We start from the raw sequence: 72,089 nt of genomic DNA, 5'->3' as shown, positions 1-72,089 counted from the left end.
ACAAACCAATTTACGAAACCAATATGCAAGACTTGAACCAACAACAACCACTTACTTAAAGTTTCCCATTTTGTAACAGACAAAGCTGGTTTTTTAGCCTTCAGTGTGAATCCCTGATAACGATTTACCAACGTTTTATGTCTTCTTTATTTTACATATGCTGAAGGTTATGAAGCTTTTCCTGTATTGAATTGATTGTTGCCTTCATTGGATTTAAGAAATAATTGATGCAAGCTATACTGTATTGTAGTTTTAACATTGGTAGGCATTAATTTCGTGATTATTTTGCCCGAGCGTAAGTGAGAGCTAAAACAACACGAATATAATGCCTACCCATGTTAAACTACAATAAAGTAAAGCTTGTATCAATTATTTCGATTCTGATTCGGACAATTATGGTAATTTCTATGTCCAATGTGTATAAGTTTACATCGTTTGTGTAGGACCTTCCATGCAACGACTTGCATTGTGAGTTGTCAGAGGGAGGAGTTTTTAACAGCCAGCATAAACGGTTGTCGTTAATCAAATACATTAAATGCGTGCCAATTTGATAAAATTCATTATTCTGCAGTAGTCAATATACTTATGTGCAAACCTGTTTTATTGGATTTAGACCATGCCATATAATAATTGTTTTTCAATCGCTTCTAAATCGGTAATTCACTCTTAAATCGACTATAAATACAAATAAATCATCAATAATCGGTTATTGGAAATATTTGTTATTTTGTCCCTTAGGTGTCTCCTTGAAACATGATAAGACTCATGTAAAACAATTTAGCTTCTTAATCTTATGCATAATTTGCATTAAGGAATAAGAGTACTATTTTAAAAGAATTGCCGCTGTAATTTTAGGATTTGACGGTCACAAATGCAGTTTAGTTGGTAATTCTTATAGATGCATATTTGTGTCCATGACATTCAAAATTTGCAAATCATTAAACACAGTACTGTTCTAACAATGATAATGCAATACTTCACTCTCAATATTACGAAAGATTTGTCTACGACCATGCAGCGATGTTGTAAATCACTATTGCTATCAACCGTGCAGCGTTGTTGTAAATCACTATTGCTATCAACCGTGCAGCGATGTTGTAAATCACTATTGCTATCAACCATGCAGCGTTGTTGTAAATCATTATTGCTATCAACCATGCAGCGTTATTGTAAATCATTATTGCTATCAACCGTGCAGCGTTGTTGTAAATCACTATTGCTATCAACCGTGCAGCGTTGTTGTACATCATTATTGCTATCAACCGTGCAACGTTGTTGTAAATCACTATTACTATCAACCGTGCAGCGTTGTTGTACATCATTATTGCTATCAACCGTGCAGCGTTGTTGTAAATCATTATTGCTATCAACCGTGCAGCGTTGTTGTAAATCATTATTGCTATCAACCGTGGAGCGTTGTTGTAAATCACTATTGCTATCAACCATGCAGCGATGTTGTAAATCATTATTGCTATCAACCGTGTATTGTTGTTGTAAATCACTATTGCTATCAACCGTGCAGCGTTGTTGTAAATCACTATTGCTATCAACCGTGTATCGTTGTTGTAAATCACTATTGCTATCAACCGTGCAGCGTTGTTGTAAATCACTATTGCTATCAACCGTGCAGCGTTGTTGTAAATCATTATTGCTATCAACCGTGGAGCGTTGTTGTAAATCATTATTGCTATCAACCGTGCAGCGTTGTTGTAAATCACTATTGCTATCAACCGTGCAGCGATGTTGTAAATCATTATTGCTATCAACCGTGTATCGTTGTTGTAAATCACTATTGCTATCAACCGTGCAGCGTTGTTGTAAATCATTATTGCTATCAACCGTGCAGTGTTGTTGTAAATCACTATTGCTATCAACCGTGCAGCGATGTTGTAAATCACTATTGCTATCAACCGTGCAGCGATGTTGTAAATCATTATAGCTATCAACCGTGTATCGTTGTTGTAAATCATTATTGCTATCAACCGTGCAGCGATGTTGTAAATCATTATTGCTATCAACCGTGCAGCGTTGTTGTAAATCATTATTGCTATCAACCGTGCAGCGTTGTTGTAAATCATTATTGCTATCAACCGTGTATCGTTGTTGTAAATCACTATTGCTATCAACCGTGCAGCGTTGTTGTAAATCATTATTGCTATCAACCGTGCAGCGTTGTTGTAAATCATTATTGCTATCAACCGTGCAGCGTTGTTGTTAATCATTATTGCTATCAACCGTGCAGCGTTGTTGTAAATCATTATTGCTATCAACCGTGCAGCGTTGTTGTAAATCATTATTGCTATCAACCGTGTATCGTTGTTGTAAATCATTATTGCTATCAACCGTGTATCGTTGTTGTAAATCATTATTGCTATCAACCGTGCAGCGTTGTTGTAAATCATTATTGCTATCAACCGTGGAGCGATGTTGTAAATCATTATTGCTATCAACCGTGCAGCGATGTTGTAAATCATTATTGCTATCAACCGTGCAGCGTTGTTGTAAATCATTATTGCTATCAACCGTGCAGTGTTGTTGTAAATCACTATTGCTATCAACCGTGCAGCGATGTTGTAAATCATTATTGCTATCAACCGTGCAGCGCTGTTGTAAATCACTTTTGCTATAAACCGTGGAGTCTTATTGTAAATCACCATTGCTTTCCCGTTCATCGTTGTTGTATATCATTATTGCTATCAACCGTGCATCGGTGTTATAAATCACTTATGCTGTCAATCGTGCTGCGTTGATTTAAATCATCAATGCTATCAACCATGCAGCGTTATTGTAAATCATTATTGCTATCAACCGTGCAGCGTTGTTGTAAATCATTATTGCTATCAACCGTGTATCGTTGTTGTAAATCACTATTGCTATCAACCGTGTATCGTTGTTGTAAATCATTATTGCTATCAACCGTGTATCGTTGTTGTAAATCACTATGCTATCAACCGTGCAGCGTTGTTGTAAATCATTATTGCTATCAACCGTGCAGCGTTGTTGTAAATCATTATTGCTATCAACCGTGCAGCGTTGTTGTAAATCATTATTGCTATCAACCGTGCGGTGTTGTTGTAAATCATTATTGCTATCAACCGTGCAGCGATGTTGTAAATCATTATTGCTATCAACCGTGTATCGTTGTTGTAAATCACTATTGCTATCAACCGTGCAGCGTTGTTGTAAATCATTATTGCTATCAACCGTGCAGTGTTGTTGTAAATCATTATTGCTATCAACCATGCAGCGATGTTGTAAATCATTATTGCTATCAACCGTGTATCGTTGTTGTAAATCATTATTGCTATCAACCATGCAGCGTTGTTGTAAATCACTATTGCTATCAACCGTGCAGCGTTGTTGTTAATCATTATTGCTATCAACCGTGCAGCGATGTTGTAAATCATTATTGCTATCAACCATGCAGCGTTATTGTAAATCATTATTGCTATCAACCGTGGAGCGTTATTGTAAATCACTATTGCTATCGACCATGCAGCGTTATTGTAAATCATTATTGCTATCAACCGTGCAGCGTTGTTGTAAATCATTATTGCTATCAACCGTGTATCGTTGTTGTAAATCATTATTGCTATCAACCATGCAGCGATGTTGTAAATCATTATTGCTATCAACCGTGTATCGTTGTTGTAAATCACTATTGCTATCAACCGTGTATCGTTGTTGTAAATCATTATTGCTATCAACCATGCAGCGTTGTTGTAAATCATTATTGCTATCAACCGTGGAGCGATGTTGTAAATCATTATTGCTATCAACCGTGCAGCGTTGTTGTAAATCACTATTGCTATCAACCGTGCTGCGATGTTGTAAATCACTATTGCTATCAACCGTGCAGCGATGTTGTAAATCATTATTGCTATCAACCGTGTATCGTTGTTGTAAATCACTATTGCTATCAACCGTGCAACGTTATTGTAAATCACTATTGCTATCAACCATGCAGCGTTGTTGTAAATCACTATTGCTATCAACCGTGCAGCGTTGTTGTAAATCATTATTGCTATCAACCGTGGAGCGTTGTTGTAAATCATTATTGCTATCAACCGTGTATCGTTGTTGTAAATCATTATTGCTATCAACCGTGCAGCGTTGTTGTAAATCATTATTGCTATCAACCCTGTATCGTTGTTGTAAATCATTATTGCTATCAACCATGCAGCGATGTTGTAAATCATTATTGCTATCAACCATGCAGCGTTGTTGTAAATCACTATTGCTATCAACCGTGCAGCGATGTTGTAAATCATTATTGCTATCAACCGTGTAGCGTTGTTGTAAATCATTATTGCTATCAACCGTGCAGCGTTGTTGTAAATCATTATTGCTATCAACCGTGTATCGTTGTTGTAAATCATTATTGCTATCAACCATGCAGCGATGTTGTAAATCATTATTGCTATCAACCGTGCAGCGTTGTTGTAAATCATTATTGCTATCAACCGTGGAGCGTTGTTGTAAATCATTATTGCTATCAACCGTGCAGCGTTGTTGTAAATCATTATTGCTATCAACCGTGGAGCGTTGTTGTAAATCATTATTGCTATCAACCGTGCAGCGTTGTTGTAAATCATTATTGCTATCAACTATGCAGCGATGTTGTAAATCATTATTGCTATCAACCGTGTATCGTTGTTGTAAATCATTATTGCTATCAACCGTGCAGCGATGTTGTAAATCATTATTGCTATCAACCGTGCAGCGTTGTTGTAAATCATTATTGCTATCAACCGTGCAGCGTTGTTGTAAATCATTATTGCTATCAACCGTGTATCGTTGTTGTAAATCATTATTGCTATCAACCATGCAGCGATGTTGTAAATCATTATTGCTATCAACCGTGTATCGTTGTTGTAAATCATTATTGCTATCAACCGTGCAGCGTTGTTGTAAATCATTATTGCTATCAACCGTGTATCGTTGTTGTAAATCATTATTGCTATCAACCATGCAGCGATGTATTAAATCATTATTGCTATCAACCGTGCAGCGTTGTTGTAAATCATTATTGCTATCAACCGTGGAGCGTTGTTGTAAATCATTATTGCTATCAACCGTGCAGCGTTGTTGTAAATCACTATTGCTATCAACCGTGCAGCGATGTTGTAAATCATTATTGCTATCAACCGTGTATCGTTGTTGTAAATCATTATTGCTATCAACCGTGCAGCGTTGTTGTAAATCATTATTGCTATCAACCATGCAGCGATGTTGTAAATCACTATTGCTATCAACCATGCAGCGTTGTTGTAAATCACTATTGCTATCAACCGTGCAGCGATGTTGTAAATCATTATTGCTATCAACCGTGTATCGTTGTTGTAAATCATTATTGCTATCAACCGTGCAGCGTCGTTGTTAATCATTATTGCTATCAACCGTGTATCGTTGTTGTAAATCATTATTGCTATCAACCGTGTATCGTTGTTGTAAATCATTATTGCTATCAACCGTGCAGCGATGTTGTAAATCATTATTGCTATCAACCGTGCAGCGATGTTGTAAATCATTATTGCTATCAACCGTGTATCGTTGTTGTAAATCATTATTGCTATCAACCGTGCAGCGTTGTTGTAAATCATTATTGCTATCAACCGTGTATCGTTGTTGTAAATCATTATTGCAATCAACCATGCAGCGATGTTGTAAATCATTATTGCTATCAATCGTGCAGCGTTGTTGTAAATCATCATTGCTATCAACCGTGGAGCGTTGTTGTAAATCATTATTGCTATCAACCGTGCAGCGTTGTTGTAAATCACTATTGCTATCAACCGTGCAGCGTTGTTGTAAATCATTATTGCTATCAACCGTGGAGCGCTGTTGTAAATCATTATTGCTATCAACCGTGCAGCGTTGTTGTAAATCATTATTGCTATCAACCATGCAGCGATGTTGTATATCACTTTTGCTATCAACCATGCAGCGTTGTTGTAAATCATTATTGCTATCAACCGTGTATCGTTGTTGTAAATCATTATTGCTATCAACCGTGCAGCGTTGTTGTAAATCATTATTGCTATCAACCATGCAGCGATGTTGTAAATCATTATTGCTATCAACCGTGTATCGTTGTTGTAAATCATTATTGCTATCAACCGTGCAGTGTTGTTGTAAATCACTATTGCTATCAACCGTGCAGCGTTGTTGTAAATCACTATTGCTATCAACCGTGCAGCGTTGTTGTAAATCATTATTGCTATCAACCGTGTATCGTTGTTGTAAATCATTATTGCTATCAACTGTGTATCGTTGTTGTAAATCGTTTTTGCTATCAATCGAAGATTTGATGACGGACGTCAACTAATCAAAAGTAGCGGTGCATAAAATATTTGCCGGGTGTATTTCTATCTATTTTGTTAAAAGGGGTACATGGTTTGAGGCGAAGTCCATTCTTGACAATTGAAACTGCAGCTTAGTATCAAAAACTTACATAAGTAACATAGCATCGATACTCAAGATAAAGTTCAGTGAATTCTTATTCTTTTACAACAATGAGAGAAACCCATATCATATATTCAGCAATAAAGAGTTCTGAATTAAAAAAATGTGAAAAAAAAATCTAATCAGAAAACGAACGGCCTAATTTGTAGCAATCCAATTCACGAAAAACAAATATGATAGACATGAACCAAAGACAATCACTCAATAGCAGTTTGACTGTTAGTTGAGAACTTGATCGTCAACTGGCAACTCTTCAAACATAGTACTGTTGTACCTTGATAAATAACGTCGTACTTCTTTCATTTGATGCAGATAAAATTTTCGCTATTGTGTTTTTTTTTTTATTATATTGTGCCATTGTGGTTGTTATAACTGCGGAGCCATTGTTTAGAACTAATTTTTGTTAAGGCTAAAAATGAAATTTTGTTTTTGATAAATATATCCCCACCCCAGAGACACATTTCTGATTATTCATTTCAACACATTGAAGTATGTTTTTGTGAATGCTACTAAGTACACAATATCAATGCATATATATGCATTAATTTGAAAAAAAAAACGAGGCCATACTTATACTCTATTTATATAGAATTTTGAAGAGGTCTTTATAAAATGAGAGATTTGTGTTTTTTAAGACAGAAATGAAAAAATCAAATAATCGCAAATTCTGCGATGATCTTAAAGTTTTGAAATGCTTTTACAAATAAAGGCAACAGTAGTATACCCTGTTCAATAGTCATTAATCCATTAAGCGAAAACAAATCAGGGTTATAAACTAAAACCGAGGGAAGCACATCAACTATAAGAGGAAAACAAAAGAACAATATAATTAGTTATCAAAGGTACCAGGATTATAATTTAGTACGCCAGACGCGCGTTTCGTCTACATAAGACTCATCAGTGACGCTCATATCGAAAATGTTATCAAGCCAAAAAGGTACAAAGTTGAAGAGCATTGAGGATAAACATTCCAAAAAGTTGTGCCAAATACGGCTAAGGTAATCTATGCCTGGGATAAGAAAATCCTTAGTTTTTCGAATAATCATATGTTTTGTAAACAGGAAATTAATAAAATTGACCACATAATTGATATTCATGTCAACACCGAAGTGCTGACTACTGGGCTGGTGATACCCTCGGGGACGAAACGTCCACCAGCAGTGGCATCGACCCAGTGGTGTAAATAGTTATCAAAGGTACCAGGATTATAATTAAGTACGCCAGACGCGCGTTTCGTCTACATAAGACTCATCAGTGAAGCTCATATCGAAAATGTTATCAAGCCAAAAAGGTACAAAGTTGAAGAGCATTGAGGATCAAAATTCCAAAAAGTTGTGCCAAATACGGCTAAGGTGATCTATGCCTGGGATAAGAAAATCCTTAGTTTTTCGAATAATTACATGTTTTGTAAACAGGAAATTAATAAAATTGACCACATAATTGATATTCATGTCAACACCGAAGTGCTGACTACTGGGCTGGTGATACCCTCGGGGACGAAACGTCCACCAGCAGTGGCATCGACCCAGTGGTGTAAATAGTTATCAAAGGTACCAGGATTATAATTAAGTACGCCAGACGCGCGTTTCGTCTACATAAGACTCATCAGTGAAGCTCATATCGAAAATGTTATCAAGCCAAAAAGGTACAAAGTTGAAGAGCATTGAGGATCAAAATTCCAAAAAGTTGTGCCAAATACGGCTAAGGTGATCTATGCCTGGGATAAGAAAATCCTTAGTTTTTCGAATAATTACATGTTTTGTAAACAGGAAATTAATAAAATTGACCACATAATTGATATTCATGTCAACACCGAAGTGCTGACTACTGGGCTGGTGATACCCTCGGTGACGAAACGTCCACCAGCAGTGGCATCGACCCAGTGGTGTAAATAGTTATCAAAGGTACCAGGATTATAATTTAGTACGCCAGACGCGCGTTTCGTCTACATAAGACTCATCAGTGACGCTCATATCGAAAATGTTATCAAGCCAAAAAGGTACAAAGTTGAAGAGCATTGAGGATCAAAATTCCAAAAAGTTGTGCCAAATACGGCTAAGGTAATCTATGCCTGGGATAAGATAATATATAAACAAATCAACTGCAACAAAAACAAACGACAACATTCATAGAATCGAACTTTTTAATAACAACTACCATATTTCTAACTATGGTTGAACCTCCCGCTTATATGGCAATGTTAAATAAATCACTGAAACGACAACACTACGAGACCAGAACATAGTACAAACAAACGCAAGAACACTCAGCACATAGAAATACATAAAAGATTAATATGATAGTACATTATAGTATGTAAACCGCAGAATAACAACGGACACCTCCCATGAATTTACGACAGCACACAAGTAAAGAGTGTGGATTTGCATTTTCTGTGGATTTTTCATATATGAAGGTAATTGTGCAATGAATTCATTTTTTAACAGCTGAGTACTAATTTTGCCTGTAAAGTTGGTTTATAAGAACATCAAGATTATTTTCATCATGTTTTATGGTTTGTTTTTTTTTTAACTCTCCATATTTTCATAGCTAGACCGACCATAGGTCAAGAAATTAATGTAATGTTTACAAAAAAAAATTTCTACGCAAACTTTTTGACTTAATTTGACCCCAAAAAAATGAAACGAAAGATATATGATCTTTATTTGATTTCTTGATAGAAACATGTAAAGAGGTTCAGAAAAGGTTTCACTCAAAGGGATTGAAATTCTACTTCTAGCTAATTGTTTGGAAAATATGTGACATCTTTTCCCACCCTTTTGCAATATATTATAACAAATTTTGTTGCCATGGGTACACCAAAATGAAAATTATATTTTCCATTTTAACTACTGGATATCAAATCTATCGAAGATACTGATTACATACATATGCACATAATGACACAAACAGTAAATTTAATTTGCATAAAAGCAAGGAAAAGGGGATGGCAAAATTTATGCGAGTTAATTTTACATGTTTCCTTAAGCCCCAGTCCCACTAGACCACGATCGCACCACGCTCAACGCGATCTAAAATAAATTTAGATCGTGGTGAGGTCGCGGTATGAGCGGCATGAAAATGTAAATTTTCGTTGCTTTCACGATGCTACTACGTCTTCTCTACGCTTCTACAAAGATCCCGCTACGATTATACCACGTTCTCACCGCGCTTATTCTGCGACCTCACTACGCTTATCAAGATCTTTCTACGCTCTTCACGTTCTCACTACGACAATACCACGAGTTATCCAATTGCAGCACGATCTTACTGCGATTATAACACGTTCTCACCACGATTATACTACGTTCATAGCGCGATCTTACTACGTTCTCAGCAATAACGTCAACATCGTGTTCCATATCAATACAGTTCAATTCCTTCTATTTCTGATTAAATCGTAGATTTCTCGGAAACAATACAGTCATGCCACCAAAATCTACCAGAACACGTGGGCATTGTGGTAGGAGTTGATGTAGAGACAGAGGGAGCAAAGTAACGAATCTTGATCAAGCAGAGATGTCGGACCGACCAATCCAACCTAAATTACAACCTGGTCGCACTACGATCATCAAAATTTGCATTTTTTTCACAGATCGTAGTGCGATCGTGGCCTAGTGGGACTGGGGTATTACTGTATATTACTACCTTATCACGATAAAATGATTTCTACAGACAAAATGAATTCGGTGCTGCCATATTTATTATTTATCTTTTAAACAGAATCGAAATGTATAAAGCAATACCAAGTCATTTCAAAACAAGATACATAGGACAGTTTTTCAAGAAATCGAAATGATGTAAAGTGAGCTTTTCACTCCAATTTTATTTGCCTTTTATACATTTATAGATATATTTGCATATAACTAACGATATGGATATAACTTTCAATAAATTCTCCTTTTTTTTTACAAAATTTACATAAAAACCGAAATTAAGTTTCTTCGCTTCAACATGTTCAATTGATCGCAACTAATACAATTTTGTCTTGAAGTATATAAACTGTCGTTCTGTATTTAAGAGCCTTATTGTTGAGAGGGGCATCGAATTTAAGCTGCCCCCGACTCCAGCAGATCCAGCTGTAAAACCGTTGCAAAAGTGGGACGTCCGGTTAGCTGTGAGAGATTTATTTAATCACAGCCACGTCTGTGTAATATGTGAACGTTAAATTCAATACTTCGTATGTATATGCAGAATTACATGCTCTTTGCAGGCGTAAACACCCTTGCAACAACTGATTTTTGCTTTACTATTCCCCTAATGATTGCATTGTTTATTTTCAACTAGCAACAGATTATACTGCAAAAAAACGGAAAATAGAAGGTAAGGACTGTGTCTGCCATGTAGACCAACATTGGGTGTGCCCAGCTCCTTTATTCGCCTTTGAGATCCAGTAATGGATCAACCAATTATACATCTTGTTTTGTATGTTCATTTGATCATATATATGTATACAACGAAAATAACAATATTGCACCGTATGTATTATGGTACTGAAGATTAAACACTTACTATTTAAGAAAAAAAATTACGATACCACAGGTCAGCTTAAAGACCTATATTTAACTCGGATGAACTAACTACCAGACTATAAGAAAACATATTCCTGAAACTCTACAAAAATTATTTAACTAGCCCATCTTATATTTTTGATGTCATTTTTCGCCTATTTTGAGGGGGTTCCAAATTTAGACTTTAGGAAATATTTTAATATATATATATGTATACTTTTTTTAGGGTGTTGGGCTCCAAAATGTTTTCCATGGTACTTTCATTTGTTCAGTTGAATATATTGCAGTGATGAAAAAAAGAATTCGGGTGTTGGTCGAGCACAATCTTATTTTAATGGTACTTTTTCTTCTGTTGAGTCAATTTGTAGCAATTTTTTTTAGTTATCATCTTCATCACGAAAATTCAACACATGTGTCGTTGTCTGCCATGCATTGATAGGCAAGCACTTAGGCGAAACGTTATCTAAGTTCCATGACAGCCTTGATTGTGATTACATAAATATATCATATCTCAAAAAGGAATATAAAGTCAAAATGATGGATCCTTCAAACGGGTCTTGGCAATGATTCGTCAATCGTAGGCATCCTTCGTCAAATTGTAAGAAATCCCTTGTATTACCTTTATTTTATAATAATAACCAAGTATGTAATAGAGCTCTGAATATGCATGCAATATTTGCTACTGGGTACTTAGCAATCAACATTCAATCCAAATCAGTATTTAAATTGATAAATTTATTTTACGCGGAAGATACATTTACTTTTTAAACATGATAATTCAAACAACATTCTAAACAAAACAGACACATAATATAATAAACTGTACTAGATTTTATCAATAAATAAGTGCTAAGACAATAATTATTTGAAATAATGGTCCATTATTTATTATATAGTTATCTTTTATTTTATATTTTTCTGATCATCATAACCGGTTTCGATATTACACTGGCCCAGTATGGTCTTGTATCACTACTGATGTCACAGGCGAAACAAGCTTTATACCACCATGATCCTTTGTGACGGACTGCACAATTGGTGTTAAACTTGTCGTTGTCCTTGTCTATTGTGGTAAATTGCATACCATTCTGAAACTTCAAGCGATCACCTAAAACGACAAATGGAATGTTAATGACGGAAGTAAAAGAACATGATACAAAAGTAGCCCTTCATATTGCGTTGATATTATTATAACAGTATCAGATTATATTCACACAACTTACAAACCCTGAAGCATAGAAATCCCCCGGCAGTGTTCTCTGAGTAATATTGATGTTTTGGGTTGATACAAGTGTGATATTGAAAAAGACATATGTAATTCTTTATTTATTTTATACTCTAAGTATAAGAAGAATAAAAATACGAATATTTCAATAATCCAATTATGGACCCTTGCGGGTTTTGAATTTCACACAATGATTACGATGATTTGTGTTATAACAATGAAATAAGAAGAAAACAAAATACATCAAAATAGAACACTGAACAGTTATTGCATGTACATTGACGAGAAAGTAATATGGGAGACAATCAATTTAAGTATATACCTTATTTTATGATAAGAAATTATATGTACTGATATCTCATATTTACTGAATCTGCACAAAATTATCAGCTTGGTTTCTCTGATGATTTTTTTTTACACAATTTGAAATATAGACAGACTTTTTAATTTGAGAAATGGTTAAAATTTGTGGTTTACAATTTGAAATTGTATTTGTATGTACCTTAATCCTATAAAACGATATCAATTAAGTAGATTCAAGTATACAAACATCTTGACTTTCACTTTTTTGTTTTGGATTTGAGGGTTCCTTATAAAGTTTTATCGAGAAAAGTGATTTGGACACATCTATAAGGAATTCTTTTCGTTCACTAACCTCTGATAGACTGACAACAGATTATATTTTTTTTGAAGAATCGGTTCTGAAATAAACTATTTTAAAAGTGTCAGCAGAACTTTTCTAGAATTGTTTTTGAACATTTCCTCTGATTGATTTAATGAGAGGTTAGAACTGACCCAGACTGTAGTTTACCTGCATTTCAAGAGTAATCACCAACAGTAAGTTTGTATTTCGACCCAGCATCTCCCACAACAAATGTTTTATATACAGCGTATTGTTTATCGTTGCCTGAATCTATCACTTCCACTCTTAATTCGTATTTTCCACTGGATGTCAGTATATGGGTGTATTTATTGCCTAAATATGAAACAAAAAGAAACCATAAATATACGTATTTGTTTAAAGCAGCCTAATGTATCAATCTCAAACTAAATATTCAACATAATCGCTATTGAATCTAGGAAAATACGTACCGAACCAAAAGTCGCCGTGGATATCACCAAATCCATTTTTGCATTCAACCCAGGTACGTGCAAAACTAATAGATCCACCATTCCGTTTTAACATAACCTAGTACAAAGATAACCTTTGTTATTACGCGGTGACACTGTTAGCACCAATTCAATGTGAATTTTTTTCTTTTTATGAACTTCGGTGAAATTTGTTTGCTGTTAAAATATTTATGTTCAAATTTATAATATTTCTTTCGTATCGTTTGCAGGAACTTATATTTAATATGCAATTATAAATGTAAGTCTAAACCAAAGTTCGTAATTAAGCAAAAGAGATAAAACGATTTTCAATTTATCATGTTGCAACAATAAAACAAAAGTGAAAAGGTATGTTTCAAATAGCTTTTATGTTTAATGTTATTAAAGTATATTATACCTTCCAGCCTCCCCCGTCTGTGGTCATATCACAGTACGCCTGAACAGGATTATTTCCCGCTAGGTAAATCATATAAACACCATCATTCAGTTTTTTCTTGGTTTTCCTCTTTAACTCTGTGCAATCTTTGTACTTTGCAATTGGTGGTGAACATATGCCTGTTAAAGATTTTCAGTTTACTCACAATAAAGGTTGTGCGTTACTTCCACGTTTTAACTAACCCTTCATGGTTTTCCAAAGACAATTCTATAACTTGGCCCTGCAACTGTGATGTTTTTAATAAATACAAATATAATATCTACAATAAGTTTCAGTAGTCTTTTTTTTTTTAACAAACTCTTGTCATTTTTTATACATTATTTGTTAAGTTTGAAAAATTGTTTCAAAAACATTGCATATAAAAAAAAACATAGAAACTCAATTAAGTGGTCAACATACAGTCTCCAACAATTTTAAATCACCTTTTGTATCCTGTTTGAGTAAGTCAAATATTCTTCTGGTTTCCCTTTTTTCTTTAGATTCTACAAAACAATAAAAAGACCTCATATAATAAATAAACGCGTATGTAACAAATAAAATATCACAGTATATATATATATCACATACAAAAAAATATATATTAATACACTTGTGTATTCCGTTTATCTGCTTACGAGATAAATCATCTCTTGCAGTTTCCGCGTTTGTCTATCTTTTCTTCAAACTTGATTCTTTTTTTTACATCAGCTTTTATTTGCACTTTGTGTTTTTGCCATGTTTGTTCCCCATTACAATTCAAATATTTTATTTTTTCTTTCAAGTTTTACACTCTATCAATCGAATTATTTTAAATTGAACATATGAATATGTCATGGTAAAAGTCTGGATTCAAAATAGTTTGTTCTCATCAAATTCAACAGTAACTAAGTAAAATAATATTTTATGGAAATACCTTCAATGATCCATTTTATTTCTTTTCTGAGTTTTGTATTCAATTTCACCACATCTTTGTATATTTCAATATCTTCAAAATAAAATTAATTTGGATTACAGTAATAACTATTTTTCTTATACGTTCAATCAGAGGTAGGTACCTCCGGATGCCAAACCATGATGCTGCTGACTTTCATAGACAAACATTAACTATGGAGAAAATTACAAATCATAAGTAGCACATTTATGCAGGTGTCTGTTATACTACGAACGATTACTTCAAATGATTTTACGATAGAAGCTTCATTACAGAAAAGTTCATCAATGATAAAACTACCATATCAACGTGGAGGTTTTTAGTATAACAACATTTCGGAGTCACTTTTGTCGTGAAGTTTCTCACAACTGACCCAAACTTTTCCTTTTTATGCATAAAAGGGATAAATCTGTATCTGTTATTCTTACATTTCAAATTCATTGGAACATATCAACGTAAATTTGGAAAAAAATCATTTTTAGGGTGGCTCATACACTTAAAAGATATTACTCTTTTTAATTCCTATTGATGTATCTGTAAGTTTGTCCATTAAAATTTATGTAAAAAGTCATATAGAAGCAGACATTTAAGTAGTATATGTGTTGCAGCAATACAATTTATTTGCTGGTAATTTGAAGTGTTTGAGCTGCAGACAACTATATATAATTAAACGTATTGCTCCTTGCTAAAACCAAACAATGAAAATATTGCCTTTTATCTTACCTCCTATACTATATAAACAATAGAGACATACATTTGGCACATATTTAGACTTGATCGTAAATCCATGAAACTGTGAAGAGGTTAAAACAACTACCTTAGTATAAAATTAAAACAACTACATACTGTCTAAAATAGTCTGTTGATCCTTTTTCAGCTTTTTTATAGTTTGGCGTTGATTGTCCCGGATGCATGCATCTAGCAACAGTAGAAAAAACATATAGTATACGAATCATTTGAATATGAATGTAAGCAAAAACTACATGTTTTTACAAGCGCCAAGGACTCTTTAAATTTAACTGGCGATAGTGTTTTTCTTGGGTGACAATGTTGATACCCTTGTGAATAATTGTAGATATTTGTATTTCATCATTTCAATTGTGTAATAGTTGTGAGCATCATTAGTTAATATCTACTTAACGTATGACAGATGACAGCATAAATGAAGGAATGTAACATTGTCAAAACACAAAATTCCTAAATGGACAATTGAACAGTTAACATTGAACCCTTGGTAAAGAAATATTAACGATTATAACAAAAAACGAGTAGTTGTAGAAGGAGTATAAAATCATAACAACAAGTCATAACCGTAATTGCCGACCGTGCAAGGGCTGTATAGCCAGTCAAGGTCGTTAAAAACTTCAATTTGTTGTAACCGTAATATACAGAGACAAAGGAATGTCAATCACAATGTAAAAAAGAATATGTGGTATGATTGCCAATGAGACAACTGTCCACAAGAGACCAAAATGACAAAAACATTAACAACTATAGGTCACCGTACGGCCTTCAACAATGAGCAAAGCCCATACCGCATAGTCAGCTATAAAAGGCCCTGATATAACAATGTAAAACAGTTACAATGTCTTACCATGTAGCTCCTGCATAATTTTGTCAATTCTCATATCACCTTCCGAGGACTCTCGTTCATTTCGAACACCTTAAATATATATATCATCTATTAATAAAATAAAAAAATCCTTTATGCCAGTGATTGGTACAGTTTGCGAGAAATTGTAAGAAAATCATAATTTAATTTATAAACATATGACATCTGACAGCCTAGTGGCAGAAAAAGGACGGTAAATATTGTCAAAGGATATTAAATTTAGAGAACGAATGTACTTCACATTTCCATATACTAAATGGACACATTTAACGGTTTTGATAAAATAATATATAAATTTTATGTTCAAAAAGATAAATAAATCGCAACAAAATGTTAATTCACAATTCACAATAAAAGATTGATATTTTGAAAAAAAAAAGTATATTTATAGCTATTAGATAATTGAATCAAAATTAATATGACGGATTAATAAGTCAATATGAAAAATAGTTTGTTATATAAGTAAGAGGCGAAAGATACCAAAGAGATATTTACACTCACGATATAAAAAAAAGAAGATGTGGTGTGATTGTCAATAAGACAACTGTCCTATAAAAATCAAATGATACCGAAATTAACAACTATGTTGAAAAGACATTGACAATTTAAAAGTAAAAAAAAAAACGATAACAATTAAAAAAAAATGGCAGTATGGTACTAGTAAACTTGTGAAGTATGAATATGCAAACGATCGATAACTTAAATATATCAGATGAAACAGGTAAAAGTTATTTATAAACACATTGTGACATTCATTTCAATAATTGAAAATGGTATATGAAATGAAAAAAAAAGTACCATTATTAATCGGTTTCTTTTTGGAAGTAATCGTGTCTAATCTGATATCTTGCATGGCAATTCTTTTAGTGGCAACTTAAGCAACCCGTTTTTTTTTTTATTTTTGTTTATCCAAGACGACAAATATTAATATTCATAATTAAATCATTGTTGAGGTTAACATTGAGTTCATATAACTGTCAGTTATAACGGAGGGCAAAATTTGTGTATTGTGTACTGTTGTTTGTATTTCGATAATTTTTGACAAGGCAATATCAGTTGGTATTTGGCTTATGAGTTTTAATATTCCTTTGGTATCTATCGTTCACATCTCTGTGTGAACTATGTGCTTTCGATACAATCTATCAGGTATTTTATTGATCAAAACATCGTGTGTTCGATTAAGGTAGCACAATACAAAGATTTTTTTACTTCCAATCACTAACCTTTGAAATGCTGTAACTTTCTTATGAATGCATAGAAAATAATAAAAGAGGTATATATAGATAGATAAAAGATTAATCTTTTAAATGAATGCAATATTTTTATTATGCAATTATTATGTAATTAGTGGCAAAATCTTAGTAAGTTCACTTGAATGAATTTAGCTCTATCATCTCTTTAAGTATACAGACAATTTTAACGAAATCTTAATCAACACATCATGGGCTTTAAAAGGGTGTCTCAGATTGTATCTATTGTATTCCAGTCTCTCATAAATCTAATTAGTGTAAACATCCTAAGCACATAAAAGAAGATAATGTTTAATTAGGTGTAAAATTTGTTCTATACATTCTATCTGAAATCTGAGACACACTTTTGCAGATAATGGCCATAGGAACAACATATAATAAAATCAACCCTCTAGGGATACCTATGCAGAAGCTAATTTCGTTTGAAAGTGGAAATTTGGTGAAAAATATTTTAGTCAACATTATAATTGGTTACATAATTGTTGCATAATACTAGCATTTAGTTGAAAGAATAATCTGTTAGCTATCGAAAACTACCACTTTTATAAATTTTCAAGCATTATTAAGAAAGTTACAGCATTTTAAAACTTGGGAATTGGAGTTATAAAATCTTTGTATTGTGCTACCGTTGTGTTATGGAATATCTTTGTGAAAGTTCGAAACAAAAAGATTCTTCAGACTTGTCTGTGCATGATGATGTAATTGTATTTACAAGTCTTCCAAATTTATAAGACAAACAACAAATTTCAACCGGGATATATAAGTTAGTTGTGCACTATACACTTCTACAATGCTTTAATTTGCATCTTTAGCTCAAAAATATGAATTTGAAGTTTATCAAGTGTTGGATTGTATAAATATGTGTGCGGTTTTCAGGTGTTATTGAGATAATGTTATATTTAGACTAACGAATCTCGTGTATATGGCTTATCGTTGATTGACACTGCGTGTTGTGTTACTAAAAATAGCATAGGTAAAAACCCAAATAGTTTTTATAATATTGAACAGCTGATGTATAAAATTTTGTTCTATACAAGTTTGTTCTATACGAGAGTAGATTCTTTACTATAAGTTTCAATAGCTTTGTAGCAATTTGTACATATTGATGTTGTCTGATCTGAATTTTCTGAAATGTGCAAGGTAAATAGACATTGGCCTTTTGATTTTTTTTACTCGGTAAGTTTTGCCTTAATTGCTTGAACTTTTGCAATATTAAAGCCGATTTCAATGAGTGTGTAGACAAAAGGAATATCTTTGGTTATCTTGCTTGCTGAACAAAAAAGTCATTGTTAGGTTATGTAAACTACCCTACTTTAAGAGTAAACTAGTCCGACAAATGACACATCTTTCTGTCTGTAGGACCAGGCTACTTCGAAAGGAGGATAGTATACCTTACCTAACAATGACTTCAAGGTTTAGCTAACAAGCAAGCTAACCAAAGATATTACCTTTGCCTACATACTCAATGGAATCGGCTGTAACTAAAAACTCGAATACATTTTAACAGACAGTGGTCATGTTTGTTGATGAATATTGTTTTTCCTAGATTCACTCTTGAAAAATCATTTGGTAACATTTGGTCAAGTAGTTTCAGAAAAGATATTTTTGTAATTGCGGACGCCAAGACAATACATGAACCTCACACGACCCCTTGACACAGGTGAGCTTATAAATGATCTCAGAGCAATTCGGGTTGATAACCAATTGAAATTAAGCCAGTTTTTTTGTGTGTAGATTTGTATTGTTTTAAACTGTTATGACCTTTTAAAGTTAAATGTAGGTGTTTAATCTAAGAATTTAAACTTATTTACTTGTTTTATACTCAATTGAAGCTACGAGATATTTTAATTTTTGAAATTGACATATTCTAGTCTGTCCTTTCATAAAATAGTGATTGGTTTTAGTGTTCTATCGAACTTTCGAAAAAAAATACCTTATAACCGTACAGCCTGACAAAAAAATTATGTTGAAAAAATCTTACAGATACAGCAAGTGATTCTTATTTAATAGCTATAAGATACATTTTTCTTTTAAAATACAACTTTTAAATCTTAATTACGGGAAACTATTCCAAGCTTAAAACTTTCACTGTAACTTCGCTCTAACTTACCCCCCCCCCCCCCCCCCAAAGAAAAAACCCCAAACAAACAAACCCGCAATACTATTGTCATTCTTATAGTCAGCACTAAATTGTTCACAAACAAATGTGTTTTAAGCTGCTAAAGACATATGATTCAAACGCTCAGAAAGTCCTTTGTAATATATTTTTGCTCTCCATTTTTATGCAAAACCTTTTACATTTTTATTTTATGGGTTATTGTTGAAGGTCGTACGATGACGTATGGTTGTTAACACATACTTCCTTTGGTTTCTTATGGAAATTTGTCCATTGACAACAAACATACCACATCATCTACTTTATATAAGTATTGTATAAATTACAACGTATTTTGGTGATCTTGCAAAATGGTCGTAATCCCGAAAATCGTAAACATATTTTCTTATCTTAAAAGGGGGCAAGAAGGGTTCCATTAACAGGCCAATAAATAAGATAACAGTTAATTTATAAAAAAATAACAAAAATAGGGGTATTTTTTTCTCTCATAATAACAGTAAACAGATTCACAACAATGTCAATTTCAAGAAAGCAGACAACAGTTAATTAGTAAATAACAGTACAGCATCAATAATCTTGAATATATGCCAATTTTAACTAAAATATAAAGGCACAGAACCAGGACATAGGAGCACAGAACCAGGACCGTTGTTCTTATCACCAGCACAGCGTCAGGACAATTCCGTTTAACGAACTTGCACGACTTTTGCAATATAATATTGTTGTAATATACTTTGCATGGTACATATGACGCATCAGAGAAAAATTAAGCAACAGAACAGTCGTTTTATTGCCGTTCTGATACAATGTAAACAAATCCACCAGCACAGAATCAGGACCCACCAGCACCTGACAGGACCAAATCACCAGCACAGAACGTTCTCTTGCAGGACAACCATACCCATCGTGAAATGGATAATGGTTGGTTGTAAAAAATCTTAATTACATGTATTCACAACGAAATGTTAATGAAATAAATAGATTGTAATGCTCCGAACAATAGATAAAAGATACGCTACCACACATCTGACACATAATGCTGCATCGTTTGCACTCTCGAGTCATGTTAAATCTTTAACGTCATCATCGATAGTCAAATGTGTCTATTCATATGAAGTTTATCCTGGAGGGCCTTTACTTTTAGGACAATTGATGGATTTTTTTTGTACCTACTTTCTGGAAGTCATTATGTTAACACATAATATAAGCTGTTATCTAAATGCATGTTTGGATATTTATACTGCAATATTTTATAATTACTGTGTTGAAATCAGTGGTCTTTTCTAACGTAATTTGACCGGTTCTATATGACTAATAATTATCAAATTATTTTGAAAAATGCAATATTCATATCAGAAAACAGATATAAGCGACCTGTTCTTATAAGTTAACCCATTTCTCTGACGTCAGACTATTGTTCTAACAGTGGATTATTTTTTCAAGAATCCACTGACCACCATGTTAACTTAAGATAACTTATATCATAACTTTAAACTTTTAACTTACGATATGTTATCCTCTCAAAAACGAGTGACTAATGAAAGGTTCGAACTCGCGCGTATTTTCGACAGTAAAGCTGGTAGTCTATGCACGATACCACAAGACCACGAGTGCTGATATAAATTATTATTTAAATATCACTCTTATAGCGTATATCTGTCAATAAACTGTATTTCTGTCTTTTTGTTATCTAATTTATATAATAAACACTATAAAATCAAGGAATTGTATATATTACTTATTAGTACAATTACTTTATAAAATAAACATCCATGTACACATTACACTTATCACTTTTAACGTACAAGGCCTTTCTCTTTTCATCATAGCAAATGCCTATTTTTGTTTTTATAATGAAATCATACTATGCTCACTTAATTTCTCTTTGTTTGATTATAAATGGTCCAAATTTACATCTACATTTAACTGACTCTTATGGGAATAAAGTGTGATAAGCTACGATTGTAAAACTACTTTTTTGACGGTACAACTAGAAACAAAATCGTCAACTTTATAGTAAAAATGAAATATAGATACCTCTAAGATTAAAAATAATTTTTAGGTAGAGAAAAACATTACAAAAAAAAATCATTCCGGGTACTAGGCTTGAACTTGGCAATGTTAATATCACAGATATTTCTTTCGGTACCAACGACTAGACGATCACGGCTATTAACAGCTTACATGATACGTCGCAAAATTGACATAATTATATATTGTACATTTGTAACAAAAGCAATTCTGCTAGGGTTTCAGATTGCGTACCACAAATAATACTAGTTCATTAACTGATTGACGATGGATACCAAATGCAATAACGTTAAAATAATCAAAACATAATAAAGAGTAACCAGTTTACACAAAATTATATAAATTTTTGCAATGAAGACCAATAATTGTATCTATTTTAACACCATCTGGTGTCTAGTGAAGTGGTGTTATTGTGAAATTTACAATTTAATATGGTTTAATCATTTTGTAGGTGTGTTGTAAATTCAACCAAATGGGAGATATACACGACATTAACTTGCACATGAAGTTGCTAAATACTATGTATGTATATATTGAAGGTTTCTAAAAGTTGGTAATTAATTTTTTTTAACTTTTCAAAAAAAGATTATAAACATTCCATATATTAATTATATGTCTTTTTGAATGAATTATGAATACTAAATTCTACTCAATATCAATAATTTGTAATGATTAAACATTGAATGAAATAATTCTTTACAGATACAAAATCTGGTAATAAAAAGGGGAGATAACAACACATTTAAGTTAAATTGAACATATTTTAAGTTAAATATAAATGTGAACCGTGTGGCTTTAGTCATTTCCTGCCATTAGCGGAGAAAAAAGACAAAATACCAAATTATTTACATGAAATTCCGTTGATTCATTGTCACATAATGAAACAGATAGTCGATTTACTAGAAATGGGTTAAGCTAGAGAATTGATAAGAAGCAGTGAATTCGAAAACGATAATCAACTCGCGACTAAATTCGCTCGTTGATTATCGTTTACGAATCGCGACTAAAGTCGCTCGTTGATTATCGTTTACGAATCCACTACTTCTTATCAATTCTCTACTACTTATTCGATAATAAAACCACATGCTACAAGACGGTTCAATATTCAAATGCTCTTAGTCAAAAACAATACACATTTGAAGGTTAAGGATAATGATCACACAATTCTTATCCTTCGAAACAAAACCGGACAAAACTGTACATTTTCCGTAATCCGGTAATCATGTGACTATATATTTTCCAATGTATTTTGTAAAACTTACTAAATGCTTATAAAAATGAATTTCACTGGATAATTTTCCTGGTTATTCATTGACTGATTCACTCCGGTACTTGACAAACTGCTGTAGGTCGAGTATTTGTCATTACAGCAAAGAAAACTGCAATAAACATATTGGTTAGAAAGAAAGATAATAACGTTCATCATTCAAAATGTCAATTCTGTACAGTGGAGTCTTTGAATATCTAATCAACGAAGATCTCAGGTACTGCAGTGTATTTCTTTGATAATCAATTTAATAATATCCATCAGCTTGAATATCAATAATGTTGTCATTTTTACAAATTTCCTGTTTACAAAACTTTGAATTTTTTGAAAAACTAAGGATTTTCTTATCCCAGATATATATTACCTTAGCCGTATTTGGCACAACTTTTGGGAATTTTGGATCCTCAATGCTCCTCAACTTTTTACTTGTTTGGCTTAATAAATATTTTGATATGAGCGTCACTGATGAGTCTTATGTAGACGAAACGCGCGTCTGGCGTCCTAAATAATAATCATGGTACCTTTGATAAAATTGAGAATGGAAATGGGGAATGTGCCAAAGAGACAACAACCCGACCATAGAGAAAAACAACAGCAGAAGGTCACCAACAGGTCTTCAATGTAGCGAGAAATTCCCGCACACGGAGGCGTCCTTCAACTGGCCCCTAAACAAATATATACTAGTTCAGTGATAATGAACGCCATACTAATTTCCAAATTGTACACAAGAAACTAAAATTAAAATAATACAAGACTAACAAAGGCCAGAGGCTCCTGACTTGGGACAGGCGCAAAAATGTGGCGGGGTTAAACATGTTTGTGAGATCTCAACCCTCCCCCTATACCTCTAGCCAATGTAGAAAAGTAAACGCATAACAATACGCACATTAAAATTCAGTTCAATAGAAGTCCGAGTCTGATGTCAGAAAAACTATTTACGCACATCAATACAGAATTGACCCAACACATAATTTAGTTGTGTCATAATGTTCGAATCCTGGATCAATTTTCTTTTCTTTTAAACAGTCGCAGCTGTTTTCTTCTCCTTTCATTTTATCATCATTCATTTTCAAACGTCTTTGTTCGATTTCGTCATCACTTGTATCGACAAATCGTTACTATCATTGGCATAAAACACATCAACTATGCGCTACAATGAAAATCAATAGATCATCAGATTACGCTAACAGTGGGCGGAGCATACACATTAAGAGTGAATGTCAAATTTGCGGTCAGTTGGTGGAATAAAAATGTATATTTGACGTTAGATTTTGCGAAGTAAAATCTAGGACATTTGTATGTAAGCGTTTCATTATTAATTACTCAATAATGCTAGCGTAACCACACACACAACTTATTATGCGTTTACCCAACTAACATGAATATTTAGACCTTGTCGAAAATTGCAATTGCCCTCACCGTTCAACGATTTTCGACACTGTCTGAATAATCATGTTAGTAGGGTCGATGTATGATAAATTTTAATTGTACATATGGCATGAGGGAAAATGGAAACATCCAAACATTCTTCAGGTATTCGTGGACGCTTTGATCTATACAAATACCGTATTTGTCCTATTAAAATCGAAATTATTCCAACGCTCGTTGTGAAATATTGACTTATACAATGCCTATCCATGTTTAAATGATTTTTTTTCAGGTCATTTTTAATGATGTCAATTCTAAATTCAAGATGGCCACCGTGAAAAAAATAAAAAATAAGTTGGTTACTCCTCTGATATGCTTAAGGACACCATAAAGAACGTTTGTGCAAAATCCTATGCTAAGCCGTTCTACTACATAGAGCACTATTACAAAAAGGAATAATAAGTTGTCGCAATATTCATCTGATGCATTTAAATAGGTACCGTTTGTGTTACTGCAACCATGAAGGGGTTCGTCTGATAGGTTAACTCTATAATATTATGGTTAATGCAAATTGATATATTTCAATAAGTCAGAAGGAGAACCTTTAGTTATCGACCTTTTTTATGGTAAAGTATGAGATATGTAGAATATCTAATTATTGTAAACGGTATGTTTGTGTTAATTGACTCATCATAGATACCTGAATTTAAAATTTGTACGTCAGTCGCGCATTTTGTCTACAAAAAATCCATCAACGTCTGCCGAACATAAAAGTTCAAAAAATACGTACGAAACTGTACAGAATTGAAGACCCAAAATTCCGATAGGTTTTGCCAAATAAAACTATTGTAATCTGTTTTTACTGTACAATCCTAAATATTTCAAAAAATAAAAAAATATATAATTTACACCATACATTATGGTTAATTGAAATAAATAGATATAAATAATTTAGGAAAAAATGTTTATCAAATTTTAAATCTCATTTATACATCGATTAAACGATGCTTATTAATGTATTTAACAAACACTGACAGAATCGGAAAAATGAGACGCGTGTTTTGTTATAAATACAGAACTCGCCATTCAAATCCATTTTAAGTCTAAATGAGGAAAGGGACACAGTTAATACAACCACAGATTATACGACTGTTCTAGTTTCTAAAGATCTAAGACTTCAAACACTTTTCATTCGTGAGTTGAGAGACATTTACATTGTATCGATCTAGCTATTCATGATCGTGAAGCGTCGATTACAAAGGAGAATAGAAAGTATTGTCGAAATGCGCATATGGTGAAGAAACATTTGTACCGTTAATATTATTACTACCACTGGGTAGATGCCTCTGCAGGTGGACTTGTTGTCCCCGAGGGTATCATCAGCCAAGTAGCCAGTACTTCTATACTGACTGGCTTACAAATACGGATAGTTGTTATTTTAAATTAAGAAATAATTCCTTCATGCAAAGCTCTGATTTCTTGCCCGGCTTGGGCTGTACTTGTTTGTAGTTCTCGGATTGTACCTCTTCCTCTGTTTGATAAGCATTGAATTTTCAAATATTTTGGCTTTGAGTAACACTGAAGCGACAGTGGTGCGCATCTGGTGTAGAAATATTAGTATCGTTAAAATTAATGTTATTTCAGATGATCCGCCATATAATTTTTTTGGAACATTTTTGGGGTAAGGAGCACATCCATGATAGTGATTTCAAAATATAGTAAGATATTTCCTGAGAATCCAGGATATTTGTTATTCCTAGGTTTCGGTGTCTGTAGTAGACATCTGATGTCTCATTATAAACATATATGATTAATACCAAACCCCTTTACGGGAGGGATTGCACTTGCTAATCATATGAAGACGACATATTATTTCAATCAGTTTAGTTTAGGTCTGGATCTGGCAGGTTAGTTACTGCTAGTAGTCTACTGTTAATTAATGCATCATTGTTATTTTGTTTCGTTTCTTTTGTTACCTATTCTTGGCTATTATAATCGGACTCGGACTTTTTTAAACTGAGTTTTAATGTGCGTATTGTTGTGTTTTTGATTCTGTCAACATTGTCTAGAGGTATAGGGGGAGGGTTGAGATATAAAAATAAATTATTTTTAACCCCGCCACGTTTTTGCGCCTGTTCCAAGTCAGGTCTGGGCTTTAATTTGGTAGTCTTGTATTATTTTTTATTTTAGTTTCTTTTATCTATTTTGGAGCTCTTTAAACATAAATGCCGCACGTTTATCTAAAACGGAGAAGCAGCAAATACCAATTTCAAGTTTTTGGTTTGGGGGTCTGGGGATCTAATCACGAGTTCACACAATCCAGGTAAAATTACTACAAGTCTACCGAAACGGTTATAAACATGCCTGAATGTATAACGTTATGGTATAAACATTTGTCTGTTATTGCAGACAATATGTTGATCTGCAGAATTCTTTTCTGGTTGATTTAGAGCTTATGTAATATATCGTATATCTACATTTGAAGAATGAAATAATGTGTTCGTAATAGTTGATATATGACTTTAACAGCTACATTAAATTTAAATACCTGTCTTTTTGTTAACCCTGGATTTGAAAGGGTTTCAGTTACTATACACTTAGATTCTGTGTCATGTTATTTGAAACTTGATGTAATTTTGTTGTTGCTGGCATGCATGCTGTTGCTTTTTTCAGATTTCAATATATTTTAAATAGTCCCTTGATATCTTTATGTTTCTAGCACGCGGACTGATATATTTCATATTGATACTATCTACAGAATATTTACCTCTTCTTTTATTTATAAAGCTACGTACATTTTCGGCCTTTTTGTATTAGATGTTGATAATACCATTATGATTACCCTTAGATTAAATGACAACATGATATGATTTTCCACAACACATCAATCAAAGTTGGCATGAAATATAAATATGTTCTTGAGCCTAAAACAGAAGCTTACACAATGCGTCTAACTTACTTCATTTCTTATGTCTTCTGAATATTTAATATGGTCTTACGCTATGAAGCTTTTCCTAAATAGGGTCTATCGTTTGGTCTTATTTGATGAGTGGTTGGCACCCACCTTTGAATCTGTCCAAAGCCATAAATTTACAAAACCGTTTGCAATTCTCATTTGACGAGTACTTGTCACTTTCAGATTGCCGAAAAATGTTAGCGCTCAACGTTGAAAACCAATGAACTTCTAAATCGACTTTCAAGCATAATTTAAACACGGAATAGAAGTTTTATGTTTTATGTTAGATAATTCGCCACCATTTAATTGGGATTCGCAAATATAGTTTTGTTGGCGCTGCATACAAATGGATTTTTTTTTGCGACAGTCACCTAAAACTCGTCAAAATCAACAATGTTGTTATAACTCAAATGCTGTATTTTACTGTTTATATATATATATATATATATCTTGCAAACGTTGACTGCAATAGCGCAATATTGTTGCAAACGGCTCTGACCATGAACTGTGGAATTAACGTATATGACTACATAATACGGCATCTTACTATTGAAACTTGATATACGAAGCATATATAATCAAGAGATAAAATCGACCATATATATTTGAAATAGATTTTCAAAATTAAAGAATACACATAAACTCCACAGGTGAAATTCTTTATTTCCAAAATCTACGAAGATTTTGCTGTTTAAGTCTTTGGAATGGTTAAGTTATGTGTGCAAAATTGAAAACTACAATTCAGTAGCAAACTGATTTATTTGGACAAAACGAATTCAGTACATCCATGTATAAATATATATACATATTAAAATTCGCAGACTACATTTCACATCAAATAATAATAGTTCGTTAAAATATTGTCACTAGCGCTTTCACGCCTTCTGGCAATCTTCAGGTGATGTTTTAACAATGTCCTTGACGACACTACCGTTGGTAACGTTCGTTACGTTACAATAATGGTAAGGGGAGATAAATTAAACGTGTTTACGTAGATCCGTTTAATTTTGGCTGAAAGACTTTTATAAAGTGTGCTTCTTTTGCCAGTCTATAATATTAACTAGATTAGTTCGTTTTATAGAACGGAAATACGGTACATTTTCCATCACTGCACGTTTCTAAATGTTCGCTCACATCTTGCGTTCGTGTGGTTGGATCTCGTATATGTTGTCTGTGAATATGGACTCTTTGATATATCGAATTACCAGTCTGTCCGATGTACCATTCCTTGCAAGTGCTGCATACAAATTTAATAGATTTACCGTTTTGCAATTAATGTCTGTATTTTGGAACAATGGTTGGACGTTAAGTAATGTTATTTGCGGTCCGGTTTCCATATGTTCACAAAGACCACATCTACATTTTGAAAAGTTGTATTTTATTCCAGTTGGGTCCAGTTTTTGTAGGAAAAAGCTTTTTTATTTTTTTCGTTTTTATGTACAACTGGCAAATTTGCTCTTATGACGTTGAATGTGTCAGGATTGTCTGGGTTATGACGCGTCTGACGTACTAAATTATAATCCTGGTACCTTTGATAACCATTTACACCACTGGATCGATGCCACTGCTAGCTGGTGAACGTTTCGTTCCCGAGGGTATCACCAGTAGTCAGCACTTCGGTGTTGACATGAATATCAATTATGTGGTCATTTTTTTTAAATTTCCTGTTTTCAAATCATATAATTTTGCAAAAAACTAAGGATTTTCTTATCCCAGGCACAGATTACCTAAGCCGTATTTGGCACAACCTTTTGGAATTTTAGATCTTCAATGCTCTTCAACTTTGTACTTGTTTGGCTTAGTAACTATTTTGATATGAGCGTCACTGATGAGTCTTGTGTAGACGAAACGCGCGTCTGGTGTACTAAATTATAATCCTGGTACATTTGATAACTATTTACACCACTGGGTCGATGCCACTGCTGGTGGACGTTTCGTCCCGGAGGGTATCACCAGCCCAGTAGTCAGCACTATGGTGTTGACATGAATATCAATTATGTGGTAATTTTTATAAATTTCCTGTTTACAAAACATATAATTTTGCGAAAAACTACGGATTTTCTTATCCCAGGCACAGATTACCTTAGCCGTATTTGGCACAACATTTTGGAATTTTAGATCTTCAATGCTCTTCAACTTTGTACTTGTTTGGCTTAGTAACTATTTTGATATGAGCGTCACTGGTGAGTCTTGTGTAGACGAAACGCGCGTCTGGTGTACTAAATTATAATCCTGGTACCTTTGATAACTATTATGAGTGCTAACAAACGGAATAAGTTCTGCAGTACTCTCTCTATGTGCTATGGACCTGAGTTCCGTCATTGGTATTGCCTTTTCTATTCCCTTATCTATTATTGGGCTTGGAAAGTTTTGTTCTTTTCAAAAACACCTTAAGTTCATTCAAACGTAATTCTTTCGTGGACTCATCACCTAAAATTGTACATACACGTCTTGCAAGACAAAACGGGATGTTTCGTTTCATGTGTGAAGGATGACATGAATGAAAATTCAGGTATTGGTTGGTGTCCGTCGTCTTATAATATATATATCTTTGGTTAAGGTTGTTCCATTCCTTATATATTATTAAAATATCCAGAAATGGCAACCTATGTTCGCTTGATTCGATGATTAACTTAATCGAAGGATTTAATGTGTTTATCAGATTATGAAACTTCTCTAAATTGTGACTTTTGTTTAAAATGATGAAACAGTCGTCTAAGAATCACTACAATTCCGACTTTATGTATACTTTAAATGATAAACAATATTATCGGGAACTCAACGACAATATGGAAAAGAAAACTAAGAGAAATATAAACAAACTTATTTCAAAATTTCATCATTGTACTACTGATATATAAGTTGCCTATCTTACGAAATTTGAGGCAAAGACAAGCAACTTTTATGGACTACCTAAAATCCACAAAAGAAAGGAAATAGAAACAGCACTTCAATAACAAAATTGAGCATATATCGAAATAAAATCACCAAAAGATTTAGAATTTCGGCCGATTGTTGCTGGACCGCAGTGCCCAACTCATAGATTGAGCCATTTGACTTAATTTTGAAACCGTTATGCCAATATGTACTTAGTTTCATCCGTGATAATTTTGATTTTTTAAATCATTTACCTGTGAATACTTTTTCATTGAGTCGTAACATAACCTTTTCCATTTAATAAACATTTTTCCTAAACGACAAGTTATGTATTTGGCACAACTTTTTGGAACTTTGGTCGTCATTGCTCTTCAACTTTGTACTTGTTTGGCTTGATAACTATTTTGATCTGAGCGTCACTGATGAGTCTTATGTAGACGAAACGCGCGTCTGGCGTATTAAAAATATAATTCTGGTACCTATGATAACTATTTATACAGACAGAAGAAGTAACAACACAATTATTTTATTTTACCTGTGTAAAGTTTTGATATGCAAAGTTGATATGTTGTTTAGGGTGTATAGCATTGCATATATTATATAATACTTGTACTTTAATTATTCATCCCTTTTTTATTAACTTTGTTTTAACATTGTATTATAGATCTATTGTATTCGTTCAGTGTATGTTCATTTGTGTAACTACGTCTTTTGATTGTGTGAAGCCATTCCAATTGATATTTTACAGTGTGTCTTTCAATATTGTGATGTTTCAATATTGTTTCAGATAAGAATGAAGGTTTGGTATCATTAAAACATTTAAACCCGCTGCAATTGTTTGCACATGTCCAAAGTCAGGAATCTTATGTTCAGTAGTTGTCGTCTGTTGATGTGGTTCATAAGTCTTTCTCGATTCTACATGTAGTTTTTTTTGTTATATAGATTTATATAGATTAGACCGTTGGTTTTCAAGTTTGAATGGTTTTACACTAGTAATCTGTGGCCCCTTTATAACTTGCTGTTCGGTGTGAGTCAAGGCTTCGTTTGGAATACCGTAAATTGACATATTTTGGTTGACTTTTATAAATTGTGATTTGGATGGAGAGTTGTTTCATTGGCACTCATACCACATCTTCCTATATGTAATCGATGTCAAAACTGTATGTCAGTACCTATAGTCATTGATTAAATAATTAGTGCTGGAAAAGTTCCCTTTTGATAACTGTAAAGACTATTTGAATGTCCAAATTTTATGTTTAGTACTGATACATTTACTAGAGGTCATAAGTAAATTTTATTCGGCTCACCTCGTAGTTGTGTTACGCGAGTAAAATGAGATAAGTCAGTCAATAATTATAAATATATCAGACAATTTATATTATAAACTGTGCATTAGTAAACATGGAATTAGTGTTAAGAAAGACAAAAGAATAAATAATGTTTACATCTTTTTAATAAAGCTATATGACTTTATATTTTTCTGATCATCATAACTGGTTTCGATACTTCATTGCCCCATTTTGGTTTTTTATCAGTACTACTGAGATCAGAAACAACACAATGAGAATACCACCAGGACCCTGTGTACAGAACTGCACAATTGTTGCTATATGTGTCGTTGTCCTGGTCAATTGTTGTAAATTTCATACCGTTGTGATGTTTTAACCAATCACCTACAAAAAATAGTTGTATTGATAAAATAAAAATATAACATACAATGTGCATGAAATATCATCATAATGCATATGTATATTTAGAACTTGACTTTCTCCGATTTATTGCATTTAAATGACAGCAGATCAATAAATATAAGTATATCATATATTAAGACCGGGGTATCGTTAGTACGTCTATAAATAGTTCGTCAGATTATATTAACCAGGTTTTTGTTACCAATTCTACAATAACTAAAATATTCGAATCAGTAGTTTCTCTTTCGAGTTGGCTAAAGCTAAAATAATCCTTAAAAATTAAAAACATAATGTCCTTAAATGGGGCATAAAAAAGGTTGTACAAAGTATGTGATCTGCACCATCCTACTATAACGTTTGTCTTGAAAATGCCCAAAATATATGCCACTGGACGTTAATCAAAGAACAATTAATAATTAAATGATTATCACGATAAACTGCTGAAAGAAATAGTGGGACATTCTTCAAATGGTAGTTTTTTTTTTATTGTGAAGCAAATTAAATGCGTATGACTATTTTCGAAATAATTTCTTAAATTTAACATAAAAAAGGATACACCAAATAAGGTCAAATTAAAAATACATAATTCATTTAACATTTATTCTACTAAAAATGTACTATTTTTCAGACGTCCTGTGCAAAATGTTCATGCATACCAGGACGAGATCATGGTTGCTTTTTTTCATTTGAAACGCCTTAGTGTAACACCAGACGTGTTAATAATTGTACGATCTAAAATTCCAAACACTCTTTATTACACCAAGATAACTATTAATATCATCTATTTATCTTAACGTTATGTTTTACGCTATAAAATGCTTTACATGTTCTTGTTAAAGTTCTACTAATTTGCCAAAAAGCCCGCTCTTTTATTACAAAGTATCGGTCAATTATCAGCTACATAACAGAACCAAAAAAGTAGCAAATTATGAAAAACAAATGTATAATATGTAATATTTACAATATAAATAAGATAAAATATTATATAAATGAGTGTGGTCGTTGTTCACATCGAGATACCCGTTAAAAAAGGTTAACTGTAGGCATAATCATAGATGTAATCGTCGGTAATAGTTTTTGAAAATGTCTAGTTGTTTGTGCATTAATCTCATTGTTTATCTCATCTATCTACCTTCTCACCTATTCCTATGCTTTCAAATATTTGGGTTTGAGCGTTTCTGATGAATGTTATTCCAGAAAAGCGATTCGGACAAACCAAATTTATGAAATGTTATTTTCATTCACTATCTACTGACATATTAATGTCAAAAATAATATTTCAATAATTGGTTGTAGTATCTAATATAACTCTCTTAAACTGTTGTAGAGTACATTGATAAAACCTTTTATAGGATATATTTACTACTGCTAGATACTGCCCTAAACGTGTCAAAAGATTTTTTTGAGATTTATCTAGAGCAGTTCTCCCGATAAATCTTAAGAGAGGTTGTAACTAATCCCAACTATAGTTTACCTGCATTTCCAGAGTAATCACCAACAGTTAGTTTGTATTTTGAAGCAGCATCTCCTATAACAAAGGTTTTATACACGGCATATTTTTTTGCGCTGTTTTTATCTACTACGTCTACTCTCAACTCGTACTTCCCACTGGAGGTCAACATATGGGTGTATCTATTGCCTAAATTTGAAGCAAAAATGGATTCAAATACTAACTGTTTTCTTGTGAATATCAAAATATTTCAATATATACAATTGTTCATTTTCCACGTAATGCATTAGATTCTCTCAAAGACTAAAGTCGTTCTTAATATTGATCCTTCTTGCTATTGAAATTAGGAAAATACTTACCGAACCAAAAGTCGCCATTGATATCACCAAATCCATTTTCACATTCAACCCATTTGCGTTTAAAACTAACAGATCAACCATACCGTTTTAACATAACCTGGTAAAAAGTAAGTGTGATAACAATTAATTATATGTTTTTACATTTTGTAACACAAGTTCAATATTTTGTTTCTTTTAAAGATTTATGTGTGGTGAAAATGATTTGTTCTTAAAATATGTCATATCATTATTCTAATTATTAAAGTGGCCTCGGTGTACAAGTAGTCGGGGTATTATACAGCATCACTTAACTGTCAACACTGTGTTTGTGCGTTCGAAACCCACGTGTTGCAGGTGTGTTTGGCTTAAATCTTAACTGACTGTTTTCATGTGTTAGGTACATCGGGTACTCATTGTTCCTACGCCAATTAAAACTGCCCTCCATGATATACAAAGTAGTGCGTTATAGACATACAATTTAAAAAGCAAATTTCGAAATCGAGCAATTAAGATATACATATCATTCTTTTTATATAAGTTTATACCGTAAAATAAAAGTGAAGAGATGTGCGGATAAATAGACAATAATAGTGCATTGACTTGACATATCAACGAAATAAGGATGAGGCTTAGAAACGGGTAAATGCGAGGCTCTGCTAAGCTATTTTCCCGTTTCCGGCCGAATTATTGTCTTTATACTGCAATCTAGAATAAGCATTTTCAATTGTTGTTTAACGTGTCAATCTTATTTATTTCATTTAAATATTAGAAAATGACCCATCTAATAAAGGCCTCATATCTGAGACGGCGAAATATATGACACAATGAAATTAACTGTTGAAAACCCGCGATGGATAGTGAACGAATTCGTTCGAGTAATATCGGGTCAGTGACTGTAAACGACATAGAAATATACATGCAACGCATTTTGACTGCTCAAATAGAACGAGTGCAGTATAAAAGCTTTAATCTTATATGGCTTAGAGCTGTCATGTCTAACATGAATCAAGTAGCTCATACCGTCCATCCTCCCCCGTCTGTTGTCATATCGCAGTACGCTTGAACCGGGTTATCTCCTCCTGGGTAAATCTTGTAGACACCATCATTCAGTTTTTTCTTTGTTTTCTCCTTTAACTCTGTACAGTCTTTATACTTTGCAATTGGTTGTGAACATATGCCTGCAAAATATAACATTTGTCGGATTGTTTATATTTGAGGTTGTGTGTTACATGCATGTTTTAACATAGGCATTCATTTTAGATGACACTACATCCTGTGATATTTATAACTATTCTGAACATTTTGTTTTAACAATTTTTCGTCATTTTTATACATGTTTAAAATTCTAAGAAATTGTTTCTATAACATTGCATATAAAACATATAGAATCATTTTCCCTGTAATAAAAAAAATCAATTGGATACTTTTATCATAAACACTACCAATATAAAAAAAGAAGATGTGGTATGATTGCCAATGAGACAAATCTCCACAAGAGATGTCTTTTAGCAATAGTTTGAATTTTAATACACTTAACCCTGAAAGCCGACTAAAAAGAGACGTAAAATGTAACGTTAATGAGACAGCAAGCAGTAACAGTAAAGCAACACGAACATATATTTTGTGTTGAATAAAAGAAACAATAATTTTTAATCACCTTTCGTGTCCTGTTTGAGTAGGTCAAATATTCTTCTGGTTTCCCTTTCTCCTTTTGATTCTAAAAGTACAAAAAACTGAAAAAGACCTCATTTTATTTGTAAATAAATATAACAAAATAAGAGAAGACAATAAATATTGACAAAAACAAAAACGAATGTAAAGAGTTTCTGGTATATCTGTCAACGAATCGTCTCTATACAGTTTCCTCGTGTGTGTAAACTCACTTAAAAGCGTTAACAATATATTTCCAAAAACTTAATTCAAAAGAGTGCTTGTTTATTGAATAGAAATACCAATAATTATAGTATACCAATGTTTAGGTAATATACATTATGTACAGGTAAAACATAGGTTGGAAGCAAAAGCAATGACAATTCGTGAATTCGAAACACAATGAGACTTGTGAGACTTATGGGGAAAAAGGTAAGGACTAGGACACCAACAGTTGACATGGATATAGATATATTGTCATTTTGAATCCATATGGAACCCATGAAAAATAAGACGTACGGTGAGTGAGAGGGATTCGTAAACACGCACCTTCTCCAGTTGGTGGGTACCGTAAACTCGATGCCGAGTTTCAAGGAAGTGCCATGCTTTAGCATTTAACAAAACCTTGCAATAACTAATATGCTGCCAGGCAAGGGAATTAGGTACGATAACAGCCATGCATTGTGATCCTTAAAAGTCTATTCATCTATTTATCTATTTCATTCTTTATTTTTGAATGAACAGGTAATTTTGATCTAACCAAAAGTGAATACAGTTAATGGGTTGTGTCACTATCACGTCCTTCAAATGCCAAAAGTTGGGTATTTGACCTAAAGGGGATATTTCGTAGTGGGATTTTCTGTAAATCAAAAGTATCAGAATTATAATTTAAAACGCAAGACGCGCGTTTCGTCTACATTTTCGTCTACGTCTACTCATCAGTGACGCTCAGATCAACATTGTTATAAAGCCAAACTAGTACATAGTTGAAGAGCATTGAGGACCCAAAATTCAAACAGTTGTGCCAAATAGGCTAAGGTTATCTATGACTGGGATAAGAAAATCCTTAGTTTTTCGAACAAAGTTAAAGTTTTGTTAACAGGAAATTTATAAAAATCGACCCAGTGGTGTAAATAGATATCAGGATTGTGATTAAATGCGCCAGACGCGCGTAACGTCTACATTAGCCCCATTAGTGACGCTCAGAGCTACATAGTTATAAAGCAAAACTAGTACATAATTGAAGAGCATTGAGAACACAAAATTTCTAAAGTGGTGCTAAATACGGACAAGGTTATCTAAGCCTGGGATAAGAAAATTCTAAGTTTTGTAAATAGGAAATTTAAAAAAAAAAAGACCACATAGTCAATACTCATGTCAACACCGAAGTGCTGACTACTCGGCTGGTGGTACCCTCGAGGACGAAACGTCCACCAGCAGTGGCATCGACCCAGTGTTGTTAATAGTTATATTTGTATCAAAGGTAACAGGATTATACTTTAATACGCCAGACGCGCATTTCGTCTACATTAGACTCATCAGTAACGCTCAGATCAAAATAGTTATAAAGCTAAACAAGCACATAGTTGAAGAGCATTGAGGACCCAAAATGGTAAAAAGTTGTGTCAAATACGGCTAAGGTTATCTATGCCTGGGACAAGAAAATCCTTAGTTGGTCGAACAATTGTAAAGTTTTGTAAACAGGAAATTTGTGAAAATGACCATATGTGATATTCATGTCAACAACGGAGTAAGATATATATTATCAACAGCTTTCCCATAAAGATATTATACATATAATTACATTCTTGTTAAATATGTAAAAATGTATTTTCAGTAACTTTTTGGCCAAGAACGTTAAAACAATTGAATAGAAAAAATACAATAATAAGGTTTGCATAGTCATTTTGTATAATTAATGTCTATGTATTCATTATCAATACATAGCTATTACACAGTATAGAAATGACTAAAATAATAATGGAAATACCTTCAATTATCCATTTTATTTCTTTTCTAAGCTTTGCATTCAGTTTCACAACATCTTTGTATACTTCAATATCTTAAAAAAAACCATTAGATGTCTATAACAACCATTGCCTTATACTTTCAGACGGTTCAGTCAGAGTAATACATTTGCAGAATGCCAAACAATAAAACTGTTGGCATTCATGTTTGGGCTACAGACAGATATATACATAGTAACACGAATACAATTTTGTATTTAATATTAAGAAAACTTTGATTTCAAAGTTAACTCTACAAAACCTATGATTGTACATTAGTATGCTAACAGTAAGAATCGATAAAGTAAATGAAGGGTTTGCAATTAAGGTATTTTTGAAATAATGTTTACAATCAGATGTACACGTAAAACAATTTTTATTTTGGGCTTCGACTTTGACAACGAGGAGTTTGTAGATGTACTCTGAACATAAATAAATTGTTATACTGCAAACTGTATTATGAATCTCACTGATATATGGTTGATTCAATTCGATGTCATCAATAACGTCACACATTTTGCACATATGTAGAATTTGATTTTGAATCCATAAAACTGAGAAAAGAATATCATCAAACTCAATATAAAATAAAAAAACTACATACCGTCTAAAATAGTCTGTGTATCCTTTTTCAGCTTGTTTACAGTTTGGTGTTGATTGTCATGAATGCATTTATCTAAAGAAGAATGGAAAACATATATATGTATGTACAAATTATTTGTTTAAGAATATATACAATACCTCATGTTCATGAGATCATAAAGAGATTTTTAAATTTTATTGTCAGTTGTTTTTTTAATTGGTTGGGTCGTAGTTTTGATACCGTTTTTGGATAATCGTAGTTTTTTTGTATTATGGCTTTCACCAGTTCAAATAAAAACAGTTTGATCATCAACACTTAGCATTTATTAAATGATTGACAAGTGACAAGTGACAGCTAAAAGGAAGAACACAAACATGTCAAGTTATTATCGAAAACTTCATATAAAGATAGCAAAGAAAATGCAAAAAAAGGAATGGAAGTTGAGGAATAAAAGGAAACTATAATTTAAATGCATGTATATACAAGAGAAACAAGATGTTATGAATTGCATGCGTCCAAAATAATTATCGTGCGTAATCTACAAAGGTTAGAAAATGTCCTATGCCTTACCTTGTAGCTCTTGCATTATTTTGTCAATTCTCATACCATTCTCCGATGACTCTCTGTCGTTTCGAACATCTGATATAAAAAATTTAAAAGTGAAATATTTTCATACATTGACGAAACCATAGATTACTTAATTACAATGCCTATGTTTTCTTATTAATTCGTTTCTTCTGTTATAACAGAAACGCTACCAGTATGTTTGCACCAAATGCACATTTCGACAATCAATTTCTCTTTAGTGATGATCGAGGCCAAAATGTTTGAAAATCCAAAGCGGAAATTAACAACTATGTTGAATAGACACTGACAATTTAAAAAAGTCAACAAAAATCCATCACATTTTTTTTAAATGGTGATCTAGCCGTAGTAAACTTTTGAATTATGAATATGAAGGATCGATAACTTAAATAGATCAGATACACGCAGTACAGGTAAAAGTTATTTTTAAAAACTTAGTGACATTCATTTCAATATTTAAAATTGACTTACGAAAACAAACAAATAAATCAAAAACAAAGGAGCAAATGAGAAAAAATAACGGTCATAAGGATTAAGGAGTAATAAAACTATTATAAAAATAAGGGAAACTGACTAAAAAGATAACAAAAAGTAAGAGATAAGCAAAAGAAACTTTTATAAAACTTCATAAGAATCGATTTTTTTTATGATACATTGTTTGAATTTACTTATAAAAAAACACTTGAGAGTATATAAATTATATTCAAATGTCTCCAATAGTTGGAAAATATCACATGGTTTTGGTTTTTTTTTTTAATCAAAGATTATTGAGTTTAATTTGATGCATACATCAATCATATGTAAAAAGTCTATACTAGCTTCACACTCGCAATACTTAACGTTGTTGTTATGTAATTTACAATGGACAACTGTCAAAATACTTGAAATCTTCTAAATACCGTATATCTACATTTTGTAACTCTCTTTATCTTTACATTTGTTTGCAACTTTTTATATGATTATTATTGATTTAATTTAAAGCATCTTTACATATTTTCCTTTGTAAATCATAAACGTTATAAATAAAGATATCGTCCAGAATTAATACATCTAGAAACCAATACATTCAATAAATAACAAAAATTAAAACTTAATTGTCTTACCTCTGACCAGCGTCACATCTTTTGAACAGCATACTAGCAATACGAAATTCAACACGACCAACATAAGAAACATATTGCACATGATTGAAAGCAACCAAAGGTAGCATGGAAATTGAGACATTGTCAACGCCTATATTATTTTGGATTTCTCCATATAATTATTGTTTTGCGTGTCTCAAATATAACTTTGCTGTTGAATATACAACAGATGATGCAGATAGGTTTACATAAAATATTGAATTCACTTTGTTTTGTATGGTACAAAATACCTAGGGTATAAACAACACAGTAGCGAGTACTTCTGTATTGGTAGGGTTATACGGAAAGTGCTTGATTAAAAAGTAGATTAACAAAAATACGAAACCAAGGAAAATTCAAAACGGACAGTCCATTAACAAAAGGCAAATCAAAAGCTCAAACACATTTAACGAATTGAAAACAACTGTCAGACTTCTGACTTGGTATAGGCATTTCCTTATGTAGAAAATGGTCAATTGAATCTCGTTTTATAGCTAACTTAAGCTCTTACTTTTATGACACACGCATAAAATTCCATTATATTGACAACGATGCGTGAACAAAACAAACAGACACAATAGATAAATTTGTCAAAAAAAAGGGGTACAGCAGTCAACATTGTGTTATCATCTTAATCACTATAAAACAACCAAATGTAAAAAAGAAACCCTAAATGCGTTATATCGTATCGCTCACTTCACATATTGCCAGATCGGCTTATTTTTATTCCGTGCAAATTCTTTTTTTCACTTTTAAAGACAAATTTTCATCATTTCCAGAAATCAAATGACTTTTTAACGACACACATTGTACAAACTCCGATTGTTGTTTAAAAAATAACATACAGTGAATTTCAGCCCATGTTACCTCACTATAAAAAAAATGAAATTTAGTATGAATGACACAAATAATCACCAGTTATCAAATGACGTATTAGACGTAAGCAATTATAGGTCGCCATACGGACTTCCACAGCGAGCAAAACTGATACGCTGATGAGGAGGACGGCATGAGCGTGCTAGAAACGTACTATGGAACAGCATGGTATAAACATATGGAAGGGAATATCCACGATAAATATAAATTTCTTAATTTGTGAAATGTAACTTCTTAATATTAAATGCAATTTCTTAATTTGTTAACTTATTTTCTCGATCGTTACATAGATTTCTACATTTCTTAATTTGTAAAAGGCAACTTTTTTGTTTGAATCACGTTTTGTGTAATTGTTACCGCCACCAGGCAATGAGAAGTTCTGTTTCTAAAGAAACAGGACAGGTTACAAATCAACATGTTACAAATCTAGTCCAGTTAAACTAAGTTTGAACCTCAAACTTATTGCAACAGAAAATGTTTTAGTTCTAATCTATAACATTAGGCCCCAAATATACACAAAAAAAATCCAATAAAATCTAACTTGAGGAAAACAAAACTGAAATTATGCAATTTTAATTTCTTATGGCAATTAACATTGGAAAGGGATATAACTGCGCAAAAATGAATCCTTTTTTGTCACTTTTGAGTTGATTTTCTTAAAATTCATGTAAAAAGTGATACTTTGATGGGATTTAAGTACGTATTTGACTACATTATATAATCTTCTGTTAATGAAATGTACAAAACTGAAGTGTTAAGGGTAATTTTATTTATGTTTTTGCACATTTTTCATTAAAACAATTACAAATCTATGGCTTTGTGACCATTTTGAAAAAATAAGGTGAATATTTGGTATTGTTGATATCTGTAAATTATATTTGTTCAATATCTAACCTGTTTAAAGAAACTTTAAACCACAAAAAAATAATATATGCTTGATTAGTTTTAATCAATTTGAGATTCTTTACTTTGACATACTGAAAAATCTAATAAATGGTCAACTAATGAATAGTGAAATCTTGGTTGTAGCTTGAAAAAAGATATAAAAAACACATTAATAGTTGTTTCTTATACTCTTAAGATGGCTAAAATATCAAGAATCAATACATTCTGTTGAATACAAGCGTTAAAGTTATTATTTTCTATCAATGTTTATTGATACTATTTGTGCCATATTAATGCAAATCTCCATAGGAATTTTAAAATCATTATTCCTCAAGTCATATTTTATCGGTCTTTTTTCTGTGTATATTTGGGGTATAATGCTAAAGATTAAAACTTAAAAATCTTCTGTTACAATTACTTCAAGGTTCGGGTCAGATTTATGCTAGATTGACTGGACTAATCAAGAAGTTTTTACAAATTAAGAATAAAAAAGTTCCACAATATTCCGTACGAGGTCACTTTGGATTCATGTCAACTCGTACCTTCGCCAACACGTATCCAATATTTACCAGACGAACCTAGAGTAAACAGAACGTACCAGCTCTTCGTCTACAAATCATGACAAGACCCAAAAAGGGTCTTAGCCAAGTGATACCCCAGTTTAGTTTAGGTTTTTGTATGTTTGTGAGCTGATCAAAATTATAAACAATTGCTGTTTCCGGATTTAATTGACAGCTTGCTTGGATATCGTATCTGTTTTTTTTTTTGTTGTACTTTAAAGCTACCAGAAGGTTATGTTTTTTTTGTATTTTGTTTAATTCTTGCGCTGACTTTCTCGCTTCAAAAAGAAACGAAAGGCCTTCATATATAAATGAAACAGAAAAATCTTGTTGAGCACATGTTCAGTGAATTATGGTGTTCAGTATTTATTCTGAAATCTGCCTTTTCATACACCACTCTACAGTGTATGTTTATTTTTCCTTCTTTAAAACTACCCCATTTAATCTTTGTTAAGCCTTCTACTTTTGTCGAAAAAGCGAGACAAAGCGATCCAACATTCCGTCGTCGGCGTCCAAAAATAATGTCATTCTGCGGAAAGGGTTTTAGAAATTTTAATAACTTTCTTAAACTAACCTGGTTTTCTACCAAGCATGGACAGAAGCTTGTTTATGATCATAAGATAGTATCCAGAAGTAAATTTTGTGAGAAAAAAAATCGGTTTTTTCCGTATTCTATTTATAAATGGACTTTTTTCTGCCAGGAAACATTACATTCAGTCTGGGGTTAAAGATTTTAAAAAATTTAATAACTTTCTCAAACCATCCCCGATTTGTACCAAACTTGGATAAAAGCTTGTTTATGATCAAGAGCTAGTATCTATAGATATAGAAGGAAATTTTGTTAATTTTTTGTATCTGTTCTTTCGTATCTGTTCTTTCGTATTTTACTTATAAATGGACTTAGTTTTTCTTCCAGGTAACTGCAAACAGTCTACAGTTAAAAAATTTAAAACATTTATTAGATTCAAAAACTATCCTGAATTATTTCCAAACTTGGACAGATTCTTCTAAAAATCAAAAGATAGTATCGAGAGGAATATTTTTATTTTGTTTACCCCTAGTTTTTTGTTGAGCCTGCGATTAACTACAAAAGTGGGCGAGATACTGGGTTCCATGGAACCCTTACACATTTTTGTATGTTAGAGCCTATTATCCACTAAACAGGCACAAATCCAGTCATTTTTAGAAGAGGGTGTAAACACTTTCAAGTCAAATAGAAAATGGGTTCCCTTTATAGCTTGTTATTCGGTGTGAGCCAAGGCTCCGTGTTGAAAGCCGTACGTTGACCTATAATGTTTTAACATTTTTTTTAATTGTTATTTGGATGGAGAGTTGTCTCATTGGCACTCACACCACATCTTCCTATATCTATCCAACCATTTGTCCCCATATAAAAACATCAGTAGTCCAACAAATAGGGGTTTCAATCCCCTTCCCCGCAATGATCACTGTGGAGACTATTGTGTGATTATAATTATTCAAAATATTTATGAAATAAATTATCGTTCAAAGAATTTCATATAATCGCTTTTTTCCTAAAAAAAAATGATTAACTTGAGATATGTTTTATATGAAACAAAATTCATCAGATATATATTATATAAAAGAACTTAAAACTTTATTGCGTAAAATAAGTACATGTATATGTATGTTGAGTATAGTTGGCTAAAGGACGAACTGACATGAATCCACAGCAACCTCGTATGCAATATTGTGAAACTATTTCATTCTAGACATGTAAAACGTCTTAATTTGCATTGTAAAACTCCTTGATTTGTAACTTGTTATTTTTTTAGAGACGGAACTTCTCTTTGACTGGCAGCGATAACAATTGCACTGACACAATCTCCCAAAACGTGACTCAAACAAACAACAAGTTACATTTCACAAATTAGAATATATAGAAATTCATGAAACGAATGAAGAAAATATGTTAACAAATTAAGAAATTGAATTTAATAATTAAGAAGTTACATTTCACAAATCAAGAAAAAAATGTAGAAATTCATGTAACGGATGGAAAAGATACATGTTACAAATTAAGAAATTCCATTTTACAAATATAGAAATTGCGTGTTACAAATTAAGAAATTACATATTACAAATTAAGAATTGTTTAATTATGGCGAATACTCCCTTCCATATAAACATGGGATATTCGTTAAAGAATCGTGAATTGTCAGGATGAGAACGTGATGGTCGTAGTGAGCTCGTCGTAATGTCTCTGTGAGATCGTAGCGCAGTCTCTCCGACTAGAATCGCGCTCTAGCTACGATGGTACAGCGACCTTTAAAGCTTTTACTGATTTCGCCACGACTACACCACGATTGTTTAGAACATGCTCGAAGTTTGTCCACGCTCATCACGATCATGAAGACATCACCACAACCGCACCACGAGCTTACAGCGATCTACACGATCGCACTACGATTGTCAAAATTTGCATCTTTTTCAGAGATTGTAGTGTGATGATGGCCTAGTGTGACGGGGGTATAACATGCGTTTATAGAAATTTTCATTTTCAAATACACGTTTGTCATAATTGTTTGAATAACAGTAAAAGGGAGACAAACAAAAATCAAAAACCTGAACTGCCCATCATAATTGATAACGATTTACCTGATATATAGTCCTGATATATACTACATTGTAAGTAGTTGCATGGTATCAATAGATCAATGGAGAAAATTGTTATCCTTAAGTCTTTTTGCCCATTATTGTGATATTTCTTTTTTAAATCAGAGACGAAAAAATATATTATATGATTCAATGCTGCAACTTCTTTTTTAAATAAGTCTATTGCATAATGGAATAAGTGTCTTTTGATCTGACTAGTGTTTGACTAGTGTGGATCTAGCCGGCGTTAATATTCATGAGGCTAGCCGTCAATAATATTCATGAGATGAAAACCGCGTTCGATGAAATGTTTTGGGTAGTTATTAGATTGTGACAATAAAATAACTTTTGCTGTTAATATCCATTATGGTTATGTTATTTATAGCAATATAAAGTAATTAGGAAATAGTAAGCCAATAGGTGTCTTCTGCAAGGTCCGCGTCATTTAAAATGAAAGTAAATGAAAAGTTTAATTGCATTGCCTCACACAACACAAAACAATTATGAACATTAAAATGTTGTTATTATTGAATCAATGTAAACTATAGTAATTAAAACAAGATGATTAAATATAGGGTAATTAAATGGAATTAATTGTCATATGGGCATTCCATAATCTGTTCGTTGTCTACAAATATAGTCCAATTCTAAAACTAAAATATACAATACATACGATAGTATCACACAATTAAAAAGATCAGAAAAACAAGAAACATAGTTTATTGAAGGAATATAATAAACAGAAAAATAGAAACTGTCAATTACTATTTCAATGACATAATTCTTCAAAATTACGGAGATCAATAAGAGTCTTTAATCTCAACATTACCAGTCCATTTAATTGCCTCTAAAATGGCCCATAGCACTTATGCCCTAGACCCGTACGAGTTAGTCAGAAAAGGATAAGGGGGGTACCCTGGTATATCACAAATTCGAAAATGAACTATTGCCGGCTGGCCAAACGAAGAGATTCTCCACGTGGGCAATGATACCAGAGGAAGAGGGACTTATTGCCTTTAAAATGGCCCATAGCACTTATACCCTAGACCCGTACGAGTTTGTCAGTAGAGGGTTCAAAGGGGGGATATGGTATCCCGGATACAACGAATTCGAACTGAACTATTGCCGGCTGACCAAACTAAGAGATTCTCCACATCGACCATTATACCAGAGGTAGAGGTTGGTATTGCCTCTAAAATGGCCCATAGCACTTATGCCCTAGACCCGTACGAGTTAGTCAGAAAAGGATAAGGGGGGTACCCTCGTATATCACAAATTCGAAAATGAACTATTGCCTGCTGGCCAAACGAAGAGATTCTCCACGTGGGCAATGATACCAGATGAAGAGGTACTTATTGCCTTCAAAATGGTCCATAGCACTTATACCCTAGACTCGTACGAGTTTGTCAGTAGAGGGTTCAAAGGGGGGATATGGTATCCCGGATACAACGAATTCGAACTGAACTATTGCCGGCTGGCCAAACTAAGAGATTCTCCACATAGACCATTATACCAGAGGTAGAGGTTGGTATTGCCTCTAAAATGGCCCATAGCACTTATGCCCTAGACCCGTACGAGTTAGTCAGAAAAGGATAAGGGGGGTACCCTGGTATATCACAAATTCGAAAATGAACTATTGCCGGCTGTCCAAACGAAGAGATTCTCCACGTGGGCAATGATACCAGAGGAAGAGGGACTTATTGCCTTTAAAATGGCCCATAGCACTTATACCCTAGACCCGTACGAGTTTGTCAGTAGAGGGTTCAAAGGGGGGATATGGTATCCCGGATACAACGAATTCGAACTGAACTATTGCCGGCTGGCCAAACTAAGAGATTCTCCACATCGACCATTATACCAGAGGTAGAGGTTGGTATTGCCTCTAAAATGGCCCATAGCACTTATGCCCTAGACCCGTACGAGTTAGTCAGAAAAGGATAAGGGGGGTACCCTGGTATATCCAAAATTCGAAAATGAACTATTGCCGGCTGGCCAAACGAAGAGATTCTCCACGTGGGCAATGATACCAGAGGAAGAGGTACTTATTGCCTTTAAAATGGCCCATAGCATTTATACCCTAGACCCGTACGAGTTTGTCAGTAGAGGGTTCAAAGGGGGGATATGGTATCCCGGATACAACGAATTCGAACTGAACTATTGCCGGCTGGCCAAACTAAGAGATTCTCCACATCGACCATTATACCAGAGGTAGAGGTTGGTATTGCCTCTAAAATGGCCCATAGCACTTATGCCCTAGACCCGTACGAGTTAGTCAGAAAAGGATAAGGGGGGTACCCTGGTATATCACAAATTCGAAAATGAACTATTGCCTGCTGGCCAAACGAAGAGATTCTCCACGTGGGCAATGATACCAGAGGAAGAGGTACTTATTGCCTTCAAAATGGTCCATAGCACTTATACCCTAGACTCGTACGAGTTTGTCAGTAGAGGGTTCAAAGGGGGGATATGGTATCCCGGATACAACGAATTCGAACTGAACTATTGCCGGCTGGCCAAACTAAGAGATTCTCCACATAGACCATTATACCAGAGGTAGAGGTTGGTATTGCCTCTAAAATGGCCCATAGCACTTATGCCCTAGACCCGTACGAGTTAGTCAGAAAAGGATAAGGGGGGTACCCTGGTATATCACAAATTCGAAAATGAACTATTGCCGGCTGGCCAAACGAAGAGATTCTCCACGTGGGCAATGATACCAGAGGAAGAGGGACTTATTGCCTTTAAAATGGCCCATAGCACTTATACCCTAGACCCGTACGAGTTTGTCAGTAGAGGGTTCAAAGGGGGGATATGGTATCCCGGATACAACGAATTCGAACTGAACTATTGCCGGCTGGCCAAACTAAGAGATTCTCCACATCGACCATTATACCAGAGGTAGAGGTTGGTATTGCCTCTAAAATGGCCAATAGCACTTATGCCCTAGACCCATACGAGTTAGTCAGAAAAGGATAAGGGGGGTACCCTGGTATATCACAAATTCGAAAATGAACTATTGCCGGCTGGCCAAACGAAGAGATTCTCCACGTGGGCAATGATACCAGAGGAAGAAGTACTTATTGCCTTTAAAATGGCCCATAGCATTTATACCCTAGACTCGTACGAGTTTGTCAGTAGAGGGTTCAAAGGGGGGATATGGTATCCCGGATACAACGAATTCGAACTGAACTATTGCCGGCTGGCCAAACTAAGAGATTCTCCACATCGACCATTATACCAGAGGTAGAGGTTGGTATTGCCTCTAAAATGGCCCATAGCACTTATGCCCTAGACCCGTACGAGTTAGTCAGAAAAGGATAAGGGGGGTACCCTGGTATATCACAAATTTGAAAATGAACTATTGCCTGCTGGCCAAACGAAGAGATTCTCCACGTGGGCAATGATACCAGAGGAAGAGGTACTTATTGCCTTCAAAATGGCCCATAGCACTTATACCCTAGACCCGTACGAGTTTGTCAGTAGAGGGTTCAAAGGGGGGATATGGTATCCCGGATACAACGAATTCGAACTGAACTATTGCCGGCTGGCCAAACTAAGAGATTCTCCACATCGACCATCATACCAGAGGTAGAGGTTGGTATTGCCTATAAAATGGCTTAGAGCACTTATGCCCTAGACCCGTACGAGTTAGTCAGGAAAGGATAAGGGGGGTACCCTGGTATATCACAAATTCGAAAATGAACTATTGCCGGCTGGCCAAAAGAAGAGATTCTCCACGTGGGCAATGATACCAGAGGAAGAGGTACTTATTGCCTTTAAAATGGCCAATAGCACTTGTACCCTAGACCCGTACGAGTTTGTCAGTAGAGGGTTAAAAGTGGGGATATGGGATACCGGTTTACAACAAATTCGAACTGAACTATTGCCGGCTGGCCAAGCTAAGAGATTCTCCACATCGACAATTATACCAGAGGTAGAAGTTGATATTGACTCTAAAATGACCCATAACACTTATGCCCTAGACCCGTACGAGTCAGTCAGCAAAGGGAAAGGGGTTTATTGAACTGTTGCCGACTAGCAAAACTAAAAGATTTTCCACTAGGGCCACGATAACAGGGACAAAGGTAGTTATTACCTTTAAAATGGATAATAGCACTGATGCCTTAGACCCGTACGATTTTTCAGAAGAGGGTTAAAATGGAAATTAACTATTGTTGACTGGCCATACTAAGAGATTCTCCACGTTAGCCATTATTGGTTAACCTATCGCGGGAGCATAACGTCCGATTTATTGTACTTGTCCATTGTCGACGTCGTACTGTCAGTGACTTCGCCTTGGAATACGAATATGTATATTTAATGTACTGGCTGAACAGTTGTTGTAGTACATATTGCCTTAACTATCATCTTTATTTATGATACCGTGACCCGGATCTCGAAAAAATGAAATCAGTCAGATCGGAGAACAGAAGACAGAAGCGCTGTTACCAGACTATTCCGAAATAGAATTACCGGAGAAATAATATCTCGGAAATACGTTGTGTGTCGCTTTCTCAAAGTCGCTTGCTACAGTAATCCTTAGAGTTTTCCGAAACGTGTTTATTCCAATTCAATCCACTTTTCCATAGATCCTGTATAAGCTTCTTTGTTCGTATTGTGACCGGGCTAAGTATTCTAAGTGGATCGTATTTTTTCGAAGAATTTTCAAAATCTCACTTTTTGTTACAATGTCTAGTATTGGAATATCACATTTAGTCTGGCGGCCACAAGTATATTTCAGACGAGTTGTGCACATCCTGATATAAGCATGAACATTGGCATAGACCTTCCTGAAATATTACTCTTTTATTTCAGATAAGAAGGCATTTGAAAAAAATGTCTCACTGCCGGTTAAATAAAAAATGGCGGACATCATACTTTAATCGGCCCAATATAGAAGGCTAGTACTGTGGATTCATTTATTTTCGTGGGTACCAATTTTCTTGGATTCAGGGAAACTTACATATTCGTGGATATTTAATTTCGTGGTTTTACCGAAGTCTGCATACTAGTACAAGCCTTTGTAAAATTTGTCATTCGTTGAACATCAAATTTCGTGGTTTGCCTGTACCAACGAAATCCACGAAAAATTGGTATCCCACGAATAATAATGAATCCACAGTATGTGAAAAGGATCTATCAGCATGCTGCTATAATAATATTTGGTACAAACCTTTGTTATGTAATACTTTTGGATATATTATATAATAGATAAAATGTCTCTAAAAACCCTACTTTCGGTAGAATCCAATATGGCGGACATTGACTAAAATAAGCTTATTTTTTAGGGAGGGGGATCGAAATGTGTTTTAACGTATTGTTACTATCATTAAATTGTACAGGAACATTTCTTTGATGCTTCCAAGGGATACAATGTATAAGATATATGTCTTAAAAATCCTTTCTTCCGGTAATATTCAAAATGGAGGACATAAATATGTCATTTTTTTATTTTGATATTTATCTTTTTTTCAAAATGTGAAGAAAGTGGGGTTTTTTTTGTGGTGGTCATCAACTTTAGGCTTTAATTTATCCTCTAAACCACTTATCATATTCTGTAGTTAATATTTAAATACAAAGTTAACACTTCCGGTAAAAAAAACCAATATGGCGTAAATGTCAAAGATGAGTCCTCACTCCATATGTTCGATGTAGAGCTTTGGATAGATTGATTTAATCAAAATAAAATCACTTAAGTACTAAACCTTTTAAAAATTACCACTATTTGGCAAAAAAAACTTGTAAATTCCCAGTTACCACCACATGCACACGACGCAGGGCACGGGAGACTTGATTTTCCTCATAAAAACAACCGCGACAACCTTTCTTACATCCACAATGTGCAAGCTTCTGATAACATGATGAGCCCTCAGAAAGAGTTTTTTAAAAGTGATCCTCTTTGTCCCGTCGTCATCCATTAGCGCCTGGACTTGGTAGCATACGAGCCAATTTCAGGCTCGTCCCCTAAACACGTGTCTTAGTATATTGTACATTTTGCATGCTGGAAAAGACTAGACTAAGTTGATAACCTCAATTTACCTACCCTTTTGCGTAAATAGATATTTCTTGCTTTGTTAACCATGCTAACCCCATAAGATTATTTTTTGCTATCTTACAGTAAACACCGGTGATGTAGGCGGATCAATTATCATTCTTTAAGTTAAAGTCACATCTTCAAATGCTATCAATGTCTCCCAAACAGTCTTTTTCCCCCTTTTCAAGAAAACAGAGAACCGTATCACAACCGGAAAATGGATCACAATATTTGTGTGTGATCCCTAATCGCGAGTGCATTTGGAAGGTCATTTATATATATTTATCCAAAGCTTTTCCTCCTCTTAAACACGATCCATAGTTCGTCTACCCCTATGTCACGGAATAGCGAAACAGTAATGACAGCATCACCAGTAACGACTGTCCGAATAATGACTTGTTTAATTTCGTGTTTCACTGCATCAGACACATGCACCATGATTCTAGTGTCAGCCTTTTAATACATATGTATTAATATGGTGTTTAACTTGAAACGCATCACGGCGGTAAAGATAGAATATCCTGAACATGTGTTGCTACAACTGTCATATGCATCCAAGACTTTATCATAATAGTTTCATGCTTTTTAAGATAAGGGCATAATACCCTATCAGCATACTCGTTATGAAACAACTTGAAACTGTAACCGTGGATGAATGCATATATAGACAATACCGGTAGTTTGAATGCTGCCACAAGAAAAAAGAAATACACTTAGGGGTAAGAGAATACAAAGACGAATCCAGAGTCGAAACAAATCTCAAAATTGGTAAAGTTTTCTGAGAGATGACGACATTAAGAAAGAACTTTTTAGTTTTTATTCACAGGCGCTTGCTCAATAGATTTTGAGGAAGAGTTAGTTGTAGCAACAAATGCTCAGGGAGTTTTGTGTTATTCACCACATGATGGTGTTTTAAGTTTAGCCCCATGTTAAAATGAATAGGCTTATACTATAGAATCAATATACAAAAAAAAACATGTGTCTGATGCAGTGATTCACAGACTTAACTGACTCATGACTTGAACAGTCGATACTGATGCTGCTGTCATTGCTGTGTCATTATTCCGTGACATGGGGGCAGATGAACTTTGGCTTGTATTTGGAAGTGGAAAAAGCCTTAGATATAATCTATTCGTGACCTTTCAAGTGCACGTTTACTTGAAAGGGAACTTCGTTGTTGACATGGATGGCGTTTGAAGATGTGACTTAATGATTTAGAATGATGATTAATCAGCCAACATCACCAGATACGGATTTGATAATGCCATTGATAAAACGATACGTGGTTTTGTAGTAAGATCGAATGGGGTTTACGAAGCAAGAAAACATGTTTTTGAAAGTGGAAAGACTTATTGATGATATTTGAACGACTCGGTCTAATGTTTTTCATCATGTAAAACGTACAATATACCATGGCGGGTGTGGATGAGTAACAAGCTTGAGATTTGGTTTCTATGCTTACTAATCCAGACGCTTATAATGGCGGGGAAAATATGAAACATTGGAACCCCTTTGGACAACTCTTTGTGAGGCCTCTTCACCTTATCAGGAGCTTGTACATTATTGATGTAAAAACCAATACCGCCGCTGTCTTAGTAAATGAGGAAAATCAGCTTTCCGATTGTGAATATTTGCGGCCATAAATGATCTGTACTTTTAAAGATGTTTTAGTACTACAGTGATTTGATCTTATTTTCATCAATCTATCCAAATAAAAGCTCTATTTCGAAGATATGGACTGAGTACTCATCTTTGAAATTTACTCCAAATTGGTTTTATATACCGGAAGTGTTAGCTTTGTATTTAATCATTATCTATAGAATACAATAGGTGGTTTAGAAGATAACTTAAAGCCAAAACCAAATGGTAACTGACCAGCACAAAAAAAACCAGTTTCTTTACATTTTGAAATAAAGTTGAATATTAAAGTAAAATGATGATGTTTCATGTCCGCCAGTTTGACTATAACCGGAAGTAATGCTTTTAAAGACATATGTCTTATGTATTGTATCCATTAGCAGCATCAAAGAAAGGTTCCTGAACAATTTAATGATAGTAGCAATACCCTCCTTTAAAAATAAGCTTATTTTAGTACAATGTCCGCCAAGTCGGATTTTACCGAAAGTAGGGTTTTAAAAGACATCTAATCTATATAAAATATCCAAAAGTAGTACATAACAAAGGTTTGTTCCAAATATTATTATATCAGCATGATCAAAACCGCTTTTCACACACTTACACTAGCCTCTGATATTTGGATGATTTAAGTATGATGTCGGCCATTTAAGATTTTTACCGGATGTGAGACATTTTTTTCAAATGCCTCCTTATCTTGAATAAAAGAGTAACAGCTGAGCTGAGTCTATGCCAATTTTTATTCCTGTAGCATGATTTGCACAATTTTTCACAAAGCGGCCGTATTAATTTCTGGTACATCAGATCATCGAATCAGCTATTCCATAACATACCAAGTACTTTTGTGTTTTGTCCGCATATAGTAGTACTTTTTCCGTTTTAGCTAGCTTACGTATATCCACACGGTTTGACGTCCAGGATCGTAGATAGAATCCAGTTTCCTCCATCATTGATCTCCCTTCCTTATAGTCAGCCCACCCTCGTTCTGTAAACTTAACAGAATGTCGTCCACATACAAATCAGTCATTCAAACTTTGCGAATTATGCGATGTCGACAAATGCAGTCGTAAACAATTTTGATAGGCATAGTGCTTGATTCCTTCTGTACAGGATGATAAGGAATGTAGTGATACATTTCTTAAGTTCATCTGTTTCATCTACCTTCTCTATGAATCCTCTTCGTTCCTGTTCTTGTATAATGTTCCCGTACTTCTTTAACATATCTGAGTTTTGAGTAAGTCTTTGAAGGACGTTTTCTGTCCTTCTGTTCGTGACTGCTTAATTTATAGGCAATTCATCACGTTTTCAAGGTAACATAGCGGAATATTTGTTTTCTCAGAACTCAATTGATCTGTCCTGATAGACTTAAATATATGCATTGTCGTCTTCGTCTACCTCCCTACTATTTATTCCTATTGAATCTAAATTCCAAAATCTCTCCAGATTGAATTCTTTAACTTTTTGTGATACTAGAACATTACACATACTAGTCTTCGACGTGTTTGTTTTCCTACCGTATGTAAGTACCGAAAGCATTTATCCGATATTGGATTTCACGGAGGTCGGATCGTTTACACGGACTATATAATCTTTAACAATGTCCCCGTAGTGATATGCGCCTACCAGCAACGATATCTCGAATGAATCGTGCTTTGTCACCGTGTGCGCTATCTTTAAACCACGCAAATAACCGTTCTGTGTATCAATATTACGTATGTGATTCTGTATAGGCATGCTGATCATCTGTACTATCAGTACTTTGATTGACAATACGTGTCCTACATCGGTTTTCAGATAGATTGTTGACTTTTCTATGTGTCTCACGTTTTTCTCTGCACCTCCAAATGCCGATTAATATAATATTTATGTTCCCGCTATCTGTAAATTTAGTTAAGTTTTGCGTTTCAAAAGATGTTTGCCCTCCTTCGTCAAAAAGAATATCCGTATCGATAAAGAACTGATTTGAGCCTACTTGTGCCACGGCAGTTTTCAAAAGTACATTCGATTGCAATTTTGTCCGTTGAGAATACAAAATAGTAGTATTATGTTTCGTATCATCAATGTCATTCACGAGTTGAACGTTGGGCGAATTCGAAGATAGTGGGTTTAACGTGCATTACATTAGTTTGTGTGGTGTTTCTCATTACAATGTGTGTTTAGATTTACATTCGTTTAGTCTGTGTGTACCAAGGTAGTTAAAGATAACAAATTTGTTCATACGGCATTATGTGTCGGCTGTTTTACTGCAATGAGTTGGTGGATGTATTTCGTGACATTAAACGCTAGGTCTAGTCTCAATATTCTTGTAAGATTTAGATTTCACCAATTTCGGATGTCGACTCTTTTGTCCTGTGTCCGGTGTAACGATATCGTCTAATATGCTTTCAGGGAGGTCCGTTATACCAACGTTTTTGTTCTATGTTCTCGCGCGAGATATTTTCTGACTTCAATGGGTAATTTGTTGACAATAATGGGAAGAAGTAGTGTGCCGTATGTTTCATGTGTCTTACCCAAAGTTTCTAGACCTTGACGCTACCTCCAATTTGATCGTAAAAAACTTCGTAAGCTTGTTTACTGATTTATAGGCGAAGGAATTTCTAAATCTAGTGCTTCGTGTTCTACTTCATGAGCTTTCAAGCAGTTACACTTTTGTATATTTGTAAGTAACTAGTTAAGATGTACGGACGACTCACATGAGTGCCAGAAGGTTTGCCATTCTGAAATCGTGCCTTCGAAAGTTGGAAGCGTAAGTTTTGGTACGTTACTCTGATTAAAAGTTGCAGGAAATGTACTTTATTGCGTGTTGATTGTGAGAATGGCTTGGGCAAACTGGTTTTCAAACGACAGTGCGTTGTGTAGGTTTGCTATGTTTTGCGTTGAAACAAACGGTATAGTTTTTGGATTTAAAGTGTGCGTTCTAGTACTTTAGTATTTGTTTCAATGTGACGGGACTGCAGGATTTTGGACATTTGTATGAACTTACGTACGTGTCAAATCAAGGTTGTCATATTAACCGAAAATTCATCTGAATGAAATAATCTAATTTACCACATCTTCCGGTTCCGTTAACTTTAGAATTTGTTCATTCAAGTCCTAAAACAATGTTTGTGTTTGCACAAGTTTTCCTAGTGTTGTAATGACTTCTACTTGATCGAATTTTGTATTCTCCTTTGTTTCATCTAATCTTCGGTATACCTTGAACTACACGTATTTTGCGACTGACTATCTGAACAACGGAACCGAAATTACGTTAGTGATTGCGAAAAGCAGATTACCGCAAGTGAAAACCCTTACATAACCGCAACTAGAACTTATGGCCGCAGTTATTGGAACTAGACTAGCTTTTCATGTAAAATCGACCTTCTAATGTAAAAACGTGGCTTTCTGGTCGGATAGCTGTATAATATTGCACTGGTTAAATCATCGAAACTGTTTAAACGATTTATTGTGAATCGAGCGCGAGGAATAACAAAATCTACAAAATCAACATTAATGGAGATATTGCCCAAAAGAATGCAACCCAACCAATCTCTTAACACGAGGAATTGACGTCGATCAATACATCGATAGTGTCCTTTAAAAAAAGACAGAATTAGTTAACGGTATTGACAATTACAGAAAAAAACGAAGACGAGGAATTCTAAACAATGAAGTTCATACTGATCACTATAATATCAGTAACGTTATAGACAATTGGAAATATTGAAATTTTCAGGAAAGTGATTTGAGTAACTGCTTACGTTCAGCGGTTCATATTTAACTACCAATATACCGATATACCAAACATCTGAGATAAAAACACAAGGCAATATCCTAGCACTAGACAATTGTGACTCTTCATAGATGACGGTAGCTTTTTGAGATGCAATGGAAGGATTCACAGCGGAATCATTTTAGAGAATACCAAATTTCCGTATTAATTACCTGCGAATCATTCACTTACCAAACTGATAGTGACAGACGCACACGAGCGTTCACTTAATTCGGACTCAATGCTACGCTTACTTACGTATTACAATCGTATTGGGTACCGATACTTAGACAATATGTTAAGGAGTAATTGATCAAGTTTTCGCTGTTGTTAATCATTGTAATGTTACGTAAGTGTCACGTGTTGACATTAGAGTCAAAATAGATATACATACATTCCATTCGCTTTTGTTATTGTTAGCTATATAGTTGTCCGATGTAACCTCTTAACGATATTGGTGTCAAGTGAACCTCTTAACGATATTGGTGTCAAGTGACCAGGATGAATTTACAGCTGAAATCGATACTAGCAGGACATAGTAGTGCCGTCTCCGGAATATTCCAGAAATTCGACGAAAAATGGGGAGAGCGGCACAAAACTTGTTGATTCCAATAACCTTCGAAACAGAAATCGTTAACTCTGATGATTATTTATTTAATTTAGAAAAAAAATACAGCCAATAGCAAAATTTATCTAAGTACAAACATCAACGCTAAACACAAATGCCACAAGTTCGCAACATCACGCAAACGTACATGAATGCATAATTTTATATACCTTCATACAAGAGCTTATATTATTTTTTACGACAAAATTGAAACATATGTACGTGGTTTAGAATCCCTTGGTCAGACAGAGAATACATATGACCCATTATTGGTCCCTATCATATTGAAAAAGTTACCGGGGACGTACGCATAAATCTTACAAGACACCATGAATCAAATAGTTGGCAATTAAATGAACTACTACATATACTATCTCAAGAGCTCAACATTATGGAGAGAGGCAATTCCTCTGATCATACGGAAACTTAAACCACTACAGCAGCATTTCACACCAATGCAAAGGTACGTACAAAATAAATCAACACAAATAAACGTAAAATCATGTGTACTTTTGTAACGAATCACATGTTCCCGTTAATTGCACTAAGCTAATTGATCAAACAGCAAATATTTCTGTTGTTAAACAGCATCGTTTATGTTTTAACTGTCTTTGACCCCCAATATAGCTGATTGCAAATCACACAAAAGTTGCAGGAAATGTAAAATAAAGCAGCATACTAGTTTATGCAAAGACGAGGTTAAAAAGATGAAAAACAGAGTAACACTAATGAATATATTACTAGTAACACAATTCAGTAAACACAACACAACGCGAAGAAAACGGGTACAGTTCTTCACTCACAGACACAGACTAGAAACTGTCGTAGCGCAAGTAAGTTCGGGCATTCAATGTACTTACACAAACACATTATTTGACAAGGGCGCACAGATGCCCTCATCACAGAAAAATAAGCTACAGAGCTTGATTTGAAAATTACCAGACAGAAGACCATAAACTTGTCAGGATTTTGTGACACAAGTGATGGCACAGACAACGGCAAATTACCTATCAACGTTTTGATTGTACCAGAAATAGCTGTACCAATGAAGACTTATGTACGTAATATAACAAATTTAAAGTATTTGTTTGGCTTGAAATTAGACCATCCGGTCTCACATGACCCAATGGTTGAAGATTCTCTATTGAATTATATCTAATTCGATTATTACTGGTCAATTGTCGATGATAGAATAGTATGAGGAACAGGACCTACTACCGTCAAGTCGGAAATCCGTAACCTTCTGTCCGGCACAATCAATCGAATACCTGCAAATCCAGATCACACACTTACGTCAATGATGAACATATTAGTAGGTCACAAAGTTGAAGAGTAGAACTTTTATAATGGAGAAATTTATGGAAGTTGAAGCTGCTAGTATAAATAATAGTGACAACAAATCTGAAAACAGACAATTCCAAGATGTATATAAATCAAATGGTAGAGGTTACCATATGGAAACATAAAGATATGTTGATAAGTTACCTTGTAAGGAGGAACACCACACCTTACTAGACAACAGAAGTATTGAATAACGGAGAACAGAAAATGTCATTAAGCGTCTTAATCGTGAACTTACACTTTTACAGAAAAACGGAAAAATTATTAATGAACAAGAAAAACGTAGATTTATCGAGAGAGTTGATGAACGATCAGCCAAAACAATTGTTCATTCCATACCGCACCATCATTTCCGTAGAAAGTCGTCAACCACGCCAATCAGAATTGTATTTGACTGTAGCTGCAAACCTTCACCTATTAATCTAAGCTTAAATGATTGTTTGATGGATCTTTGGCCAAACTTTAATGATTTAACCGGAATTTTTCTCCGATTTACAATGCACAAATACGCCGTCTCGACAGGTATAGAAAAAAGCCTTACTTATTATGGGCTGGATGAAGAGGATCGTGATGTTACCAGATTCTCTTATGCGTAGTAACCCGGATGACCCAAATAGTCAACTAACCGCAAACAGATTCAAGTCAGTATAATTTGGAGCAACTTTCTCTCCGTTTATCCTAAATGCTGTTATACGTAAACATTTGACTGCAACTCAACAGACTGGACAGCAATGTTAAAGAAATACTTTTATGTTGACAATATTATATCGAGCTTTAATTAACAAAGAGCTTTGTTAGACTTCTTCCGTACATCACGTTTAGTATTTGTAAATGATTTGTATGATGCGAGAGCATAAGAAATTGAACATTTATCAAAATCATCATGTAACCGAGAAGCTTAATCCTTATGGAACAATTTTGTTCGGTGGATGGTGGGAGAGATTGAGAGGAATAACGAAAAACTGTATTAAAGGAGCACATATGGACAATAAAACACTCAACACGATAATGACTGAAGTAGAACGTTTACTCAGTGATCGCCCACTAACATACGTTTCATCGGATCAAACGCGGACGACGAACCCCTTACTCCGTCACATTTATTATATTGAAAACGGACCAAGACGCTACCGTATAACGGCCTTAAAGACTGTAGTTTACAACCAGGAACCAAAGACACTACGCATGAACCAGTAACTGGCTAGACAATCGAAGTTTCTTTCATTAATTCTTAAAAACTACATAAAAAGTTGGAAGCAGGAATACATAAATTCGCTTAGGAAATATTACCGATACACAGATCGAAACACATAGAACATTAACGTCGGAAATATGTAGTTCAGATTCAGGACTATGTATCTAGAGTAAATTGGACTTTGGCGATCATTGACAAATTATTTTACGGCAAAGATGGACTTACACGATCAGCCATAATTCGAACAAAAACTGGTTTGATATCTAGACCAATCATCAAACTTGAATTCTTTGGAACTTGAAAATATAGCAGCTCAGAGTGAGAAAAAGACGAAAATAAAAACATAGACTAACATGTGTTAAATATAAATCGTGAAAAGTAAAATGATAACGTGTGATTAGCATATGGACATGAATTTAAACCGTGGGCTGTTAAATATTTTTTACATATAAACTTTAAAATTTTACTAGTAATTTATTTTATTAGAACTTTAATAATTAATGTTGTGATCACTTTCATTTATTTTAAAGTAATTCATGTGCGGCCCAAGTATGTTAAGAGCAAAATCACAAACGCAACGTTCTCGCTGCCCATATTCATTGTAACATGTGTGACATGTTGACATTATAGCTTGAATAGAAAGAATTATTCACACGAGTCATTATATCAGAGGGAGAGGTATCCATTGCCTCAAAAATGACAAAAATCTTTAATGCCCTAGACTCGTACGACTTAGCCAGGAAAGGATAAGGTTGGTACCTTTATATATCACAAAGTCGAAATGAACTATTGCCAGCTGGCCAAACCAAGACATTTTCCACATGGGTCATGACACAAGAGGTATATGTAGTAGTTGTATAATGGCCCATAGTACTTATGTCCTAGACCCGTACGAGTTTGTCAGGAGGGGATAACAAGGGTTGTGTTACTCCGATTCATCACGAAGTCGAAAAAAACTATTGCCGGATGGCCAAATTAAGAAATTCTCCACGTGGGTCATTATATCAGAGGAAGAAATAGGAATTGCCTCTAAAATGACCCATACTACTATACCCTAGACCGTACGACCTAGTCAGCAAAGAGAAAGATGAGCACCTTTATATATCTCAAAGTCGAATTGAACTATTGACGACTTGTCAAACTAAAAGATTCTCCTCGTGTACCATGATACAGAGGTTAAGGTACTAATTACCTTTAAAATGACCAGCAAGTAAAAGTATGTTTGAATATTTTGATATACAAGAGTACTTCCCTTACCCTTTTCCTACCAATACGTACGGATCTATGATATACGATACATGGGCCTTTTTAGAGAAAACACCTACGCTAATCTTTTTGTTAGCCCACAAGGAGAAACTCTTAGTTTGGTCTTTGTGATATACAAGAGTACTTCCCTTTGCTGTTCAACCGGTACGGGTCTAGGTCATAAGAACCATGGGTAATTTTCGAGGCAACATTATTCCATACATCTGATATGTTTGACAACGCAATCAGGGTTAGTGCTATGGCCCATCTTAAAGGCAATGGCTACCTCTACTTCTGCTAATATGGTCCACGTTTAGATTATCTTAGTCGGTCAGCTGGCAATATTTCATTTTGATTTCGTTGTTACCCGGGATACTATATCCCCCTTTAAACCGTCTGCTGACAAATTTGCACAGGTCTAGGGCATGATTGTTATGGGCCATTTTAGAGGAAATGCCTACCTCTACCACTGGTATAATGGCCCACGTGGAGAATCTCATAGTTTGGCCAGCCGGCAATAATTCAGATCGAATTCGTTGTATACCGTGACACCATATCCCCCCTATTAACCTTTTACTGACAAAGTCGTACGGGTATAGGGTATAAATGCTATGGGCCATTTTAAAGGCAATAAGTACCTCTTCCTCTGGTATCATTGCCCACGTGGAGAATCTCTTCGCTTGGCCAGCCGGCAATAGTTCATTTTCGAATTTGGGATATACCAGGGTACCCCCTTATCCTTTTCTGACTAACTCGTATGGGTCTAGGGCATAAGTGCTATGGGTCATTTTAGGGCCAATACCAACCTCTACCTCTGGTATAATGGTCGATGTGGAGAATCTCTTAGTTTGGCCAGCCGGCAATAGTTCAGTTCGAATTCGTTGTATCCGGGATACCATATCCCCCCATTGAACCCTCTACTGACAAACTCGTACGGGTCTAGGGTATAATTTTTATGAGCCATTTTAAAGGCAATAAGTACCTCTTCCTCTGGTATCATTGCCCACGTGATGAATCTCTTCGTTTGACCAGCCGGCAATAGTTCATTTTCGAATTTGTGATATACTAGGGTACCCCCCTTATCCTTTCCAGACTAACTCGTACGGGTCTAGGGCATAAGTGCTCTGGACCATTTTATAGGCAATACCAACCTCTACCTCTGGTATGATGGTCGATGTGGAGAATCTCTTAGTTTGGCCAGCCGGCAATAGTTCAGTTCGAATTCGTTGTAAACCGGAATACCATATCCCCCCTTTTAGCCTTCTACTGACAAACTCGTACGGGTCTAGGGTACAAGTGCTATGGGCCATTTTAAAGGCAATAAGTACCTCTTCCTCTGGTAGCATTGCCCACGTGGAGAATCTCTTCGTTTGGCCAGCCGGCAATAGTTCATTTTAGAATTTGTGATATACCAGGGTACCCCCCTTATCCTTTCCAGACTTACTCGTACGGGTCTAGGGCATAAGTGCTCTGAGCCATTTTATAGGCAATACCAACTTCTACCTCTGGTATGATGGTTGATGTGGAGAATCTCTTAGTTTGGACAGCCGGCAATAGTTCAGTTCGAATTCGTTGTAAACCGGAATACCATATCCCCTCTTTGAACCCTCTACTGACAAACTCGTACGGGTCTAGGGTATAAGTGCTATGGGCCATTTTAAAGGCAATAAGTACCTCTTCCTCTGGTATCATTGCCCACGTGGAGAATCTCTTCGTTTGGCCAGCCGGCAAAAGTTCATTTTCGAATTTGTGATATACCAGGGTACCCCCCTTATCCTTTTCTGACTAACTCGTACGGGTCTAGGGCATAAGTGCTATGGGCCATTTTAGAGGCAATACCAACCTCTACCTCTGGTATAATGGTCGATGTGGAGAATCTCTTAGTTTGGCCAGCCGGCAATAGTTCAGTTCGAATTCGTTGTATCCGGGATACCATATCCCACCTTTGAACACTCTACTGACAAACTCGTACGGGTCTAGGGTATAAGTGCTATAGGCCATTTTAAAGGCAATACGTACCTCTTCCTCTGGTATCATTGCCCACGTGGAGAATCTCGTCGTTTGGCCAGCCGGCAATAGTTCATTTTCGAATTTGTGATATACCAGGGTACCCCCTAATCCTTTTCTGACTAACTCGTACGGGTCTAGTGCATAAGTGCTATGGGCCATTTTAGAGGCAATACCAACCTCTACCTCTGGTATAATGGTCGATGTGGAGAATCTCTTAGTTTGACCAGCCGGCAATAGTTCAGTTCGAATTCGTTGTATCCGGGATACCATATCCCCCCTTTGAACCCTCTACTGACAAACTCGTTCGGGTCTAGGGTATAAGTGCTATGGGCCATTTTAAAGGCAATAAGGACCTCTTCCTCTGGTATCATTGCCCACGTGGAGAATTTCTTCGTTTGGCCAGCCGGCAATAGTTCATTTTCGAATTTGTGATATACCAGGGTACCCCCCTTATCCTTTTCTGACTAACTCGTACGGGTCTAGGGCATAAGTGCTATGGGCCATTTTAGAGGCAATACCAATTTCTATCTCTGGTATAATGGTCGATGTGGAGAATCTCTTAGTTTGGCCAGCCGGCAATAGTTCAGTTCGAATTCGTTGTATCCGGGATACCATATACCCCCCCTTTGAACCCTCTACTGACAAACTCGTACGGGTCTAGGGTATAAGTGCTATGGGCCATTTTAAAGGCAATAAGTACCTCTTCCTCTGGTGTCATTGCCCACGTGGAGAATCTCTTCGTTTGGCCAGCCGGCAATAGTTCATTTTCGAATTTGTGATATACCAGGGTACCCCCCTTATCCTTTTCTGACTAACTCGTACGGGTCTAGGGCATAAGTGCTATGGGCCATTTTAGAGGCAATACCAACCTCTACCTCTGGTATAATGGTCGATGTGGAGAATCTCTTAGTTTGGCCAGCCGGCAATAGTTCAGTTCGAATTCGTTGTATCAGGGATACCATATCCCCCCCTTTGAACCCTCTACTGACAAACATTTACGGGTCTAGGGTATAAGTGCTATGGGCCATTTTAAAGGCAATAAGTACCTCTTCCTCTGGTATCATTGCCCACGTGGAGAATCTCTTCGTTTGGCCAGCAGGCAATAGTTCATTTTCGAATTTGTGATATACCAGGGTACCCCCCTTATCCTTTTCTGACTAACTCGTACGGGTCTAGGGCATAAGTGCTATGGGCCATTTCAGAGGCAATACCAACCTCTACCTCTGGTATAATGGTCGATGTGGAGAATCTCTTAGTTTGGCCAGCCGGCAATAGTTCAGTTCGAATTCGTTGTATCCGGGATACCATATCCCCCCTTTGAACCCTCTACTGACAAACTCGTACGGGTCTAGGGTATAAGTGCTATGGGCCATTTTAAAGGCAATAAGTACCTCTTCCTCTGGTATCATTGCCCACGTGGAGAATCTCTTCGTTTGGCCAGCCGGCAATAGTTCATTTTCGAATTTGTGATATACCAGGGTACCCCCCTTATCCTTTTCTGACTAACTCGTACGGGTCTAGGGCATAAGTGCTATGAGCCATTTTAGAGGCAATACCAACCTCTACCTCTGGTATAATGGTCGATGTGGAGAATCTCTTAGTTTGGCCAGCCGGCAATAGTTCAGTTCGAATTCGTTGTATCCGGGATACCATATCCCCCCTTTGAACCCTCTACTGACAAACTCGTACGGGTCTAGGGTATAAGTGCTATGGGCCATTTTAAAGGCAATAAGTACCTCTTCCTCTGGTATCATTGCCCACGTGATGAATCTCTTCGTTTGACCAGCCGGCAATAGTTCATTTTCGAATTTGTGATATACCAGGGTACCCCCCTTATCCTTTCCAGACTAACTCGTACGGGTCTAGGGCATAAGTGCTCTGGACCATTTTATAGGCAATACCAACCTCTACCTCTGGTATGATGGTCGATGTGGAGAATCTCTTAGTTTGGCCAGCCGGCAATAGTTCAGTTCGAATTCGTTGTAAACCGGAATACCATATCCCCCCTTTTAGCCTTCTACTGACAAACTTGTACGGGTCTAGGGTACAAGTGCTATGGGCCATTTTAAAGGCAATAAGTACCTCTTCCTCTGGTAGCATTGCCCACGTGGAGAATCTCTTCGTTTGGCCAGCCGGCAATAGTTCATTTTAGAATTTGTGATATACCAGGGTACCCCCCTTATCCTTTCCAGACTTACTCGTACGGGTCTAGGGCATAAGTGCTCTGAGCCATTTTATAGGCAATACCAACTTCTACCTCTGGTATGATGGTCGATGTGGAGAATCTCTTAGTTTGGCCAGCCGGCAAGAGTTCAGTTCGAATTCGTTGTAAACCAGAATACCATATCCCCCCTTTTAACCTTCTACTGACAAATTCGTACGGGTCTAGGGTACAAGTGCTATGAGCCATTTTAAAGGCAATAAGTACTTCTTCCTCTGGTATCATTGCCCACGTGGAGAATCTCTTCGTTTGGCCAGCCGGCAATAGTTCATTTTCGAATTTGTGATATACCAGGGTACCCCCCTTATCCTTTCCTGACTAACTCGTACGGGTCTAGGGCATAAGTGCTCTGAGCCATTTTATAGGCAATACCAACCTCTACCTCTGGTATGATGGTTGATGTGGAGAATCTCTTAGTTTGGACAGCCGGCAATAGTTCAGTTCGAATTCGTTGTAAACCGGAATACCATATCCCCCCTTTGAACCCTCTACTGACAAACTCGTACGGGTCTAGGGCATAAGTGCTATGGGCCATTTCAGAGGCAATACCAACCTCTACCTCTGGTATAATGGTCGATGTGGAGAATCTCTTAGTTTGGCCAGCCGGCAATAGTTCAGTTCGAATTCGTTGTATCCGGGATACCATATCCCCCCTTTGAACCCTCTACTGACAAACTCGTACGGGTCTAGGGTATAAGTGCTATGGGCCATTTTAAAGGCAATAAGTACCTCTTCCTCTGGTATCATTGCCCACGTGGAGAATCTCTTCGTTTGGCCAGCCGGCAATAGTTCATTTTCGAATTTGTGATATACCAGGGTACCCCCCTTATCCTTTTCTGACTAACTCGTACGGGTCTAGGGCATAAGTGCTATGGGCCATTTTAGAGGCAATACCAACCTCTACCTCTGGTATAATGGTCGATGTGGAGAATCTCTTAGTTTGGCCAGCCGGCAATAGTTCAGTTCGAATTCGTTGTATCCGGGATACCATATCCCCCCTTTGAACCCTCTACTGACAAACTCGTACGGGTCTAGGGTATAAGTGCTATGGGCCATTTTAAAGGCAATAAGTACCTCTTCCTCTGGTATCATTGCCCACGTGATGAATCTCTTCGTTTGACCAGCCGGCAATAGTTCATTTTCGAATTTGTGATATACCAGGGTACCCCCCTTATCCTTTCCAGACTAACTCGTACGGGTCTAGGGCATAAGAGCTCTGGACCATTTTATAGGCAATACCAACCTCTACCTCTGGTATGATGGTCGATGTGGAGAATCTCTTAGTTTGGCCAGCCGGCAATAGTTCAGTTCGAATTCGTTGTAAACCGGAATACCATATCCCCCCTTTTAGCCTTCTACTGACAAACTTGTACGGGTCTAGGGTACAAGTGCTATGGGCCATTTTAAAGGCAATAAGTACCTCTTCCTCTGGTAGCATTGCCCACGTGGAGAATCTCTTCGTTTGGCCAGCCGGCAATAGTTCATTTTAGAATTTGTGATATACCAGGGTACCCCCCTTATCCTTTCCAGACTTACTCGTACGGGTCTAGGGCATAAGTGCTCTGAGCCATTTTATAGGCAATACCAACTTCTACCTCTGGTATGATGGTCGATGTGGAGAATCTCTTAGTTTGGCCAGCCGGCAAGAGTTCAGTTCGAATTCGTTGTAAACCAGAATACCATATCCCCCCTTTTAACCTTCTACTGACACATTCGTACGGGTCTAGGGTACAAGTGCTATGAGCCATTTTAAAGGCAATAAGTACCTCTTCCTCTGGTATCATTGCCCACGTGGAGAATCTCTTCGTTTGGCCAGCCGGCAATAGTTCATTTTCGAATTTGTGATATACCAGGGTACCCCCCTTATCCTTTCCTGACTAACTCGTACGGGTCTAGGGCATAAGTGCTCTGGACCATTTTATAGGCAATACCAACCTCTACCTCTGGTATGATGGTTGATGTGGAGAATCTCTTAGTTTGGACAGCCGGCAATAGTTCAGTTCGAATTCGTTGTAAACCGGAATACCATATCCCCCCTTTGAACCCTCTACTGACAAACTCGTACGGGTATAGGGTATAAGTGCTATGGGCCATTTTAAAGGCAATAAGTACCTCTTCCTCTGGTATCATTGCCCACGTGGAGAATCTCTTCGTTTGGCCAGCCGGCAAAAGTTCATTTTCGAATTTGTGATATACCAGGGTACCCCCCTTATCCTTTTCTGACTAACTCGTACGGGTCTAGGGCATAAGTGCTATGGGCCATTTTAGAGGCAATACCAACCTCTACCTCTGGTATAATGGTCGATGTGGAGAATCTCTTAGTTTGGCCAGCCGGCAATAGTTCAGTTCGAATTCGTTGTATCCGGGATACCATATCCCCCCTTTGAACCCTCTACTGACAAACTCGTACGGGTCTAGGGTATAAGTGCTATAGGCCATTTTAAAGGCAATACGTACCTCTTCCTCTGGTATCATTGCCCACGTGGAGAATCTCTTCGTTTGGCCAGCCGGCAATAGTTCAATTTCGAATTTGTGATATACCAGGGTACCCCCTAATCCTTTTCTGACTAACTCGTACGGGTCTAGTGCATAAGTGCTATGGGCCATTTTAGAGGCAATACCAACCTCTACCTCTGGTATAATGGTCGATGTGGAGAATCTCTTAGTTTGACCAGCCGGCAATAGTTCAGTTCGAATTCGTTGTATCCGGGATACCATATCCCCCCTTTGAACCCTCTACTGACAAACTCGTTCGGGTCTAGGGTATAAGTGCTATGGGCCATTTTAAAGGCAATAAGGACCTCTTCCTCTGGTATCATTGCCCACGTGGAGAATTTCTTCGTTTGGCCAGCCGGCAATAGTTCATTTTCGAATTTGTGATATACCAGGGTACCCCCCTTATCCTTTTCTGACTAACTCGTACGGGTCTAGGGCATAAGTGCTATGGGCCATTTTAGAGGCAATACCAATTTCTATCTCTGGTATAATGGTCGATGTGGAGAATCTCTTAGTTTGGCCAGCCGGCAATAGTTCAGTTCGAATTCGTTGTATCCGGGATACCATATACCCCCCCTTTGAACCCTCTACTGACAAACTCGTACGGGTCTAGGGTATAAGTGCTATAGGCCATTTTAAAGGCAATACGTACCTCTTCCTCTGGTATCATTGCCCACGTGGAGAATCTCTTCGTTTGGCCAGCCGGCAATAGTTCAATTTCGAATTTGTGATATACCAGGGTACCCCCTAATCCTTTTCTGACTAACTCGTACGGGTCTAGTGCATAAGTGCTATGGGCCATTTTAGAGGCAATACCAACCTCTACCTCTGGTATAATGGTCGATGTGGAGAATCTCTTAGTTTGACCAGCCGGCAATAGTTCAGTTCGAATTCGTTGTATCCGGGATACCATATCCCCCCTTTGAACCCTCTACTGACAAACTCGTTCGGGTCTAGGGTATAAGTGCTATGGGCCATTTTAAAGGCAATAAGGACCTCTTCCTCTGGTATCATTGCCCACGTGGAGAATTTCTTCGTTTGGCCAGCCGGCAATAGTTCATTTTCGAATTTGTGATATACCAGGGTACCCCCCTTATCCTTTTCTGACTAACTCGTACGGGTCTAGGGCATAAGTGCTATGGGCCATTTTAGAGGCAATACCAATTTCTATCTCTGGTATAATGGTCGATGTGGAGAATCTCTTAGTTTGGCCAGCCGGCAATAGTTCAGTTCGAATTCGTTGTATCCGGGATACCATATACCCCCCCTTTGAACCCTCTACTGACAAACTCGTACGGGTCTAGGGTATAAGTGCTATGAGCCATTTTAAAGGCAATACGTACCTCTTCCTCTGGTATCATTGCCCACGTGGAGAATCTCTTCGTTTGGCCAGCCGGCAATAGTTCAATTTCGAATTTGTGATATACCAGGGTACCCCCTAATCCTTTTCTGACTAACTCGTACGGGTCTAGTGCATAAGTGCTATGGGCCATTTTAGAGGCAATACCAACCTCTACCTCTGGTATAATGGTCGATGTGGAGAATCTCTTAGTTTGACCAGCCGGCAATAGTTCAGTTCGAATTCGTTGTATCCGGGATACCATATCCCCCCTTTGAACCCTCTACTGACAAACTCGTTCGGGTCTAGGGTATAAGTGCTATGGGCCATTTTAAAGGCAATAAGGACCTCTTCCTCTGGTATCATTGCCCACGTGGAGAATTTCTTCGTTTGGCCAGCCGGCAATAGTTCATTTTCGAATTTGTGATATACCAGGGTACCCCCCTTATCCTTTTCTGACTAACTCGTACGGGTCTAGGGCATAAGTGCTATGGGCCATTTTAGAGGCAATACCAATTTCTATCTCTGGTATAATGGTCGATGTGGAGAATCTCTTAGTTTGGCCAGCCGGCAATAGTTCAGTTCGAATTCGTTGTATCCGGGATACCATATACCCCCCCTTTGAACCCTCTACTGACAAACTCGTACGGGTCTAGGGTATAAGTGCTATGGGCCATTTTAAAGGCAATAAGTACCTCTTCCTCTGGTATCATTGCCCACGTGGAGAATCTCTTCGTTTGGCCAGCCGGCAATAGTTCATTTTCGAATTTGTGATATACCAGGGTACCCCCCTTATCCTTTTCTGACTAACTCGTACGGGTCTAGTGCATAAGTGCTATGGGCCATTTTAGAGGCAATACCAACCTCTACCTCTGGTATAATGGTCGATGTGGAGAATCTCTTAGTTTGGCCAGCCGGCAATAGTTCAGTTCGAATTCGTTGTATCAGGGATACCATATCCCCCCTTTGAACCCTCTACTGACAAACTCGTACGGGTCTAGGGTATAAGTGCTATGGGCCATTTTAAAGGCAATAAGTACCTCTTCCTCTGGTATCATTGCCCACGTGGAGAATCTCTTCGTTTGGCCAGCAGGCAATAGTTCATTTTCGAATTTGTGATATACCAGGGTACCCCCCTTATCCTTTTCTGACTAACTCGTACGGGTCTAGGGCATAAGTGCTATGAGCCATTTTAGAGGTAATACCAACCTCTACCTCTGGTATAATGGTCGATGTGGAGAATCTCTTAGTTTGGCCAGCCGGCAATAGTTCAGTTCGAATTCGTTGTATCCGGGATACCATATCCCCCCTTTGAACCCTCTACTGACAAACTCGTACGGGTCTAGGGTATAAGTGCTATGGGCCATTTTAAAGGCAATAAGTACCTCTTCATCTGGTATCATTGCCCACGTGGAGAATCTCTTCGTTTGGCCAGCCGGCAATAGTTCATTTTCGAATTTGTGATATACCAGGGTACCCCCCTTATCCTTTTCTGACTAACTCGTACGGGTCTAGGGCATAAGTGCTATGGGCCATTTTAGAGGCAATACCAACATCTACCTCTGGTATAATGGTCGATGTGGAGAATCTCTTAGTTTGGCCAGCCGGCAATAGTTCAGTTCGAATTCGTTGCATCCGGGATACCATATCCCCTCTTTTAACCCTCTACTGACAAACTCGTACGGGTCTAGGGTATAAGTGCTATGGGCCATTTTAAAGGCAATAAGTACCTCTTCCTCTGGTATCATTGCCCACGTGGAGAATCTCTTCGTTTGGCCAGCCGGCAATAGTTCATTTTCGAATTTGTGATATACCAGGGTACCCCCCCCCCCCTTATCCTTTCCTGACTAACTCGTACGGGTTTAGGGCATAAGTGCTATGGGCCATTTTAAAGGCAATGATATAAATTATTAATGTTAAGATTAATGACTGAGATTGGTCTCCGTAATTTTGAAGAATTATATGTCATTGAAATAGTACTTGACAGTTTTTATTTTTCTGTTGTTTTTATTTCTGCAATTAACTATGTTTCTATTTTTTCTGATCTGTTTAAATAGAAAATACTGTCTGTATTGTATGTTTTAGTTTCATGATTGGACTATATTTGTAGACAACGAACAACGAACAAATTATGGAATGCCCATATGACCATCAATTCTCTGTAATTCCTAAATTTCTATACTAGTATTCAATCATTTTTTTTATTTATTGTAGCTTACATTAATTCAATAATCACAAAATTTTAATAAGAACTGTTCTTTACTTTATTTGTTTGTTGTAATGTCCCATTAAATTTCTATATTTAATTATCTTTATTTCAACTTGTTATTGCTTCAGTTTACATTATTTCTCTTATCACAGAATGTTAAAAGACCATTACTTTGTTTTATATTTATGGAAGCATTTGCATTGTTTTTATTACATTTACAATGTTATTTAAAGACGCAGACCTAGAAGTCCTTGAAGAAGACCAAAAGTTAATTTAGTAAACGCGGACCTCGAAGAAGACACCCATTGACATGCCTGTTTGAAGTAATATCACATATAAATAGGAACGTTATTTAATCATAGTTATCGTTCATAGTTTCTAACAACACTTCTTCGAACGCAAGTCATCTCATGAATATTATTGCCGGCTCATGAATATTATTGAAGGCTGGCCTCATGAATATTAACGCCGGCTGCTATCGACGGCTAGATCCACACAAGTTAGTGTTTGGGATAAAACTGTTTTGAAAAACAAAGCACCACATTTTTTTTGTTTAAAACATTAAACAATCGAAATGAGCAACAAAAATATGATTGTCACCGAGGGTATTATACATTAGTAGTCAGTGCATGATGTTAAACAAACTTTTTTTGGCATTGCAGAAGGTTGTGTTTTTTCTCTGACTGTAAATGACATCTTTATACAAATCCATTGGATGTGAATTGATTGATAATTGTTTAGTCTTTGATATAAGATACATGATTATTTTTAGTTGTTATTGGCTTTGCTCTAGCTGTCCGTAACTGCGAGTACTCTCAGATCTGTACTTAGTGTCATTTTGTTGCTAATATGTACATGTACCCGTTCAAGTCCTCTTTGTGATTTGTCAGATACATTTCTAATTATTATATATCCATATGATGAGTTAAGCTGTAAATTTTTTTGTTTTAAACTAGGCCGGTTAGTTTTCTTAATTGAATTGTTTCATATTTTTCATGTTTGAGTCCTTTATAACCGATCACATGGTATAAGTCTTTCTCATTGCTGAAGGCATTACGGTTGCATATAATTGCTAACATCCACTTCATTTCAACTTTAGTGTATAGTTGTCTCATTGGCAAATATACCACATCTCCTTATTTTTATGTTTTCATAAATTCCTTGTTAAAAGATAAGGTCTTTAGGTAATTTTTTTGGCTGTGTTTTGCTCTCATTTGGTAATATAGCTCTAATATATTCACATAATTAGGCTTTATACATTCTTCGCTTTCAAATGATTGGGTATAAGCGTTTCTGGTGAAGGTTAATCAAGAAAAACGCTTCTGACAAACAAAATAAAAAAGTGAGTCTTTTACTTTACGGCGCCGGGAAAAGAGATACCCAACAGCATGGTTTGTGCTTAAAACATTAAATGAAAGTCACTCACGACAGACAACACCAACTAAAACAACTTGGTAACATGTTCTTATAATAGGAGCAAAAGATACCAGAGATAAAATCAATCTCAAAGA

At 35.5% G+C, this 72,089-nt stretch overlaps 2 protein-coding genes across 2 annotated transcripts; both read right to left on the bottom strand.

Annotated features, from left to right (window-relative positions):
- Window positions 1-13,016: 13,016 nt before the first annotated feature.
- On the bottom strand, window positions 13,017-16,316 carry LOC139499517 (ryncolin-2-like). The gene is made up of 7 exons (XM_071288226.1): window positions 16,252-16,316; window positions 15,504-15,575; window positions 14,640-14,711; window positions 14,170-14,229; window positions 13,709-13,866; window positions 13,294-13,390; window positions 13,017-13,177 (listed from the first exon to the last, which is right to left on the bottom strand). The coding sequence occupies exons 1-7, from the start codon at window positions 16,283-16,285 to the stop codon at window positions 13,020-13,022; spliced, it is 651 nt and encodes a 216-aa protein (XP_071144327.1). The 5' UTR covers window positions 16,286-16,316; the 3' UTR covers window positions 13,017-13,019.
- A 15,253-nt stretch (window positions 16,317-31,569) lies between these two features.
- On the bottom strand, window positions 31,570-39,631 carry LOC139499516 (fibrinogen C domain-containing protein 1-A-like). Its single transcript, XM_071288225.1, has 9 exons — window positions 39,541-39,631; window positions 38,423-38,491; window positions 37,874-37,945; window positions 37,254-37,325; window positions 35,271-35,330; window positions 34,634-34,791; window positions 33,635-33,731; window positions 33,300-33,464; window positions 31,570-31,807 (listed from the first exon to the last, which is right to left on the bottom strand). Exons 1-7 carry the CDS (start codon window positions 39,620-39,622, stop codon window positions 33,708-33,710), a joined length of 537 nt encoding a protein of 178 aa, XP_071144326.1. The 5' UTR covers window positions 39,623-39,631; the 3' UTR covers window positions 31,570-31,807; window positions 33,300-33,464; window positions 33,635-33,707.
- Window positions 39,632-72,089: the final 32,458 nt, after the last annotated feature.

Source organism: Mytilus edulis, chromosome 12, assembly GCF_963676685.1.
Source record: "Mytilus edulis chromosome 12, xbMytEdul2.2, whole genome shotgun sequence".
Lineage (NCBI taxonomy): Eukaryota > Metazoa > Mollusca > Bivalvia > Mytilida > Mytilidae > Mytilus > Mytilus edulis.
This window is presented reverse-complemented; position numbering and strand designations above follow the sequence as displayed.

Coding starts and splice junctions, on each gene's coding strand:
- LOC139499516 (XM_071288225.1), bottom strand. CDS start 39,622: ATGTGCAATATGTTTCTTATGTTGGTCGTGTTGAATTTCGTATTGCTA. Junction 35,331..37,253: donor AATAAAATGGATAATTGAAG/GTATTTCCATTA, acceptor TTGTACTTTTAG/AATCAAAAGGAGAAAGGGAA. Junction 34,792..35,270: donor ACTCAAACAGGACACGAAAG/GTGATTAAAAAT, acceptor TATATTTTGCAG/GCATATGTTCACAACCAATT.
- LOC139499517 (XM_071288226.1), bottom strand. CDS start 16,285: ATGAGAATTGACAAAATTATGCAGGAGCTACATG. Junction 14,712..15,503: donor TCAACAGACTATTTTAGACA/GTATGTAGTTGT, acceptor TTTATTTTGAAG/ATATTGAAATATACAAAGAT. Junction 13,867..14,169: donor ACTCAAACAGGATACAAAAG/GTGATTTAAAAT, acceptor AATCTTTAACAG/GCATATGTTCACCACCAATT.